At 43.3% G+C, this 72,089-nt stretch overlaps 1 protein-coding gene across 1 annotated transcript; it reads left to right on the forward strand.

The window, feature by feature from the left end:
* Positions 1-6,851: 6,851 nt before the first annotated feature.
* C1H2orf73 (chromosome 1 C2orf73 homolog) lies at positions 6,852-44,193 on the forward strand. Its single transcript, XM_060249153.1, has 5 exons — positions 6,852-7,042; positions 19,699-19,918; positions 20,463-20,616; positions 38,064-38,179; positions 43,439-44,193. The coding sequence occupies exons 1-5, from the start codon at positions 6,921-6,923 to the stop codon at positions 43,853-43,855; spliced, it is 1,029 nt and encodes a 342-aa protein (XP_060105136.1). The 5' UTR covers positions 6,852-6,920; the 3' UTR covers positions 43,856-44,193.
* Positions 44,194-72,089: the final 27,896 nt, after the last annotated feature.

Below are 72,089 nucleotides of genomic sequence, written 5' to 3' on the forward strand. Positions count from 1 at the left end.
TGTAGTGATGGCCACAAGAATAAACAGTTTTAAAAGGGGATTAGAAAGATTAATAGAGGATTGGTCCATCAGTGGCTACTAGCCATTGTGACTGAGGGGAATTTTTACATTCAAAGGAATTAATCCTCTGAATCCCAGAGCCAGGAGGCAACAGCAAAAAAGGCCCCATTGTTGGCTCTCCAGAGGAAATGGCTGGTCACTGAGTGAACCAGGACACTGGACTAGATGGACCACTGATCTGATCCAGCAGGGCTCTTATGTTCTTATATTCACGCTCACTGTGGCTGCAGCCACTATGCATTATCACCACCCTTTCAAACATCACCATATCATTATGTTACTAGGGTCATCTTGTTTAATTGAAATAGCTCGTATCTAGCATAACTGGGAATCTACTGCTAGGACAGACTGACTGGCACCCAACCCTAGAGTAGTTCTTGGACAATTTGGATAATTCAGCTGCTTGCTGGTGCATCAGTCATCTATAAATAAGCTTACTTTAGGCATTGGTCAGTGATTGGTTGAACTGTGTTATGCCCATTTTGCATGCAGTCTTTTCTCTTTTTTAAAAAATGAGCTTCTGGCTTCCCTCAGCTCAGAAGTCTATATTCTCTGCTGCCTGTATGATCCTTGAAACCTTGCCTGACCTTGGAAGCTACAGCCCCAGCCTTGGGCAATATGCCTGCTGTGCATCCTCACCTAATCTCCCTGGTAGATAGCAAGGGTTGGACTTATAATCAGCCCTGGTTTTGCTTGTCCACAGAGAAAAAAAGGGTGATTGGGATTTTGCTGGCAAATTTCCGTCTATTCCAACTGTAGTTGCCCTCCATCTTACCCCAATGTGATTTCACCCCAGGGGTGTTCCTAAGGAAGCGGAGGAGGCCATTGTCATGTCTGGAGGTGTTGTGTTCTTGCTGGTTGGCTGCAGCAGGGAACACAGGTGGTGATGCATCAGATTAATGGCCTGCTGGATCAGATCAGTGGCCTATGTAGTCCAGCATTTCACACAGTGCCCAACCAGTTGCCTTGGAGGACCAACGATAGGCCAGAGAGGCCAAGGCCTTTCACTGATACAGCCTCCAAGCAGTAATACTCAAACTCTCTGTATCCAGTTTCCCTTTAGTTGTCATGGCTAGTACCCATTCATGAATCAAACTGCCTTTTAAAGCCGTCTATGCTCATAACCATCACTATATCCATTGACAGTGAATTCTTCAATGTAATTACCATTGAATTAAGGAACACTTATTTTTTACCATCTTGGATCTATTGCCCATCAACTTCATTGGGTACCCCCTAAGTTCTAGTATTATGGATGTGAGAGGAAAGGTTCACTTTCTCCATTCCATACATATTTTTTATAATCTTCTATCATGTCCCCCTCTATTTTTTTCTCCTTAATAAATAACCCTTTCTTTGTAGGTCAGGTGCTCTAAGCTCCTAATCAAGATTCTCTGGTGTGCAATTTTCAGTATTTGAGGACCTTGGCAGATATGAACATTTTTTATTAATTCAAAAACCTGCATACTTCCCTTCTATAAATTCAAAGCAGCAAGCAACCAATAAAATAAAAACCAAGAAAATAAAGTCAGTTCAGTGGAAATAAAATCCAAACATGCTGCTAGTAAAACGATTAAAACAAACATTAACATTTAGATTCTGCACATATTGACAGCCAAAGGACTTTTTAATTCTTTTCTTCTCCTCTAAAACCTTAATTTTTGGTATCACGCTAACTGCTTTTCAATGTTTTATTCTTCATCTATAAAAGGTCTTGATTTTAAAAGGCATTTTCCCACTGATTAATACTTGCAAGGTTGGCTTGTGGGCGTCTTTTGACTGTGGGACATTTGGGCAATTATGGCAAACGTCTTCTGCAGCAGGAGTCCTTCTCTGGGTAGCAGAGGGATAATAGTGGAGTAGAGCAAGATGGAATGGCAGGACTGGCTGGGTCTATCTACATGAACAGGATGCTAATCACACTATGTACCAGGTAACAGTGAACTCCCAAGCCAAACTATCTTTCATACAAAATACTCAAAAGCTAGTGTCACCAGGGCCCAGAATTTCTGGTGGGGCCCACTGTTGCTCCCACCCATACACTTCCCCTGTCACCTGTCTGTACCTGTGCTTCCAACTGTCCAGAATCAAGAAAGGGCATATGGATGCTGCACAGTGGTAGAACTCCTGGTGGCACTGGCAGCAGCACTCCCAGCTCTAAACACTGGCTGGTACTGACAAGGAAAGGGTGCACAGGTGGTCCAGGCAGCTGAACATGGGCAGCAGCAGGATTTACAAGCAAGGGCAGATGGGGGCATGCAGGTGTGGGAGTGGAAAGGAGGGCATGGGAAGACCCTGATAGCGGGCAGATGAGGGTCACTGGGACTGTCTGCCCAGCCCCCCACACACCTAGAACTGGTCCTGAGAACACTTCTCCAATAGGAGATGCAGGGTTGCCACAGCTTTCTGTCACTCTGAGAATGGAAGGCAAATCTTTCCCCATCATTGCATCTCTCTCTCTGTACTGGGGTGGAAACTTCTTGGCTGAATTTCTGCTGCTCTTCTTCAAAGATACTATCAGAAAACAGATTATTACATGTCTCTTCACAGCTCTGCAGCTAGGTGGGCACGGACATATTATTACAACTTAGAGTACACTGGAGCACAGCTGTGGATGCCTGGCCAGGGGATTCCAGTGCTCCTGGGGAGGGGAAGATATGGCGGTGGGAAGGGACAGAGGAGTGGGGGAAGGGGACTGAGACAAAACAGGGCTCGGCCCCCTTCCAGTCTACTTCCCATCCCGACGGTGACAGGTAATAGAGCCAGGAGGATTTGCCCACGCCCGTCATTGGTGTTATGCAACGCCAGGTCTATAAATAATAAAACCGAGACTCTTAGAGATTTCCTGCTTCGGCAGGACGCAGACCTGGCTTGCGTGACCGAGACCTGGGTGCAAGAGGGGGAGACAGTGGCTCTCTCCCAGATGACCCCCCCCCGGGTTACTCGGTCTTTCATCAATCACGGGTTAGTGGGCGGGGGGGAGGAGTGGCGCTATTCATACGGGAGGATTACTCCTTCCGGGCTCTCCCGGCCCCAACGATCAATGGCATTGAATGTGCCGGCCTGACGTGGGATGTCAGAGAGGGGTTGGTGATCTGGCTGGTGTACCGTCCACCTAACGCACCAGCCAGCGCCTTACCATCCCTGATGGAGGCGGTGTCGGGCTGGGCATTGGAGCACCCGAGGCTTGTGGTCCTGGGTGACTTCAATGTCCATGCCGATGACGCGGCCTCCAGTCAGGCAATGGACCTAGTGTCTTCCATGCCGACCCTGGGACTCTCTCAATTTATTCGACCCGTTCAGCCTGGAGGAAGTCGACAGAATTCTCATCTCTGCACGCCCAACAACTTGCGATTTAGATCCATGCCCCTCCTGGCTAATTAAATCTTGCCTGAGGGAGCTTAGATGTCCTTTACGGGACATCATAAATAGATCCCTCTTGGAGGGGCGTTTCCCAACGCCCTTAAAAGAGGCCTTGGTTTGCCCCCTCTTGAAAAAAAAGTACAGCAGATCCGGCCGAATTGGCAAACTACTGGCCGGTCTCGAATTTACCGTTTTTAGGTAAAATTATAGAGAGGGCAGTGGCGTTGCAGTTACAGGGTTTTCTGGATGACGCTTCCATCCTAGACCCTTGCCAGTCCGGCTTTCGCCCGGGTCATGGGACGGAGACAGTGCTGGTCGCCTTGGTGGATGACCTCCAGCGGCATCTAGATCGAGGCGGTGTGGCGGTGCTGATGTTGTTAGACCTGTCGGCCGCGTTTGACACGGTCGACCATCGGCTACTGACCTGCCGCCTCGCCGATGTTGGGGTTAGGGGGTTGGCCTTACAATGGCTTTCCTCCTTCCTTGAGGATTGGGGACAAAGGGTGGCAATCGGGGGTGAGCTCTCCCAGAGGCGCACACTACATTGTGGGGTGCCTCAGGGAGCAGTTCTCTATATGCGCCCCCTTGCCCAGATTGCCAGGAGGTATGGGCTTGGGTGTCACCAGTATGAAGATGACACCCAGCTTTATCTGCTAATGGATGGCCGACCTGACTGCGCCCCAGAGAACTTGGACCTGGCACTGCAGGCCATGGCAACTTGGTTAAGGCTGAGCGGGCTAAAATTGAATCCAGCGAAGACAGAGGTCCTTTGCCTGGGTTGGGGCGCTCTAGGAGGGGAAATATCTCTCCTGGTCTTTGACGGGGCGCCGCTAAAAGCGGCGCACCAGGTTAGAAGCCTGGGAGTTCTACTGGAGCCTTCATTATCAATGGAGGCCCAGATAGCAGCCGCTGCCAAGTCAGCCTTTTTTCATCTGAGGCAGGCAAGGCAGTTGGCCCCCTTCCTGGAACGTCGGGACCTGGCAACAGTGATCCACGCAACGGTCACCTCGAGACTGGATTACTGTAATGCCCTCTACATGGGGCTGCCTTTGTGCCGAACCCGGAAGCTGCAGCTAGTGCAGAACGCGGCTGCCAGACTGTTGCTGGGGCTCCCAAAGCGGGAGCACATACAGCCGGGGCTGCGTGAACTGCACTGGCTACCAGTTGTATACCGGATTCGCTACAAAGTGCTGGTTATTACCTTTAAAGCCCTATATGGCCGAGGACCTGCCTACCTTAGGGACCGCCTCTCCCCGTACGAACCCCAGAGAGCACTGAGGTCAGCAGGGAAGAACCTGCTGACTATCCCCGGGCCAAAGGAGGTAAGACTCCAGAGTACCCATACTCGGGCTTTCTCAGTTTTGGCCCCACAACTGTGGAATCACCTCCCAGAGGAAATGAGGGCCCTGCGGGACATTGAACAATTGCGTAGGGCCTGCAAAACCACCCTGTTCTAAATGGCCTTCACCAGCTGATACTACTAAATTGCCAAGTAAACTTGCCGATGGAATAGCACTAAACGTATTAATGTTTTTAGAATTTTATGGATTTTAATTAACTGTCTTCAAATGTTATTTATTATATAATGTATGTATCGAGTTTTATGCTGTTAGCCGCCCTGAGCCGCTTGGTCGGGGAGGGCGGGATATAAATAAAATGTGACTGACTGACTGACACAATGGAGTGACCACTGGCCAGAGCTAGTGTGTTGGAGGAAGGAGTCTCTTGTTCATGGGGCTTATTGGGATGACCACAAGAGACTGCCTGTTCATGGGGCATCTCTCCTCAAGACACAGTGCAGTAGCTCAGTTATGATTGTCAAGCCATTCACAGGTACCCGGGAATAGTTTCTCTTAATCTCAGATGGACACACTTCCCAAGAAGCATGGATGGGACTGACCGGGGTTCATTACTCTGAGCAAAACAAGAGACAATGGAGGCAGAAGACACTGAGTGTTTTCTTTTCCAGGGTTAACCATTTAAATAGTGCAGCAGAGAAGGCAGCATGTTGAAGGGAACAAGCAATTCAAAGAAAATCAGCATGGTGCAGTGGTTAACATGTCAGACTAGATTATGGGAGACCCAGGCTCAAATACTCTCTCTACCATAAAAGTTTGCTGGGTAATCACAGAGTTGGAAGGGGTTTCCAGGGTCATTTAGTCCAACCCCCTGTACAATGCAGGAAACTCACAAATACCTCCACCCCACACCCCCAGTGATACCTGCTCCACGTCCAGAAGATCCCCCCCCTCAAAAAAAACCCCTTTGCAGGATCCCTGGCAAAATTGGCCTGAAGAAGAATTGCTGCCTGACCCCACAGTGGTAAACAACATTCCCTGGGTGTGTAAGAAACTGCCACAAGAACTAAGTGTATGGGTATAGTATAGTATGGCAGTGGGTGTAGTATAGCCAGCAGATCTGGAGACTGTCTGGAAGTGTGAAACTCTAGTCCAGCTCCTTTTGTTGGGAGCTAGGTTTATTTTGGGGGCTAAGAGAATTGTGACTGGACCAAGGTCATCCAGCTGGCTTCAAGTGGAGAAATGAGGAACTGAACTCAGTTCTGCAAACTAGTTTGCTTCTCTTAACCACTATACCAAACTGGCTCTCAGTTTGATGGGTGAACTTAGGCTACTTATGTGCTCTCATCTAATCTACTTTACAGAGCTGTTGTGAGGAGAAAATGTTGAAAGCCACTCTAGGTACCCACTGGGGAGAAAAATGGTGTATAAATGAAATAAAATAACCCTCAAGGTAATGGCATCACATCCCTGCTAAATTCCTTCCTCTCTCAAAACTCCATCCTCCCCAGTCCCCCCCCTCCAAAAAAATTCCAAGCTGGAGAGGGCAACCACATTTCTCAGGAGTACTTATCTCTAGTTATTAGGAGCTTCTACTATCAACAAGCTCCATATTAATATGATTGGGGATACTAATTTAATTTAATTTACTTCATTTAATAATCCGCCTTTTTCACTGAGACTCAAGGCAGACGACAAAATGCAGGAAACAGTTCAGAAAGCACAAGAGACATTCAGTAACAATGCGATACTGTTAACTAAAAACTTCTCTACGGAACGTCAAAGAAAACAAGTAAGCTTACGATCTAATTATAAAATTATTACAAGCCGGAGAGAGAGAAAAAGAGAACGCCGAAATTAAAGTCATCATGGTTTGATTCGAGTTAGGTGGCGCTTTAAGCCTTTAAAAACAAACAAGGGGAGAGAGGTATAGAAATTGACAACAGAAAATTCTTGAAATAACACACTTCTATCTATCTGCTATTAACTCATGAACATATTTAGGAACGGACCTTTGAACTTTTCCACGAATCTTGTCTTGCGTCCCTTTACATCTGGTTCATTCATTCCACGCCTCCTTGATTGCAGGCAAGCAGCCGTCTGCCAAAGCGTCGCACAAACCTCAGACTCCGCCCTCCCACGTTCTCGCCCCTCCTCTTTGCCTTGCACGCCACGCCGTCGCCTAGCAACCGTTCTACAATGGAGTGCGGCTCTGTCTGCCTTGTGGCGGCTGAAGGTGCGCACTGCCGCCGTTTTGCTCCCTTGGGCACCGCTACGTACCTGTCTATGGAGCGGCGGCAAAGAATGGCTCCGCGCCAGCTGTAAGTGCTGCTCCGTCCTTTCCGGGGCTGGTCTTACCGAGGCGCCGGTGCAGCACGCCGAGCAGGGAGGGAGGGAGAGAGGGAAGGAGACCCAAGCAGGTGTTTTGCCGCGCAGTCCTTTTGCGAGAACTGGCCTGCGTGGGGACTCTGCGTGAAGAGCATCCTGGGAGAATTTTTTACTAAAGGAAGAAAGAGGGAGTCTGGAAGAGCTGGAAGATAGGCAGAAATCGAACAGATTTATTTTCCCTTTAGGTAGGTGCAAGAGCAGGGAAGACTTCACCTGTTAAATTCCTGCCTCGATGTCAGCTGTTGACCGGATATGCGTGTTGGTCGGATGTCAGATAGACACTGTGCTGTATTTTGTGATTTGCACAAGTGGCTTTGCCCTTGGGTCAGCCTCCACACAGCTGCAGTTAAAAAGGCTACTGACACAGAAAGCACAAATTGAGCCTCACTGAGAGTTCAGGATTTCATCACACTATTCACTATAGTGGTTTCCTAACTTCTGATAGCCAAGGCAAACTTTTCTCCCCCTGAACAAAAACTGAGAACTTTATCATTCCCCTGAATTCCCACCCCCCTTTCATTTGAAATCTTTGGGGGGGTCACCAGATGACAACCATATTGAAGTGGAAGAATGGCCTGCACAACTCACAAGGCTACAAGGCTCACATTTGAGGGTGCTCCTCTATAATGTTAAAAGCGCCTTGCAAACAGAAAACCAGCTTAGCAAACAAAGAGATGGCACCACTCTTCTCGTTGTACTAGTCTCTGTTGACACAGAGTGTTTATTGTGTTTGTTTTAATGTGAAGGAACCTACTGCACTGGAATGTACCACCTGAAGCCTGCAGTGGTGAAATTCATTATCTACCTCCTATTCCCTCATTCTCCAGATCTGTTAAAACTGTAATTCCCAATTTCCTATTATTTAAGTATGTTATAATTATGTATACATTACATACATTTGTATTACAGTTTAATTTGAAAAACTGTTTTAAGAGTCTTTTCACTATTCTTTTATTTTATTGGATTTATATCCCGCCCTCCCCACCAAAGCAGTCTCAGGGCGGCTTACAATTTATGTCATTTATAGTCTGCCTTTCTCACTTGGTCTCAAGAACAATTACACAGAGTGTGTTTAAATAATAAAGCACTCATGTAGAAATGGCATACACAGTTAAAGGAATGCTTTTTAATAGTTTGTTGAATAATATGAGGAGGGCAACCAATACATTGGGAATGCCAGCTTTTTTCATTAGTGGTGGGCTTCTGTGCCTCTGTGTGAACAGAAACAAAGTTAGTGTAACGTACTGAGACAGGAGACGTTGGTAGGGCAACATGCTTTAATGGAGGCACGTTACAAGAGAGCGAACACGCGGGCCGGGCCCCGCTTATATACAATATCCCGGAACAACCTCCCTGGCTGGCCAGCCCAATCCTGGCCAGTTAAACTTCCCGCCACAGCCTGTGATGGGCGGGGTGTTTTGCGCCCTGTGCGGAGTCGCCTGGGGGCAGCCCAGTCGCCTCTGCACATGGCCGCGTTTGCTTGGTCTATCGTCCTTGTGTTATATCGTAATGGCATCCTAGCGATACACTACAGTTAGGCCCAGTTGTATTCATGACTTGGGAAAGAGTTTATTTAAAGCCTCCCTTTCTCATTGAAGCTTAAGGTGTATTATGGAATAAAAGCAGTGTGATTATACAACATAAAATATCCAATGAACAATGCAGTTGGCCTAGGATTACAGAATTAGTAAACAATGAGAACCACAACTACCTCTGCAAGGTACAGTGGGATTACAAAGGTAGAAGGTATTGTAGTAAAAGCAAGGTGCTCTCTTCAATAACCATTGCAGTGGACTAACATCCTGTTCTGTAATGAAGGTATCCTTCTGCACTACAATTCCACTGCAGTTCTATAAAAAAACCCTGCTGGATATTTCTGTGGATTTGATAGAATTGTGGGAACCTTGCTAATCTACTCAGGCTAGCCTTTCTGCATGGTGGGAGACACCACAGAGAATGCACTTGGTTGGGCAGTCACCAATTTTACCAGTTTGCAGAGTAATATCTTGTTATGACTTTGTTTGTTATGAGTTCCTATGACTTAAATCTTTAAAATCTCACACTTCAGCTTTTAGTATCACAGAAAGATCCTGGAATATGAGGATTTTATACTTAGCATAGGGTTGTATTCCCCACAGACAAGTTCTTCCTATCTTTTTTTTTTAAGTTAAATTTTTTTTCTCCATGCAATCTTTCCCTTTTGTTTCTTTGTTTTCAGCCTAAACAATTACTTCCTATTTTCTCTTAGGCTATTTTTGTGTGTTTTTATTTATTTATTTATTTATTTAAGATTTGTATCCCGCCCTTCCCAGAAGTGGCTCAGGGCGGCTTCCAATAGTAGATCCAACAAAATTACAATAGTTAAACATATAAAGGGATCCATATTTAAAACAGATAAAACAGATAAAACAGATAAAACCTTAGTTATTAATACACATTAATAAATATTGCATCTGTATATAAAAGAAATCCAGCAAGTTACATTAAAATTCTCAAGCTAGTTATAGGCTAGCCGGAAGAGGGTCGTCTTACAGGCCCTGCGGAACTGAACAAGGTCCCGCAGGGCCCTCACCTCTTCCGGCAGCTGATTCCACCATGTAGGGGCCATAACAGAGAAAGCCCTTTCTCTGGTGGACTTCAAGCGGGCTTCCTTCGGCCCAGGGATGGTAAGGAGATTTTGTGTTCCCGACCTCAGTACTCTCTGGGGAACGTGCGGGGAAAGACGGTCCTTCAGGTAGACAGGTCCCAAGCCATATAGGGCTTTAAAGGTGATAACCAGCACCTTGTACCGGACTCGGTATATTACTGGAAGCCAGTGCAGGGTCCGAAGACCCGGCTGAATGTGTTCCCGCTTTGGGAGACCTAATAACAGCCGGGCCGCGGCATTCTGCACCAGCTGCAATTTCCGAGTTCGGGACAGGGGCAGCCCCATGTAGAGGGCATTACAGTAGTCTAACCTCGAGGTGACCGTGGCATGGATCACTGTTGCTAGGTCGTCGCGCTCCAGAAAGGGGGCCAACTGCCTTGCCCGCCTAAGATGAAAAAATGCGGACTTGGCAGCGGCTGCTATCTGAGCCTCCATCTTTAGGGAAGGCTCCAACAGCACCCCCAAGCTCCTGACCCTGTCCGCCGCTATCAGCGGCGCACCGTCAAAGGCTGGTAGGGGGATTCCCCCTTCCGGACCACGGCGACCCAAGCAAAGGACCTCTGTCTTCGCAGGATTAAGCTTCAGCCCACTCAGTCAGCTTTGTAGTTTAGCAGAGTCACAGCTCATAACAATGATATTCCTGCCTAGCAACTATGAAATAGCAGTTATAATTTGTTTTTTAAAGGGCTAGTAATTTTGGCTAAAAAGTGCAAAACAGTACTTGTCACTACCATCACCCTACCAGAGAAACAGGAATAGATAACTGACAAGATTCATGAGTACTTTGAGAGCATGTGACATAATTAATCAGACAGGAAGAAAAAGAGATGAAATTTTGAAAGGACAAATAACACTAGGAAGCCTCAATAGTAATTTGACTCACCATACAAGAGAGGCTCATACTGCAACTGTTTTTTTAAATTTTAAATAAATCACCGCACACCAGGTCTGGAAAAGTTTGGGAAAATGGAAAACAATACAGAAAACAATCAAATGCAGCAATTTGGCTAGCTAGGATGCCTTCTGGATTCTGTGCAAAAGTCAAGTGAATTAATCATGGCAACTGCATGCTAAACTAGTGTGAGATCAAACTATATTATGGGCGCATGAGTACATTTTGGTACTGGATGTGGAAAATCCATGTTGTACCCTTCTATACACACAATTCAATACAGTATAGTCATAAATTAAATTTACCACTGGCTGTTGCTTGATGCTCCTCATAAACTGAGTTGTCTAGTGCCTGTAATGAAGAGCATATGTAATTACGAGAATACAATAGGCAGGCACACAGAGGATATTGCTCATTATCTTAGGATGCTAGGGAAAAGCCCCTGGATAAGTTAGACAAAGCCCATTGGACGTGAGCTTCATGCAAACCATATATGTCAAGGTGATAAAGATGTTGAGTTAACCCAGCATGTCAGAGGCTGCTGATAAGTTGAGAAGGATAAGAACAGAAGTGAGACTTGTGCTGGAATGAGATCCTGGCAAGTCATTAATAAGTCTGGAGGAAAGGCTGTGACTGAAGACAGGCGGGCGGAGAGAGATGTGGGATCAGAAACACTAAGCAGGGTAAGGAGGAATGTTGGAGGAGAGATCATCTTGGCTCATGAACTGTAAAAGCAGAGCTGCTTAAACAGCCACTTATCAATAAGGAGACAGAAGTATTTCTGATATCCAATTAGTTGAACGTGCACTGACCTGACATACCAATGTAAAGAGCTTGTCCCATAGTACAGTATGCAGCCTGAACATATACAATTTTCTAGGTCTTCCTGATGACTCTTACCAAATATGGCCCAAGCATGTGGGAGAAAGCATGGGTGTGAATGAGCAGGTAGATTTTATCAGATGCAGGATGGAGCTGTCTGCAAGCTTAGTTCTAGGAGACTGCCTATTTATCCCTTCAGAAATGCATCAGGGGTTTTTTTCTTTCACATCTCATGAATTTTTGCTAAAGAGGTGTGTATGGATATGTTGCACCCGGTTTAGTTGCTGGACTTTTGGCTTTGTTTTTTGTTTTTACAGCGTTTTCTAAATGGCTTTTTAAGATGGTCAATGGAATGCCATTTGTACTTTACATACTATACTACATTTGTACTTTACATACTACATACAATAGATGCAATCAGTGTTTACTGAATTTTGTTACCATGTTCAAGAACAATGATAATTGGAGCAGCATCTTCAGTGGGGAGAGCTCCCATCTTCCCGTATTTGCCAGGAACAGTCACTAATTTGGGGTATTTGTCCCTGCGAAACTACTATCCTTGTTTTTGCTTCCTGTGGCACCTTTAAATTTTATTCTGATTCAAGCTCTGTAGAAATTACTGAGTTGCAGATGGGAGTGGATGTATCTCCTGTTGCTTTTGAAAATGTTTGCGGCAGACCCAGAAAAGAATGTTTCTTCTTCTGTTCAATTTTAAATATGGATAATAAAATCATAAACTGAGACAAGCATAACACCAGTTGTCAAAAGCACTTTAGCAATTGATTGATGCTGGTCTGTAGCATGACTTTTGATTTTGAGCCTTTTTCAGTGGACCTTTTACATTTAAATTATTGTATTTATATCTGATTATTTAGAGGAAGACTTAGAAGAAATACTAATATTGCAATCAGGTAATAACATTTGCATATGCATTTATTTATACGTTTATTTGTGGTGTATACTAGGATGCCAGGTTAACATCATATCACAGGTTGCCCAAGTTTATTTTGAATGTTTCGATAATAGAACAATAAAAGAGTAGCACCTAAAAGACCAACAAAATTTATTCCAACATAAGCTTTCATATAACAGAGCTCACGTCATATGCATACAGCTAACAGACTTGCAGTGACATCTGGTCCTAAATTCCATGTCTTTGCATTTAAACTGATAGCATTTCCATCTTGATTGAGCTTAACTGTTTCTCCACAAAAATACTCAGCAATAGACATTAGTAGACTCACTGTGCCATCCTAAGCAGATACACCCTTCTCATTGAAGTCAGTGAGCTTAGAGGAGTGTAACTCTGTTTATCATTTCACTATCAATGTTTCCACAAGAAACACATATTCATTTTGCATAGTTTCTGGCTATATTTTATCTTCTGCACCTCTCACCAGTCTCCATCCTTTCTGGGGTTTTTTTCCATGGTGTCATACATGGATGTATTTTATCACTTCAATCTGTATGCAGAGAGTATAAGGAAAACTGGATTAAATTTAGATGAAGGTGGGGTGAAAATGGGTATAGGGAATATTTTTAGATATGCAGATGACACCGTATTACTGGCAGAAACTAGTGAAGAAATGACTCCTGATGAAGGTTAAAACAGAAACTGCCAAGGCAAAGCAGAATTATAGTTGAACATGAAGAAGACAAAAATAATGACTACTGGGGAATTAGACAATGAAGAAATTGAAATTGTTTGAGATTTGCTATACCTTGGCTCCATCATCAATCAAGAGGAAGACTGCAACCAAGAAATCAGAAGAAGATTGAGACTGCAAAAGGTTGCTAGAAAAGATCCTTAAATGAGAAGATGTGTTGTTGGCAACCAAGATCAAGTTAATTTATGCCACATGACCCCCCATTGTTATTTGTGGGTCTGAAGAAAGCTGACAGAAGAAAGTATAGATTCTTTTGAAGTGTAATGTTGGAGGAGAGTTTTAAGGATACTATGGACTGCCCAAAAGATCAATAAGTGATTTCTCGATCAGATAAAGCCTGAACACTTCCTAGAAGCTAAAATGACAAAACTGAGGCTATTGTGCTTTAGTCACATGATGGATTGACTCAGTCAAGGAAGCCACAGTCCTCACTTTGCAAGACCTGAGAATGGATGTCAACAACAGGATGTTTGGGAGGACATTAATTCATAGGGTTGCCATAAGTCAGAAGCAAGTTGATGGCACTTAACACACATACACATATTGTTTACATTCTGGTTCTTTGTTGAATTGTAATACAGACTGTGGCAGAACGGGCCTGCTCTGGCCCGCAGGCCCTATTCTGCCCTGCTTTCCCAGGTTTATCTCTACCCCTAGAGAGGCTTTTCTTTCTGCCTGGTAACTCGCCATCACCATCTGACTTTTGTAAGGAATTGCCCACTGGGAGGGTCAGGACTCCCAGCTTCCCTTCCAGTTCTGAGGCCTAGCCTTTGTGTCTCCCGCTATGCAGTGTCTGGTCACCACAGAGACATATTACTGCCTTGTGCATCCCTGGAGGAATAGTCACTTGCCACTGCCTGCTTTCCCCTGGTGCTCTGTTTAAAATAGCGCACCCAAGATGGTAGAGGTCTATGTGGTACAGAGAACCACTCCTAGCATCAAAAGTTATGAAGTATTTATTTAAAAGAAAATGTTTACAAGCATACTTTTAGCACAGCTGCAGACTGTGCAAGGGATTCCCAAAATAAATAGGTAAAAAGCAAATCCTCTGTCCCTCTCTCTATACATGCCCTGTTAGATGTTAAAATATAGGGCAGGCTTCTTTAGTTTAGGTAGTTACAAATCCCTACAATGATTACATTACCTTGAGGTTCCCTCCAGCTCCTTAGGCCAGTGCATTGTCAAACATGGCTGCCTTCCCATGGGAGAGGTCTCTGTGCTCTCAAGGACTCCGTATCCAAAGAAAGAGACCTTTCTCCTGAGTACCGGGAGTTTTTATGACTTCTCTTTTCTCTTCCCACTGACCAGATCAAGCCACATCAGAGAAGCTTTTTATGCGATCCTCCAGAATTTACTTCCTCAAGCCTCTCTAGTATTTAATACTTCCTGTGGAAAAACACCAGTTTGTGTGTGTGTGTGTCTGTGTGTTTTGGATGGGAGGAGACTATCAAAATTTAGGTAGGCCTTGGCCTAATCTCCTCATTCCTTCCTACCCTCCTGTCTTTAACCAGTAATCTGAGGGCAGCTTCCTGGAGAGGACAGGAAATCTATCAAGGTTAGAGGTTATCAGTGTTCTCTCTAACCTGAGTTAGCATGAGCTAATTCACATATTTTTAGCCTCCAGCTCACACATTTTTGTTTTAGCTCAGGAAGGATGGCCCCAGAGTACAATAATTTATGCAGTAACTCACAACTTTAGTACCAGTAGCTCACAAAGTAGAATTTTTGCTCTGCAGCTTAGAGGGAACATTGGATGCGTTCTGTCCCAGAATGCTGCAAGAGAGAGATCCAGTTCCTGGGCTGGAACTGCTGTGTCTGGTCACCCAAATTGTGTTTTTGGGTGGGAAGCTAGTCTATCATTGGTTGGATCTTGCCACAGACAGAGCTCTGCTCTTGGGACAGAGACAGCTGTATTGGGGGATATGTTTGACTAGCTTACCCCAGAGTAACAAAGTAAAGTACCTGCCCAGCATACTACCTAGATAGGGCATGAGTTTAAAGTATGGAAAGAAATGAAGTGTTTTTATTTTAAATAAATCTTTTGATTGTTGAAGGAGTGAAATCCCTCTGTACCACACAGTTCCCCCAACCACTTGGAAATGCTAGGAGTGAGCTAGAGGATCCCTAGGAAGGAGAAAAGTGGTAAAATGGCTAGTTGCCAGTCTCCAGGGAAGCCCCAAAGATCCCTGGGAAGCCCTGAGGGAGGTTCCTAGTGACACCAAAGGAGATTAGGAGGCTGTCCTTCCTAACCAGAGCCCAAGATGGACAGTGGTGGCAGCAGTACCCTGAGGCAAAGGAGTAGAATGTCTCCTTCAGGTCGGAATCCTAAGGGGTAGGCAGAGCCAGGGCCTGCTAGCTGACACAGGCCCAGTCCGCTACACCTCCAAATCTCTGTTCCCTGCTCAAAGGGTGGGGGGAGAAGTGGATTAGCTTGATCCACCCATTATCTCTCCTGCTAGATCCGGGCCTCAGATTTAGCAGGAGCTCACAGGAGCACAGCTCCTGAACCTTTCTGAAAGTTTCCCCTCTTCCTCCCCACCTGTGTTGTCCATTGAATTTTAAGGTGCAGCTGCATAACAATCTCTGGATTAGGAGAGCAGGCAGCCACCAGGGGCTTTGCCACACACCCCGCAGCCCTCATTAACACCTGAAAAAGCCTGAGCCATCCTTTCTCCACTTCTTATGCGATTTTGGGCAGTGGGTGGCTTGTTGGCCTTTTGACATGGGGGGGTGCAGCCCAGGAGAGTCCCAGGCAAGCGACGCCTGCTTGGGCTGGCTGGATCTCTATCCAGCCTAATCAAGCCTCGCTCGTGCAGGGCTCTCCTTTCTTGCGTCAGATTGCTTTTGTCTGGTGGTGGTGGCTTATGCTAATGAGTTGTGCTAATGAGCTCCTCTACCTATTTTTTTTACAAAATGACCCCTGGCTAGATCTATTAGCATTTGTAAGAAGGCAAATCTGGAGAGCAATTGCACTGACTTCCTCCTTCCCAGCCTGTTCTTTGCCCAGAGAAAAAACTGTTAAAATGCAAAGGGAGGTTTTGTTCTTTTCAAACTTCCCAGGAAAAAAAATGCATTTCTTCAACAGACATTCTTTATGTTACTAAAATAGTTTTTCTTAATCTACAAATTTTTTTTCAAAATTTAAAAACATCCTTCATCAATTAATCAACTAATTAAGTTGGTGATTGTCAGACTGGATAAAGGTAAAGGTAGTCTCCTGTGCAAGCACCAGTCGTTTCTGACTCTGAGGTGATGTTGCATCATAACATTTTCATGGCAGACTTTTTTATGAGGTGGTTTGCCATTGCCTTCCCCAGTCATCTACAAGCTGGGTACTCATTTTACTGACCTTGGAAGGATGGAAGGCTGAGTCAACCTGAGCCAGTACCAGAAACCTGCTTCTGCCGGGATCGAACTCAGGTCGTGAGCAAAGAGTTCAGACTGCAGTACTGCAGCTTTACCACTCTGTGCCATGGGGCACCAGTGCATAACAGTTATTCAATAATTATTTAAAATGCAAATGTGTCATCTTGCTCTTCATCAGTGACAGAACCGCCATTCTCTGCATCCATAGTAATGTTATAACATCATAACATTGCTGCCATTTTAAAGGTTCCCTGTTCCTCCTTAGCTGCCAACTAAGAAAATGGCTAGTAATCATTGAGCCGGATACACAAATTTATAACAGTGTTATTAAATAATTATGAATCATGTTAAATGTGCCATCATGTACAGAACCTCCTTAAATGCATATGCAGTAATGTTATGACATCATAACATTAAAAAAGAAAGCAAGCAGAGATCTATAGGGGAAGAGAAGGAGTGGGGAAATGAAGAAACAACACAAGTGCATGGCATCAAAAGCTGCCCGCCAGAAGAAGGAAAGGAAAGGAACTTCATAGACAAATAATTGGACAGAGAAGGCTACATGTAATCTCACTGTGCATCTTGCCCCAACGGTATAATGTTGCTATATTATAATGAAAACAATTGGCATCATAATGCAATCAACATTACACTTTTAAAAATTAGCGGATTGCTCAGGAGACAACCTGATTCCAGGAGGGCGGGGTGAACATGCAACACTGATAACACAAAAGGGCAGCGGGAAACAAAATTTTAAATCAGGAATTCCTCACTGGAAAACTGCAAGTTCAGATCCGAAAGGAAAAAAATTGCAGAAGTGGATTCAGAAAATGTGGGGTAACAGGACACTAAATTTAGATCTATAACTGAGGAGACAAAAAATGTGTGGAAAGTTTTACAAACTTGATTATTTAAGGCAGGGGTGTCAAACATGCGGCCTTGGGGCCGAATCAGGCCCCCGAAAGGCTCCTATCAGGCCCCTGAGCAACTGGCTCTCATCTGCTTCCTTCTTCCTATTTCTTGCTTCCCTCTGCATAGCAGCTTGCTTTGCTCAATCACATAGGAGCTACAGAGCAAAACCTCTATTTTCTCCATTGACTGAGACTCCTCCCTTGGGAAGGAAGGGCAGGAAGGAGAGCTTGCTTTTCCAGGCTCTCTCAATTGCACAGCCCAGCTTCTGAGCCAAGCCACTCTTCCTTCTGTTGGCTGAGACTCCTCCCTCTCCTGGTCCCCTGGGGAAGGAAGAAAAGAGCTAGAGCTTCCTTTGTCCAATTCCTTGGATTCCATGGGAGAAATACATAGAAAGCACCTTTAAGACCATTGGGTGCTAATGTTTTAAGCATGTTTTATTTTAAGGATTTTTTAAAAACTTTAATTGTGTTTGTGTCTTTTATAAAGTTAATCTTAAATAGGTACACACATGGCCCGGCCCGACATAGCCTTGCCCATCAAGGTCTCATTTATGTCAGATCCAGCCCTCATAGCAAATGAATTTGACACCCTGATTTAAGGACACCGATGCTGAGGTTTGCACTTGTGCAGAAATGGTCAGAGTCAGCCCTAGTGGCTTTAGTGGATGACCTGTGTCTAAACGTAGACAAAGACCATGCTTCTTTGTTATTTTTACTTGATTTATCTGCAGCATATGCTACAGTAGATCATGCCATCTTGTTGAGGCATTTGGAGGCAGAAGTAGGTATCAAGGGATGTAATTTGGACTGGTTTAAATTGTTCCTTGTGGATTGGACTCAACAGGTTGCCATTGGAGATCAATTCTCTTCAGTGTGGGAGCTGTCCTTTGGAGTTCCACAGGACACAATCTTATCCCCATGTTAATCAACCGCTATGTAAAACCTTTAGAAGAAATCATTAGTAGCTTTGAAACTGCAACATGCTGATGACACCCAGCTCCAATCTCTCTATTCAGATTCCCTAATGTGCAGTAGAGGTCTTTGACTACTGTGGTTAACTGGCTGAAAGAGAACAAACTGAAACTGAACCCAGACAAGATGGAAGTTATGTTGGTTGATCTTAAATGATATTGTGCTTTCCATTTTTTATGTGGTTCAACTAACTTGGTTAAGAGCCTAGGGTTTATACTAGATCCTCCATTACTGCTGGAGAAGCAAGTTAATGTAGCCACCAAAAATGTTTTTTTCCAGTGAAGTTTAGCCTGGAAGATGATCACATACTTTGACTCAGCCAATCTGGGCACCTGGATCAAGGCCATAGTGACATCAAGACTAGCCTACTGTAATGCACCCTTCTTATGTCTGAATCAGCTCAGGAACTTCAGTTAGTACAGAGTTGAGAGCTAGGTGGAGCATGCATATTACACCCGTTCTGCAGTCAGTCCATTGGCTGCCCATCAGTTACTGAGCTTAATCCAAGGTATTGGCCACCACACACAAAGCCATAGACTCTCAAACCTGCAAGGCCACCTCTTTACCTGTGTCCCACCCTGACAACTTTGCTCATCTGGGCAGAGCCTTCTGCAGATGCCACCCTATAGATTGGCAAGATCAACAGCTGCCAGTATATGTGTCTTCTCTGTAGTGGCCCATACCCTGTGGAATGACATGCTTGAGGAGGTCAGGAAGCCTCCCACTCCTGGCATTTAATAAACCATGAGAATTGTTCAGGAGGTCATAGGAAGGAAAATAAGGCTACATAGTAACATAACGGCCTAGGGAAATGTGCTGGAGTTCAGTGGATAGTACCATGTTCTGCATTGTTCACCTTGTCAGGTTTAATACTTATGCTTTGTTCAGACACAGGCTCTGTTTCAAATTTCTGCAGTTTCTAGTCCTGTTACATTGCTTATTAAATGTATCATCCTACTGATTGTGTTGATTTATTTTGTTCAGCCTGCCTTGAGTCTCAGCGGGAAAGGTGGACTATAAATAATATAAATTAAATTTAGGCTCTGGGCAAAGGTTTCTTCGTGTTTTTGTCTTAACTTCCTCTCTGTGATTACCTTCTATCTGTAGTGCAGTGAAATGATTTGACTGTCTTGTGTTAATTTTGCTGCTGTTTTATTTAATTTCTACTACTGCTGTTTGTTTTTTTGTTTGTTCACCAGTTGTTAGTTGTTTCAAACAAAATATTTGGAAAAAACAGCATTGACTTTTTTTTTTAAAAAAAGTAAGGGGTCCAAGGAAATTAATGATCCATGTGGCCACTTGTGTTTTCCAGTGTAGACACCTTCAGAATATTTAACCTTGAGCTCCCAGAAAGGAATAACATCTTAGAGAAGTTTCAAGGGGAGTACACTCCAAGGAAACAGGATCAACACCCTCCACTTGAGTGGCGCAATACCCCTCAACCACATCATATTAAGTTCATCAAGACCAATGCCAGGTTTTTAAATAAACCAATCTGTTATGTGGACACAGAAGACACAAAAGACAAAGAGGTGAGGGTTGTTTATACGTATCAAAGCTGAGAAGAGGTTAAATAATTGAGCCAACAGGGGCATTTTTTTGAGCAAAAACACACAGGAATGCAGTTCCAACTGGCTTGGCACCAGAGGGTGTGGCCTAATATGCAAATAAGTTCCTGCTGGGCTTCTTTAAAAAGTACTGATCGAAACAATGGTAATGTCAGGGGGTGTGACCTAATATGCAAATTAGTTCCTGCTGGGATTTTTCTACAAAAAAACCCTGGAGCCAACACAATTTGCATGTACCATTAGAGATCTTTGTTGGAACAGCAGAGAATGGCTGGAGTTGTTGCCCTATGCTTGTGAATATGATTATAAGCACATGGTCCTTGGTTCAGCCTCTGGCATCTCTAGCTAAAAGGATCTCAGGTAGCAGAATTGGGGAAAGAGCATTATTTGCCCAACTAGATGAACCGAGCTAGATATATCAATGACCTAACTTGTACAAGGCAGCTACATAAGGGTATCTCTGTTGATTTGGTGTTGACCATTACAATTCTTTCCTTTGTCTGTAAAGGACCACTGGTGGCCACGTAGTGAACCTTTAGTGCATCGTCCTAAACCATCTTATGACAAGCAAAGCACTCAAAGAAATGATTTCCAGAAGCCAAGCTGTGAATGGTCTTGGCCTATTAAGTACAGCAGTGTGCAGTTACCTTCACATGGAATAGGTAAGGCTAAATTCTCCCCAATCCAACAAAAATGAGACAGTAGCAAATGAAGACTTGAGATTTTGCTGCTCCACAATTTCATTAACATTACATAGTTGAAACTGAAAATAGCCAACAAACTTAGCTGCTACTTAATTGGGTTGCTTCCTAGTGCAGCATGATATGCAAAGGCAAAACACTGCAATCTAACCTCAACTGCTCATTGTTCAAATGTTTTGTGTTCTCTGCCTTGTAGTTCTAAGTTGCTGCAGCCCTATACAGAACCACTTTAGCTGAGTTGAGCATATGTGTGTTTTGAAGGGCCTCCTTTACTTCAGATGCAGTGGTTGTGGAAAGTGCCATCAGTGGCAACCCTGTAGAATTTTCAAGAGATGTTCAGAGGTGGTTTGCTATTGCCTACTTCCTTGGCGGTCTCCAATCCAGGTACTAACCAGGGCTGACTCTGCTTAGCTTCTGAGATTTGATAAGACTGGGCCATCCAGGTCAGGGCACATTATTGCTGATACAAAAATTAATATAGTAGTGGGAGTAATATTACTGAAATGGGTGGTGTTTCTCTGAATCTGTAGGTCTCAGCACACATGAGATTTCCTATAACACATGTACGCCCTACCAGTGTAAAACTGAAGGGCCTAAATGACCCCAGAGTGTATGTTGTACCATTGTGTCATAAGTATGCAGAGGCCATTCTAGGATGGCAACCTTCATTGCTCCCCTTTTGTAAGGCAAACATACATCACTTTCCATCCCTTCCACTTTGGGTTGCCACTTGCTTGGTGTTGGAGGGGGCCTCTCAGCAATACCCCCTGTCCTGTACCCTCACTCAGTGGAGCAGCAAGGGAGAAACTGTGTTGACTGATACCAGGATGTCACTTCCTGTTTCAGGGCCAGAAGTGATATCAAGATGCTCTAGGAACTTACAATGCCACTTCCTGTTCAGCTGGCAACCCTGTACTCCACACCAGCATGTTCAGGGTTTAAATGTTCATGTAGGTCCATAGATCCAAGTCAACGGGTCATGATACAATAAGCACCTTATCTTAGTGTACTTGGAGCCTGTCTATATTTTTACGGTAATATCACCAGAAACTATTATATGTTACCAGCAAACCATACTAAATTTCCAAAGTAGCCAGATTGCAGTGCCTGCTCAAAAGCTGAGGGAGAAGTTTGCTGAGGTTAATTAAAAGCATTGTGGAGATGTAATGGAATATGTTATTTATTTTCTATAGTTCTGTCCCCACTCATCAGTGTTAAAGGAAAGTACATTGATTGCAGTTTTCTGAACTCTACAAATGCTGCCCAGAGTGCTCTTTAACCATGGTTCATCATGTATTTTTTTATTATTTTTTAGTTTAAAACAATTTTATTAATTTGCAATATATTGTTGTAGTAATCTTTAAGAAAAATTAAAACTAATACAAAATAAAAACAATACATCGTTTTTTCCCCCTTCTTCTCACCTCCCCTTTTCTTGACTCCCACAGGTGTTTACTTAAAATTAAAAGAAAACAAGGTAACTTAGCAAATCAAGAATCTCCATTTAAAACCTTATAACAATACGGAAGAAATTAAAAACAAAAAATAAGAAAAGTTAACTCTATAAGTTCATCTTCATTTTTCAGAAGAAAAATTTCAACTTTTATCAAAAATCACTAAATGTCCCCTTACTTTCCATTGTTTTTCAACATAATTTTGAAATTTCTCCCATTCCTTCCTAAACTTCTTCAAATCATAGTCTTTTAAGATTCTTGTAAGTTTGTCCATTTCACTCCATGACATAACTTTTAAAATCCAATCCCATTTTTCTGGTATTTTATCTTGCTTCCATAACTGCGCATACAATGTCCTTGCAGCTGAAAGCAGATACCACACCATTGTTCTATCTTGTTTCGGAAAACTTTCCATTTGTAATCCCAACAAAAAAGAGTCTGGAGACCTCTTGATGTCATAATCTAAAATTTTTGACATTTCTTTTTGAATCATTTGCCAAAATTGTTTTGCTTTTTCATGAGTCCACCATATATGATAGAAAGATCCTTCATGCTTTTTACATTTTCAACATCTTTCTGGCACCTGATTATTCATTTTTGCCAGTTTCTTAGGTGTCATGTACCATCTATACAGCATTTTAAAAGTTTTCTTTAATATTATAATGCTGATATCTTCATAGAGTTCTTCCATAAATACTCCCAAGATTACATTTGTATTTCTTTGTTGAAATTGATTGCCCATTTTATCATTTGAGATTTAACTACTTCATCTTCTGTAGACCACTTCAATAGTAATTTATAAATTCTTGAAATCAAATTTGCATTATTGCCCAACAGCATTTTTTCCAATTCTGTTTGCTCCTGTCTTACACCTTCATTTTTAATGTCCTGCTCCACCAAGCTCTTAATTTGTTGTAATTGAAACCAATTATATTTATATTGTAATTCTTCAGCTGATTTTAGTTCCACCTTTCCTTCATGTATTTTTAATATTTGGTGATACGTTAACCACATCCCTTCACTTGTTTCTGAGGATAATTTTATTACTTCAGTTGGCACAATCCATAGCGGCTTTCTCTCATCACCATATTTTTTATATTTTGACCAAGTACTTAGCAAATTTCTTCTTATATAATGGTGTGAGAAAAAAAACCATCCATCTTATTTTTCCCATACAACATATAAGCATGCAAACCAAAAATATTTCCATGGCCTTCTAAAACCAACAGTTTCTTATTTAATAATGTCATCCATTCTTTAATCCATACCAAACACACTGAATCATGATACAATTTTAGATCCGGTAACTGAAAACCTCACCTTTCCTTTGCATCGGTTAAAATTTTCATTTTGATCCTTGGTTTTCTTCCAGCCCATACGAATTCTGAAACTTTTCTTTGCCATTTGGTAAATTGCTTATTGTCCTTCACAATTGGAATTGTTTGAAATAGAAATATAATTCTTGGTAGAACATTCATTTTAATTGCAGCAATTCTGCCCAGCATAGACAAGTTCAATTTGTTCCATTTTATCAAATCTTCATCAAATTTCCGCCAAAGCTTTTCATAATTATTTTTATACAAATCTATATTTTTCATGGTAACTTCCACACCTAAATAGTTTACTTTTGAAGTGACCTCACACTGTGTTACACTTTGCAGTTCCTCCTGTTGACTCTTTGTCATATTTTTGCACAAAATTTTTGATTTTTTTAAATTTATATAAAAGCCTGCCAGTTCTCCATACTCCTGTATTTTACGAAGCAGCAATGGTGTTACCAATAAGGGATTTTCATTGATAAACATTACATCATCAGCAAATGCTCTGTATTTATAAGAAAAACCTTTCAATTTCAACCCCTCTATCTCTTTGTCATCTTGTATTTGCCTAAGCAAAATCTCTAATGTCATTATAAATATCAATGGAGATAGAGGGCAACCTTGCCTTGTTTCTTTACCAACAATCATTTTCTCTGTCAAATCTGCATTTATACAGTCTTGCTTGTTGTTCAGTGTATATTGCCTTAACCATTCTTATAAAATCTTCTCCTAATCCTAATTTGTCCATCACTGCAAACATAAAATCCCAATTCAGATTGTCAAAGGCCTTCTCTGCACCTGCAAAAAATAGTGCCACTTCTTTTTCAGGATGCTTCTCATAATATTCAACAATATCTATAACAGTTCTGATATTATCTCTAATTTGTCTCATGCGAAGAAATCCTGCTTGTTCTTCTTTGCTAAAATTATTCAAATGCTGTTCAAGTTGTTCTGCTAGTATCCTAGCATATATTTTGTAGTCATTGTTAAGTAATGAAATTGGTCTATAATTTTTTACATTTGTTGTATCTCTATCTTCTTTTGGTATCAACGAAATGGTAGCTTCCTTCCGTGTATTTGGTATTATCCCATCAATCCTTATAATATTCATCAACTTCTGAAGTTTTGGTATTAATGTCTCTGAGAGGACTTCATAAAATTTTGCTGTAAAACCATCTGGACCCGGTGCCTTTCCCATTTTCATTGAATTTATAGCTGCTTCAATTTCAGTTTTTTCAATTGGTTCATGTAATACCTTTTCCATATTTTCTGTTAAGGAATTTAGTTGAATTTTCTGTAAATATGCATCTATTTTTCTTTTCTCCACCTTTTGAGCTTGAAATAATTTAGCATATTTATAAAATTCCCTTTTAATTCCTGCTTGGTCAACAATTTCTTTACCTCCCGATAGAATTTTGTTCACAAATTTATTTTTCCTTTTTTTTTCATTTGCCAAGCCAGGTATTTTCCAGGTTTATTTGCTCCTTCAAAAGATTTGTGTTGGAGTCTCTTAAGGTTCCATTCTACCTCTTTATTTAACAGATGTATCAATTGGCTCTGCAATATTGTAATTTCCCTTATTATTTTCTTTTCCCCTGGTCTTTTTTAAAGTTCCTTTTCTTTTTTCCCAATCTCTTTTTGAATGTCCAACATTTGTTTCTTTTTGGCCCTTTTATTTTTATTATTCATTGTAATTAAAATGCCTCTCATTACTGCTTTGTATGCTTCCCACACAGTTTGAAATTGAATGTCCTCCTTTTCATTTATTTGGAAGAAGGCTTTAGTTTCTTTTTCTAGAGACACCACTGTCTTGGTTTTCTGTAGCAAATCTTCATTTATTCTCCATCTCCTAATCTTTTTCGCACACTTTGCTGACCACATCAATGGATTGTGATCACTCTCAACTTTAAGAAGAATCTCTGTTTTTTTCGTCATAAGTCCAAGACCTTTTGTCATCCATAACATATCAATTCTTGAGAAAGAGTTATGCCTAGCTGAAAAAAAGGTGTAATCATGCACCTTAGGATTAAATTTCCTTTATATGTCTTCCAAACTTTCTTGTTTTACTAAATCAAAAAATGACTTTGGTAACTTCCTCTCCTTATTTTTTTCCCCCTGATCTGTCCAGATCATTAAAGATTGTTCCATTAAAATCTCCCATTACCATTATTTGTTCATAAGTCACTTGGTCTAATTGTTGCACAATATCTTTAAAGAAGGAGTCTTTCACCCCATTTGGGGCATACAATCCCAACAACAATGTCTTTTTATCATTCATTGTCACTTGCACAGCTAAATATCTCCCTTCATTGTCCTTAAAAATCAATTTTGGATCCAGTTCCTGTTTAACATAAAAAATCACTCCCCTTTTTTCTCCTTAGCCAAGGAAAAAAATTTCTTACCCGATAGTTTATTCCATAAAAATTTATAATCCAATTGTTTAATATGTACTTCTTGTAAGCAAATGATATTACATTTTTGTTTCTTGATCCAATGAAATGTAGCCTTTCTTTTTTGCAGTGAATTTAGTCCATTTACGTTCCAAGATATTAATTTGTAATCCATAACAATTCTTTTATTCTGTATCCCCAAATCCCTCATTTTCTTCAAAAAATCTCCTCATTTCCTGCACATTTGTAATTGTAATCCTCTTTCCTCCATATTCAAAACTTAGACCTTCAGGCAGTATCCATCTGTATTGCACTTCATTCTCCCACAGCTTGTCAGTTAATTTTTTGTACAATCTTCTGTCATTTATAACCTTTCTTGGCAGCTCTTTCATGATTCTTACTCTGCTTCCATCAATTTCCAATGTTTTTTCAAATTGTTTTCTTAAGATCTTTCCCACCATGTCTCTTGAAATAAATTTTACTACCACATCTCTTGGTAGTTTGTTTTTCTTGGCAAACAATGAATTGACCCTGTATATGTAATCATAAAGATAACTAGATTCATCAGGTTCTATTTCCAAAAACTCAGCAATAGTGCTTATTATATATGTCTTTAAGTCATCTTCTTCATTCTCAGGTACTCCTCTTAGACGTATCTGGTTTTCCATTAACTTACAGTCTTGCAGAACTACTTTCTCCTGCAATTTATTAATCATGGAATCTTGATCCTTCATCTTGTTCTCAACAACATGTACTTTATTTAGTGTTGCTTGTGAGTCCTTCCTGAGATCTTCAATTTCTTTTTAAATTTCTGACTTCACCATTTCTGCACTTGTTTCAATATCTTTTTTTAATTGCTTCTTATTGTCCATTATTAGATCTTTCATTACTTTGACCAGTCTTGCCTCCATAGCATCCAATTGTTCTTGTATTTTAGGCATTATACTTTCCTCAAGTGAACCAGTCCTTGCGCGTGTCTGTTTTGGAGCCGGCATGTGATCAGACATTTCTGTTTCTCCACTACCAAAATAGGCTCTTAAGTTGATCTCACCAAAATCAAATTAAAGCAAAGGATCTTATAGATTAGGAGATGCCCTTTCGAATAAGCCCAAAATCGCCGTTCTCAGGACTTCCTAACTCAAGATATAATTTTTTAAAGTTTTAAAAATGCACAAAATGGCATCCGCAATTTTTCAGACCCTTTTGGAAGTTTTTTTCCTTTTTCACCAAAAAGCCACCAAAATCAGTTCTAATATTACAATCCAATACGCTTCACTTTGTAATCTTGATATCTGCCGGCTCTACTAATTTTCAAAGTTTTATTCTCTTTTCTTGAATATTTAAATTTTTTGACCTTCCTTTAATGGCCGCCGCAATTTCTGTATGGTTTTCAAATCCTAGTGTAAAGTACGTAAAAGAGAAAGCAAAATTATGAAGGAGTTGGAGTATATTCTGTAATATAAAACTCCAAGCAATTGGTGGCAGTTAAATTCAAGGGGGGAGGTTATAGAGATGTGTAGAGCATTGTGTGGAGGAAGCTGATAGAACTTTTCCTCCCTCTCCTATAATAATTCAGCTAAGTGTGCCCAAATTTAGTAGGTTCAGAAGAGATGAAGGTACTTCACAAAACACATATCTTTCACACAGAGATTACTGCCACTAGATGTTGTAAATGATTACCAGGGCAGGTAGCTTTAAAAGAAAGGTAGACAAATTTGTGGAGGACGGATCAATGGCTGTAAAACATGGTGCCTAAATAGAACTTCCATGTTCAGAAGTAGTATAACTCTGAATTCCTGTTGCGGAGGAACAGCAACAAGAAAAGCTTTGCCTTGGTGACCCTGCTTCTGGACCTGCTGGGGAATTTGGTTGTCTGTTGTGTGAAACAGGATGCTGGACTAAATGGATCACTGGTCTGATCCAATGTGCTTCTTACATTCTTATTTTGTTTTTAATGATGGCTTGCCAGCTGCTTCTTTATATCTTACTACAAGGGCACAAAAGCAACATCCCTCCCTCAGCATTTGTTATTGAAAGGCAGCCCCTGACCAAGGAAATTCCATTTAGCTATCATGACTAAGAGCTGTTGATAGACTTATCCTCCATTAATTTGTTCAATCCTTATTTAAAAGCCTCCTAAAGCCCCTTCTGCTTTGTCTCACAAACAGCTCCACAGCTCTGCCTCTGGTTCACTTCTCCATAATAATAATTCAGCACCAATAAATATTCAGCTTGTTTATGGATGATGGATGGATGGATGGGCTATAGCAAGCACACGCCCAGGACATGACATTCCCCACCTTACCCTTGGGTTTATAAGGAGAGAAGAATAGCTTCCATATGTCCATGTGTTTATTGACTGCCAAGGCAGAGTCGACTGTCTGTCTGGATTTGAGTTGAAGCTCCTAGAAATAATATAAATATAAATAAAATAAATAAATAAATAAAATAAATAGAAATGGGAGGACATTCTGCCATAGAGATATAGAACTTAGTGACTGGGTTTTTTAAAAAAAAAAGCTATACACAATTAGAAATCCGGTAACAAGCAAAGTGGGTCTGTCTTACGCAGGACTTTGGACATATTATGTGTTGTTTCAGTTTTCAATGTATTTGTCAGCATTTTGCTGCTCATTAAAAACAATGACCACTTGACAGCTAGTCTTTTTGTGGGCATTAGTTTAGATTCATAGGAGCTGAAAAGGACATCCTGGGTCACTAACAGTAATGCGGGGCTTTGTGCTTGGATTCGCTGGTCTGACTCTTAAGCCACTCCCGACAGTTGTTTACCTAGCCTGCTTTGACCTACTGAGCCACAAAAGAAACTGTGTCTGTAGGCCAGTTATGGTAGATGTTGCGTTTTCAGGCCTTTGCCCAGACCTTTTGTGTCGGTGGTGATGGGGGGAGAAGGTCTGTGGGTATGAGCAGGGTGTGTGTGTAGGACAGGGACTGGATTTCAGGTCAGTGTAGGTTGGCAGAAATTTAAATACAAATAATCTAAATGTGTTATGAAATTGTGTTATTTGTCTAGAAAAGTATTATGTTCAAACAACACTGCTGTTATTGTTTTATTGCTGTTTAGTAGATATATTCCTCCCTTGCTGTTTAAAAACCTCCCAAGTGGTTAGTGATAAAACAGTTCTGTTTAATTACATAAAATATCTATGTACTCATTGGCAGAACAGTGGGGGGCAAGAGCAAATTTACTTCTTAGGATTCAACTATGCATGAATCTCCCAGCATGTTTAGATTTAATGCTCAGGTGTGCAGGAGTCCAGTTATGACGGGTGACAACATAAAGGGGGCGGGAGTTGAAGTTTGCCCCCTGACATGGGAATGGCTTGGCATGCAGAAGGGTCCCAGGTTTAGTCCAGGCATCTTCAGTTTGAAGGATGAAGTAGGACATTATATGAAAGACCTCTGGTCGAAACCCTGGAGAGCCGCTGCCAGTCTGAGTAGACAATACTGACTTTGATGGACTGTTAGCCTGATTCAGTATAAGGCAGTTTCATATGCCCTCTCAGCAGTCACAGGAAGTCACAGCTTGCTCTGTTTTGGAAGCAGACATCTGTCTCAGTACCTTTGTTTCCCCAAATGGGGCAAACTCCTTTGGGGGTGTTTTCAGATCAGTAAATAAGTATGGGAGGAGCTTAAATCTCCTTCTCGCATCTATCAGAATTGGGTCTCCACAGCCTCATAATTGTGGTTTTAAAAAGAGAAAAAAACACTGGGCATGGCTGAGACTTCAATACAGTAAGCTGGGCATAGGAGCTGGGACACAACTGCTGGCAAGGTGAGTGTTAATTTTGCCTTTCCTTAAACTACTCGGGAACATTAACTGAGGTTGCTGTGTGAGAAAATTGTGTGAATGCTTGGTGCCTCCTGGCAAAGGGTTTCTGCTTGATTCTGTGTGGTTTTTGTCTGGTTTGTTGCTGAGAAGCCTAAAGAAGCCAAGGTGGCTCCATAAATAACTTTCCAAATAGCTGAGAAACAAAAATAACTAATTAGGAAATGGAAGGAGGGTCTTATAACCAAGGATGAATATAAACAAATAACCAATGCTTGTAGAGAAAGAGTTAGGGGAGCTAAAGCTCAGTATTTATTTATTTTTAAAATTCTATTCCGTCCTCTCTGCAAGCGGACTCAGAGCGGCTAACAACATGCATATTTACAAGTTAAAACTAATAAAACATAGTTACAATTTAAAACCATTTAGTGGTGCTGTACCACTGCAATATAAGTGAGTTCTTCTTTTCTGATGGTGATCACATAGTAACTCTATAATGATGTGGGGTGGCAATTATCTCCCAGCTAGATATCAAAGGGCTGTTGGAACAATTCAGTCTTAGAGACCCTGTGGAAAGTAGAAAGATCCCACAGGGCTCTTATGGCCTCCGGGAGAGCATTCCACAGTTCTAATGCTGCCACCAAGAAGGCCTTAGCCTGTGTCAAATGCAACCTAGCCTCCTTTGCTCCAGGGATGATCAGTAGATTTTTTGTCCCTGAATGCAGTGCTCTCTGGGGAACATGTGGAGAAAGGCGATCCCGCAGATAGACAGGCCCTGACCATAGTATGAGCTTAGGCTGAGTATGTATGAGCTTAGGTTAGTGAGAGAGGCTAGCGAGAGATGCTTATGTTCAAAGTAAGAAAAAGAGCAAGAACATGGTGGGGCCATTGTAGGAACAGGAAAGTTATGTTGTAGCAGGTGATGAAGAAAAGGCAGAACTGCTCAATTCCTACTTTTCTCTCAATCTCTTGTGAGCGAAATGGTGCTCAAAATAGCAAAAAAAAAAAATGATGAGGAAAGGGAGTTGCAGCCTAGGATCAGCATAGGAGTACATAAACACCTAGTTTCTTTAAATGAAACTAAGTCCTCGGGGCCAGATGAACTGCATCCAAGGGTACTAAAAAAACTTGTGGGTTTAATTTCTGAGTGCCTGTCCATTATTTCTGGGAATTCTTGGGGAGCAAGTGAGGTGCCAGAAGACTAGAGGTGGGCAAATGTTGTCCCCATATTCAAAAGGGGGGAAAAGGAGGATATGGATAACTACAGACCCATCAGCTTGGCATCTATATCTGGAAAAGTTTTAGAACAAATCATCTATCAGTCAGTCCTGGAACAATTAGAAAAGATGGCTGTGATGGGTTTCTCAAGAACAAGTAGTGTCAGACTAACCTTATCTCTTTTTTTGAGAAAGTGACTGCCTTGCTGGATCAGGGGAGTGCTGTAGACATTGTTTATCTTTATTTCAGTAAGGCTTTTGATAAAGCTCCACATACTATCCTTGTTGACAAGTTGGCAAAATGTGGTTTGGATCCTGTTACTGTTAGGTCTGATCTGTAACTGGTTGACAGATCGCACCCAGAAAGTGCTTGTGAATGGCTCCTCATCCTCTTGGAGAGGAGCGACTAGTGGAGTGCCTCAAGGATCTGTCTTGGGACTTGTTTTGTTCAACATCTTTATGAATCATTTGGATGAAGGAATAGAGGGAATGCTTAATACATTTGTAGATGGTACTAAATTGGGGGTGGTGGTTTCGTAAATATAGTTAGTAGAAGACAGAGACAGGATACAGGATGATCTTGACAGGCTGGAAAACTGGGCTGAAACCAATAAAATGAATTTTAACAGGGATAAATGTAAAGTTCTGCATTTAGGGTGGAAAAAAACAGTGCATCATTATAGGATGGGGAAGACTTGTTTTGGCAGCATTGTGCAAGGGGTTAGATTAGATGACCCTGGCGATCTCTTCCAACTCCATGATTCTGAATAGTATACAAAAGGGATGAGGATGAGATCTTCACTACTTGGTAACTACTAGACAATTTCAGGCAAGTTACCACATGCCTACTGTTTGCTAGGTTGCTTGCAAAGGATGTTGGACTATCTGGATCTTGGTAGAATCCAGCTGGGTACTTCCTTGTGTTTTTAGGCAAAAGAACATGCTCACTTAACAGAGATTAGTTATGCTTTAATAGTTAAGTCTTCTTGCTCTTATGTTTGCTAGTATCTCTGACTTGGATCCAGTGATGCATGGACCAAAAAGGAAATGTACTTAGTGCTGTTCTGCTTCCACAAGCAATAGTACAGGGGTTGCATAAACACACAGCATTTCAATCTAACTTTTAATGTGTGGAATGTACAATAGGTGTTGAATATTTTTTTTAAAAAACGTAATTTGCTTTTGAAGTTGTATCAAAAGCGACACCGTGCATTATGTATTATGCATGCAGAAAAGATAGTAGAGTTACAGTTGCTTGCACTCAGTGCATGGAGATAGTGAGGCACAATTTTAATATTTCTGCTTGCATAGACTTTTGTTCATGCGGAAATCTTTCCTAGGCTCCAGCCTCCTGTGGTCCATTGACTGTTATGATTTCATAAAAATTGGTGTGATTATTCAGGATCTCATACCAGTTAAGATCCTGAGGGCCATACTTGATGTAAGGGGGTGAAGGGTCACATGCCTTCACCATTCAGGTATGAAATTGGGGGGCAGTTGAATCTGATTTTTGTATGACAGGAAGTCTTTGGGTGACTAGGGTTGCCAGGTAGCTAGAGTTACCTGGAGACTTTGGGTGTGGAGCCAGGAGAGGGTGGGATTTGGGAAGAGGAGGGGCATCAGTGGAGTATGATGTCATAAAGTCCACCCTTCAAAGCAGCCATTTTCTGCAGGGGAGGTGATCTCTGCCACCTGGAGATCAGTTGTAAAAGTGGGAGATCTCCAGGTCCCACCAGGAGGCTGGCAACCCTAGGAGTGACAGTTTCCCCTGACTTTCTGTGCTATGTTGATCTGAGTATGGGTGGGGCTTTAATATATTTGTCTGTGTGACGTGCCATGGGACAAGAGCAGTATAGAAAATGCTCAAATAAATGTGCTCCTTTGACTTGCCTCATTTATGGTATCAGAGCTGGAACGAAAGGGTATCCAATAACAGAATGCAATGGGTTGGGGAGAGATACAAGACACACATCAGATTCTCTGCATCTAATTTGGCCTTAAACTTGCATGCTTCTTAGTAAATTTAAAACACTTCGGTGGATCTTGAGGATTCAAGCTGGAGGGAAAAAGAATACCTTGCAAGTTGGTCCAGCCCTTGTTTAAGTTGTCGCATGTTCTCTTATCCTTTTTATCTATACTTCTATAAGGGCATATTTACTTGGAAGTAAGTTCTATTGAACGCTGATCTGGCTGGCCCAGGCTAGCTGGATCTTTTCAGATCTCAGACGCTGAGCATGGTTGGCCCTGGCTTGTACTCGGGGAGATTACCAAGAAAATCCAGGGTCACTACACAGAGGAAGGCAATGGCAAGTGACCTCTGGCTAAATGACCCCTGGGGTCTCTGGCAGCCCTGTGTTTCTGTTGATCCTCTGAAACCATCTAGTATTACAGGTATTTGATAAATACTGAATACTTTTTAATATTTGTGCCCAATCATTTCAGAAAGGTTGTTTAAATGCAAACAATTGCAAACAGTGCCTCATGGATGCGGTCTTTAGGTATGGAAGAGGCATATATTATTATTAATTGCATTTGATTAATCGCCCTATTCTGGCTAGTGCCAGGCTCAGGGCAACGTACAATAATAAAAACACACATATGTAAAATCAATTACATTAAAATTTAAGACCCTGATGGCATCTTTAAAGTGCTCTTAGTTATTACATCACATCAGGGGTGGGAGGATCCCCCAAAAAGGGGGTAGAGAGAAGAAGGTGCCAGCACAGCAACCGTTGCTGTCCTTATACAAAGGTTTGGCAAAACAACTCTGCCTTACAAGCCCTGCAAAATTGTAGTAGATTCCGCAGGGCCCTGATGTCTTCTGGCTGAGTGTTCTACCAAGTTGGGGCCAGGACTGAGAAAGCTCTGGCCCTTGTTGAGGACAGCCAGACCTTTTTTGGGCCAGGGATCACCAGCAGATTTTGACTACTAGAGCGCAGTGCCCTTCCAGGGACATAGTGGAGGAGGCGGTCCCGTAGATACATCAGTCCCACACCGCTCAAGGCCTTAAAGGTCATAACCAAAACCTTGAATCTAACCCGGTACTCAACCGGCAACCAGTGTAGTTGGCACAGCACAGGTAGAATATGTGCTGTCCATGGTGTTCTTGTCAGGACTCACGCTGCCGTATTCTGAACCTGTTGGAACTTCCGGATCAGACTCAAGGGTAGGCCAGCATAGAGCGAGTTACAGTAGTCTAGTCTGGAGGTGACTGTTGCATGGATTACTGTGGCTAGGTCTGAGTGAGATAGGAGGGGAGCTAGATGGGTCTCCATTGAAAGCGAGGTATCCAGTGTCACTCTTAAGCTCTTGACGGTAGGTGCTGATGTTAGTAGCGCCCCATCAAGAGTCGGCAGTCTACACTCCAGCTCCAACCCTGCTCCCCCCAACCACAGAACCTCCATCTTTTATGGGTTCAGCTTCAACCTGCTTTTCCTTAGCCAGCCCACCACGGTCTCCAAACCCTCAGCCAGAGTTGGTGGGACTGTAGCTGACCGGTTGTCCAACAGCAAATATAGCTGGGTGTCATCTGTGTATTGATGACATCCCAGCCCAAAGCTCTGTACCAGCTGGGCAAGGGGGCACATATAGACATTGAATAACATTGGGGAGAGGAGTGCCCCTTGTGGAACCGCACACAAATGGGAATATCTAGTGGACACATCCTCACCTTGCACCACCATCTGTCCCTGACTGTGCAGAAAGGAGGAAAGCCATTGCAAGGCCACCCCGCGTATTCCCACTTCAGCGAGGCAGTGAGTCAACAATGCATAATCAACTGTGTCGAACACTGATGTAAGGTCTAACAATAATAACAGTGCCGACCCACCTCGATCCAGCTGCTTATGGAGGTCATTCATTAGAGCGACCAGGGCAGTTTCAGTCCCATGGCCAGGGCGGAAACCAGACTGGAATGGGTCTAGTGCCGATGTGTCCTCCAGAAAGCCCTGAAGCTGCTCGGCCACCGCTCCTTCAATTACCGCTCTCTCAATATGGGAAGAAGGGTTGTAGCTCGGTGATAGAAAATAGGGATGTGCACCACAGAAATGTATTTTTTTCATTCTGGATTTCATGAAGGGCATTATTATCAGTATTCTGGATTACTCAGATCTCCAATACCAGTTCAATATTCAGATTTTCCCATCTCCGGATCCCAAAATTATTTTGGTCTATTATTCTCTAGGGGGAATCTTTCCTGGGGCTAGAAAGACAGTCTTTTGAGGAAATAACACCAATACTGCAGCAGAACTGGTGATCCTGTCCACTAACCAACCCCCAAGAGTCAAGTGAATTTGACCACAGGGTCCCATCGTATGGGTTCCTGAACAAGGCTCCCCCAGTCATCCTCCATTGATTTCTATGGATAAAAAATTCCATGCTTTCACCAGGGCAGAGAATAGGCAAAAACACACAAGAGCATACAACCTCTAACCAAAAGCCTCCCAATGGAAGCAGAACCAACAATTCCAACATAGTACAGGAAAAGGGATAGAAGCAAAGATTTCGAGAAAAATCAGATATTGTACCATGTATTAGGTTTGCTTTCAGCTATGGATGATCATTTAGGTGGCTGAACCAAAAGCTTCATGGATATGTGTTGAGGAAGGATTTGGGGAAAAAAGCATGTGGATAAGTGGTCCCCAAGGATGCTATGGCACACACCAACACCTTTCCTGGTGCCCACCAAATGTTTTTAGGAAGTGAATAGAACCAGGTGTAGCTTTTGTCTAGCAACACTTATGACTGGCCATTGGAGATTTGATTGGCTATGCAGATTTTTTAAAAAAACATTGCTTTGGCAGTAGCTGCCACCTCAGCATAAGGATTTTCAGTGGGTGACTAAAGGTAAGCTACAGCAACCATTTTGTGCCTGGCTACATTTCCTGTGGCAGCCATTTTGTGGCTGCATCCACCTCCCCATGTCAGAATTATAGTGATGCCTGTGGATTCAGAAAGGTATGTAGATGATCTGGAAGGGAGTGTAAAACTTAAGGGGGGGGGAACATGTAGAAATGGGCAAAGCTTATTTAATTGAGTAGGAGACTTACTAAGAGTTCAGCAAAATCCACATGATTTTCAGACTGCAAGCAGGGAACCAGTTTTGCATGCTTCCCAAAATGAATTGCTCCATTGTTGAAAACTTATCAGAGAAAGGTTGAAGATACAGCCATTCAAAGGACTTTCCTTATCATTTAGTTCCTGTTGTTCAAGTCTGTTGTATTCTAATGCAGCTGGATAAAAGGCACTGAATAGCTAGAACAGTTTATTTTATTTTAATGGCTGACTGGGTACAAGTAAGGCCAGCTTTCAAATCTAACACAATTCTTCAGGCATGAGTTCCTTGAAGCAAAAGTAAATATGATTTTTAACATTTCTAGAAAATAGAATGGCAAGAATAGCAAAATGAGACAGTAAAACAGATGTATACAATAACAAATACATAAACTCTGCCTGTGAATTATTGGGGGGAAACCTGGGGGGGGGGGGAGGGAATTGATTTGCAGTAAGGAAAGCAAGGGGTGTTTGGGGGGAATAGAGGGTGGAGAGAAAACATACATGAGCCTGATCCCAAAGAGAAAAGACAGGCAAGAGTCCAGGTGAAAGACTGGTGATGAAAAGCAGATCTCGGGATGACATTCAAAGGAGGGGAAAGATCAGTGATTTCAGCCAAAGAGTTGGGGTCCATAAAGACAAACAATGCTAAGGCTGAGGGAGCAGGCTTGAGTCCAGACACCAGCTACAAAGGTAGGAGGGTCTGGAGGGTGATATATGTTTTTTACATCTTTACTTTTATCATGGGATGGGAGTGGACAGGGTAGAAACTTTAAATCTTACTAGAGTGTTTGAAAATAAGGGGAGCTTGGATGATGAGATTAGTGGTTGAGTTACAAAAAGAAACTGGGATGTCATTGAGATTTACTCAGGCTGAAAATGGCTGAGGCAGGACTGTAGAAGTTCTGTGTAGGAGCTTGGGGAGTGGAGGGACTTCCACAGATTCAGGGGCATCAGTTATTGCCCAACAAGCCTGAGGCAATTATTCACAGCCAAGGTTCATGGGAGATCTACTATGCACTCCATAGATCAGCCACACAGAATAAATGTCAGATGTTTGAGAGCTGAAGGACATTAACATCAGAAGGGAAGGGAGGGGAGGAAGGAAGGAAGGAAAATAGATGGGCAAGGGAGGAGAGATAAGGGTGGAAAGAAAGCAACTTTATCTTTAAATGCATTCTCCAAGCCACCGGTTGGCTTGGCTTAAAGAGAAAAATGCCTTTTCCAAGCCAGCTGATGGATGGTGGGGGCTTCACAAGCCACACAAATGTGTGAAAGAGCCACCTGTGGCTCCCAAGCTGCAGTTTGGCCACACCTGACATAGGTGGTCTACTCTCTATTTTTATAGTGTCCAGGGGAATTCCTGCCATATCCATCCCCTTCTCTAATTTAATATTCTAGACTGCCAGAGGACCAGGGGGGGGGGGGGGAAGAGACATTCCTGTGTGTTTAGGTCTTCTAGGTTTCAAGGTGATGAGAAACAAGATGGTGAGAATGGTCCTGAAAAAGCAGGCCCTTAGCCCTGACCTGGATAGCCCAGGTAAGCCCAGTCTCATCAGATCTCGGAAGCTAAACAGGGTCGACTCTGGCAAGTACTTGGATGGGAAGACACTTTGGAATACCAGAAGTCAGGAGGGCTGGGGCAGGCTTTATTCAGCCACCTCTATGAATATCCTCCAGGTCCCCAGTGGACATCAGTCACTAGAGGTTGCCATGACTTCCAGGTGTGCACACATGTGCATGCGTGTGCATGCACACACACACTTGAAAAAACCAGGAAAAGGGGGAAAAAGTAGGCCCTTAGGAAAGCTGTGCTTCAGCATTGGTCCTATATCTAAACCCAAGTATCCATGTTGATGCCTTTGAGCTAACAAATCAGTCAGCTAGTATTTGTTTAGCATCCTTTCATTATTTGTCTGTTGTTACTTGTTACAATATTATCACAATCAGAAACCTTTGAGGTAGGGGAAACTGAGTGGGAGTAGTTAGTTCATGGTTGTGCTGTACATTTATGACACAGTGAGAATTTGAATCTGGGATTTTAGCATGAAGCTTCAACACCTAGCCTGCTCTGCCACATTTCTGGCTTTGTGGGGTTCCACCTGCAAATCTGTCTCAAGGGATATGGTATGGTGTAAACAGATCCGATATCTAGTTTTGAGTCTGAATTTGACCATTTTCTATTCCAGTTCCACTTGCATCTCCTCAAACACCAAACAGACTTCCAAGGATTTTCCAAGAGGAGATCTCTTTCAAACATCACTATAATGCCAGAGTAACTCCCTGTATCCCCTACCAAGGGAAGGTAAGGCAATGTGTATCCCGTGCTATTAACATTCAGCAGGAAACCAGAATGATGTGTTTACCCAAAGGTTTCCAGAACATTGTTCTAGCACTAGGGAACAAGATTAAGCATGCTAGAATGGCCAGTGCTAGGTATGAGCAAATGGCATTTTTGCTGTCCTGTTGGCTCTTCTGTTGGGATGGAAAATATCTTGGCAAGTTACTACTCCTTGCCTTAACAAAAACTCCAAGGACAAAGTAGCAGACGTAGAACTGCTACCACTGTAGTTTCAGTGCCCAAAGGGCCATACACACTGATGTTGCTATGTGAGACATCCTTCTACCACTGAACTCTGCCACTTTCTCTCAACCTGGCCTACTTCACAGGCTTGTTTTGAGGAGAAAATCAAGAAAGGGGTAGGGAGTAAACCATGATCTTCTTTGAGAAGGAGCTAGATAAAACACAATAGATAAAAACTGCTTTGTGAGCAAGGCTATCAGTGTAATGCAAGCCTTGCTAGCTAAATCTGGTCCCCAAAGCAATTCTTAAGCCCACCTAGGGCTAAAGCAACTTTTGTCCTCAACAAAAATAAGGAGTCATATTGCTTTTCTATGTCAATTCTTCTGTCACATGTGAGATGCTGAGTCAGGTGACCCCTGAACCCACTTGCATCACATGTCTCAAGTAATGAAGACCCACTGGAGAGGAGGGACGGTGGCTCAGTGGTAGAACATCTGCTTGGTAAGCAGAAGGTCCCAAGTTCAATCCCTGGCATCTCCAACGAAAAAGGGTCCAGGCAAGTAGGTGTGAAAAGCCTCAACTGGAGACCCTGGAGAGCTGCTGCCATTCTGAGTAGACAATACTGACTTTGATGGACCGAGGGTCTGATTCAGTAAAAAGCAGCTTCATATGTTCGTATGTTCAAAAAGGACATTGCATTCTTAAAGTTAACATTTTCTGTGAGCTAAGCTACAGAAACATTACCTCCCTCTATCCAGCTTGAAAGGTAATAAGTTAATGGTGCCTTCAGTCAATATCTCTAGTTCACAACTGGGGCTTTGGCTCATTGGTGAAGCATCTGTTTTCATTGCATAAGACCCCTGGTTCACTCCCTGATTTCTTCAGTTACAAAAGAATCCGGCAGTAGGTGATGTGATCTACTTATGATCTGCTGAAAGTCAGAGCTGTTAATAGTAACTTTGATAGACTAATGATCTGACTTAGTTCAAGGCAGCTTTCTGTGTTCTGTGACTTAACCAGCCCTCCCAAGTATTAATTTTTTAAAAAATAAATAAAATATTATTAATTTTAAATTTAACATCTGCATACAATTAAACAAAGAACTATAAACAATATAAAGGTGATACATCAATATACACAACAATTACAGTGAGCAAGTCATACAGCCATCTGCTATAGTGTGTCTGTGACATGGCTCAACACAATATGAACAACAAAGATAGTAGAGAGTGAGACAAGTTGTTGTCAGAAACTTCATTATGTATTTTTCGTGACAATTGTAGGTTGAGCTGCCACTATTAGAACAGAGATTAATTTCAGTTTGGGTTTGTTTACATTTAAGTCCATCCAAAAGTTCAAAAGTAGCAAGGCATGCAGAAAATCTCATAGTCAGTGATCGTTTTTATCTGTGTTACTATCTTTTTCCAACATTGGTTTATCTCATCACACCCAACTAACAGCAGGTAGTTTGCCACAATCTTTCCAGCACCATGGTGAATAGAGTGATCAGTTCTGTGTAGTTGTAAAGGCATAAAATACCAATAAGAAAGTAACTTAAGGAACTGAACCACAGTAATTTTTTTTTACTTGTTCTTAGGTGAGTTTTTGAATCTATTGTGTTCAAAATCTATCAAATTCTCAACAGTTCTCTCTGCCTGGGGATACTTATTTCCACAAACTCTCTCCCAACAGGTTTTTTTTTACAGATTCAGGGAACTCCGTGGGTTTGCAGAAAAATCCAAAAAGTTTTTTAGAAACTTGGGAAAGGTTGTACTGGATTGAGTGGGTCTCATTGCAAGGAGTATACATTTAGTAACTACAAATCCTATCCTGCAGTTTTAAAAAATATGCAATTACAACTTAAAACAAACTACAACACATTACACAACGTTTTGTTGCGAGTCCCCACTTGTTTTATATATTTTTGATAATGCACCTTTATTCTGATCGTCATTACTCTTAACAAGTGTTTCAAATTTAATTAGTTGTTTTAGAGATACTTTAGATCAGGGGTGTGAATTCATTTGTTATGAGGGCTGGATCTGACATAAATGAGACCATATTGGGCCAGGCCATGTGCATACCTATTTAAGAATAAGTAGCAGAGATATAAACTTTATAAAAGACATAGACAAACAAAATTAATTGGTCTTAAAGCTGCTTTCTTGGTATTTCTCCCATGGGATCCAGGGAGCTGGGCAAAGGAAGTTCTGGCTCTTTCCTTCCTTCCCCAGGGGACTGGGGGGGAGCCCCAGCCAAAAAAAGGAAGAGAGGCTTGGGTCAGTAGTTCTGTGTGATTGAGAGAGCCTGGCAAAACAAGCTGTGCCTTCCCCCCTTCCTCCCCAAGAGAGGAGCCTCAGCCAATGGAGAAAATAGAGGTTTTGCTCAGTAGCTCCTGTGCAATTGAGCAAGCCATGCAAAGCAAGCTGTTATGCAGAAGGAAGCAAGAGAGAGGGAGAAGGAAGCAGATGTCAGCCAGTTGCTCGGGGTGCTCAGCAGATGTCAACCAGTTGCTGATAGGAGCCCTCCAGGGGCCTGATTCAGCCCCTGGGCCACATGTTTGACACCCCTGCTTTAGATATTTTTAGTTGTTCAAGCAAGTGTCTTAATTGAAAATTAAGAATCCAGGGGATTGGTTCATTCAATTGAGATTCTAAAAAGGATTTATTACATGTGCCATCTTTTTGTATTAAATAGATTAAATGTGCCGCAGGGCTCAGTACTGGGTCCCATGCTCTTTAACTTGTTCATTAATGATTTGGAGTTGGGAGTAAGCAGTGAAGTGGCCAAGTTTGCAGATTACACTAAATTATTCAGGGTGGTGAGAACCAGAAAGGATTGTGAGGCACTCCAAAGAGATCTATTGAGGCTGGGTGAGTCAACGTGGCAGATGAGGTTCAGTGTGGCCAAGTGCAAAGTAATGCACATTGGGGCCAAGAATCCCAGCTACAAATACAAGTTGATGGGGTGTGAACTGGCAGAGACTGACCAAGAGAGAGATCTTGGGGTCGTGGTAGATAACTCACTGAAAATGTCAAGATAATGTGTGATTGCAATAAAAAAGGCCAACGCCATGCTGGGAATTATTAGGAAGGGAATTGAAAACAAATCAGCCAGTATCATAATGCCCCTGTATAAATCGATGGTGCAGTCTCATTTGAAATACTGTGTGCAATTCTGGTCACTGCACCTCAAAAAGGATATTATAGCATTGGAAAAAGTGCAGAAAAGGGCAACTAGAATGAGGGAAAGGTTTGGAACACTTTCCCTATGAAGAAAGGTTGAAATGCTTAGGGCTCTTTAGCTTGGAGAAACGTCGACTGCGAAGTGACATGATGGAGGTTTACAAGATTATGCATGGTATGGAGAAAGTAGAGAAAGAAGTACTTTTCTCCCTTTCTCACAATACAAGAACTCGTGGGCATTCGATTAAATTGCTGAGCAGTCAGGTTTAAAACGAATAAAAGGAAGTACTTCTTCACCCAAAGGGTGATTAATATGTGGAATTCACTGCCACAGGAGGGTGGTGGTGGCTACAAGATTAACCAGCTTTAAGAGGGGATTGGATAAAAATATGGAGCAGAGGTCCATCAGTGGCTATTAGCCACAGTGTGTGTGTGTGTGTATATATATATGTGTGTGTGTGTGTATATATGTACACACACACATATATTGGCCACTGTGCGACACAGAGTATTGGACTGGATGGAGCATTGGCCTGATTCAACATGGCTTCTCTCATGTTCTTATGTTAGACCTGCTTTCTGCTATTTTTTAATATAATATTTTTGTCTTTTTAGAACCAATCTTGATTTTAAAAGGACAACATAACTGAAATATGTGGTATTAGTTTTAAAAGAATTATGGAGATTTTTTTTTTCAAACCTACCAGGTTCTAGTTTGTGATTTGGTCCAGATTGTATCCTGGAATGAGCAGGATAAGGTTAAAGTTTGCTGTATCTGAGTCCTATCTGCCATGGGGCCAGGTTGTAATATTTTCACCATATTACCAAATTTGCTTTAAAATAATATATTTTTAAGAAAGGTAGGTCTATTTTAAGAAATATATTATTTTAAAGCAAATATAAAAAAATATAGATTTAGCAATTGCATTATGCGATTGCTAAATCTAGGTTTTTTTTATATTACTTTATTAAGTCATAAAACATTGTTTGCCAAATTTTGAAATTATCATCAGAAAGTACAGTGGGTTTTGTTCTGAAAAGAAATCTCAGGAAACAAAGGGGTTTTTTTTAAATCAAATGTAATGACATATTCGCTGGTTCTCTTGAGTGGGACTCTGAACTACAGTAGATGGACAAGATACAGATGTGGGAGAGATCAAAGTGACAAGAGTAGGAAGGGGAGATCCATGAAAAGGGAAGAATCAATAAAGGACAGGAAAAGTGGGATTATAGCCACTTAAGTTAGCTCAGTTTTCCATAAAACTCCAATAAAGTTTGAACTGGATGTCTAAATAATGGATCTTGTTATCACACACATTCTGCTCATTTCTAGTTCTGTTTTTTTGTCTCTTCCCTCATCTTTTAAAAAAAATTGTTACCATGTTATTTTCATGTGACCCTTAATGACCAAAATTATTTGGAAAGCGGTCATAAAACTTTTTGGCTTGCAAAAGGCAAAGGTTTAGAATTGTATCCATAGCAACCCATGTTGGAAGAAGTGAAACTGAATGGGAATAGACTTTGTCTGGCAGAAATATATGCAAGTCACATACTGCAAGTAACAGAACATTTGTGAAGCTGAATATGGCGTGGGGTGGGGGACCAGGGAGGGCAATATGTAAGTTATGCTTTCTTTGTGAATCTTGCCCCTCCCTTACTTCACAAATCAGAGCAACGGGTGGCTCAGCCATTCTTCTGTTCCTGCTCGCTATCATAATGTTTCTCCATTGGCCAGAGGAGAGTGAGAATGATGCTGTGCCAGCACTTGAGCTAACAAATGAACTCCGCTCACAGCTGCATCTCCTCACCGTTTACATCCCCCTGGTTAATATCAACCTTTCCCCCTCTTTTCCAGAGACAGGGTGCTTTTGTGTGGCGAGAGATAAAGCCAGCAAGGGGGGTGCTAGTTCCTGAGGGAGCCACAGCACTGACAAGTACGCAAGGGTCAGAACCCTTGGAACAGCCACAAGCAGAGAAAGGAAACTGTATGACCTCACCCTGCCTGTGCTTGCCGGATTCCCAGGAGACACTAGTTTCTGACACTGGCTTATCAAAAACAGACATCAATGTGGAAACCAAGGCAGACCTCAGCGCCTCTGAGAAGAGAAAGAAGAGTGGAGGGATTTCTCAGAAAGACAAAGTGGATCTTGGCTGTCCAGCCAGAGAGGCACCTTCCTGTCCAGTGAGAGAGGCTTCCCTCCATAAAAAGCAAGACTGCTTACCTCCTCTGCCTAAAGCAGAACAATGTCCAGTAGAAATTCAGATGGCCTAGAAGGGCTGTCCAAGTGAGGGGGAGTTGGCCTGGTGCAATGTCAGTAATGCCAAACACTAACTGACACCAGCAAATTGTCCAAGGCAAGACACTCATTCTGCCTTTACATAACAACAGCTGCAGCGTACTTTGATGCCTCCAGAAAATGAGAGGCTCATAAAAACTATGAATCTTTTATTTTCTTTTTTGTCCAGTGCTGCAATTGAATTTTTCACTCATGTGCCTATTTAAAATTATCCGGGTTGCTTGTTTGCAAGGAAGACGAGTGTTCTGTTCAGCATAGACTGATTGTTAAACATTCATCTCAAGAATTAAAGTAAACATTTTATTTTCCTGTTTCCAGTTTTTCTTGTTATTTTTTTAAGTGTGCTTTTGGGTTCCTGTCTGATATCTTTAGAAGTAATGCATTCTGAGGTCATAGCAAGAACTGCAAATGGTTGCATGGAGGTACAACAAATATGATTTTTTGACTGATGTGGTGTCATCCTGTGATAAATAGAGGCTACTGTTGTTTCAGTAGGAAATGAGGACAGTTAAAAGGGACAATTTGCTCCAGTCCATAAGAATGTGAGTTATGTTCCATTGCTCAGCACAGTCAGGAAGGACACCTTTATAGTAACCTTCACTTTTGCTATAACATTTTCCTGGAAACATTGAATGGATTTCATCTCGGGTCAGAAATGTGGCTTAGTTGTCAAGTGCTTATATAGATTTCTAATGTCATGACTTTTACTTGAAACCTGGCATCTTCCATATGTTTCCCCCCCATTAGATAAGCCCTTAATGTCAGAAAGAGCCTTGCTGGATCAGTCTATCCAGCCCAGCATTCTGTTTCTGATGGTGGCTAGCCAATGAGAAACTTACAAGAAAGCTGGAAAGGCACAACTCTCTCCTGTAGTCTCTGCACTGTATGTCCAGAGGTATACTGAACGTGGATGTTCTGTTTAGCTGTCATGAGTAAAAGCCATTGACAGACTTTCCTCCATGAATTTGCCACTTAAATTAGTGGCTATACGTCTTAAAAAAGGGAGTTCTTATCAGCTGGCAGTTCACCAAATAAATTTGTTCATTGAGGCAGGCCTAGGGTTGGATCTTGCAATAACGAATGTTAGGAGTTGAGGGAGCCTAATGAACAAAGCATGTGGAAGGAGGAACTGCAATAAGGTGGAGAAGTTGGGGAAAATAACCCCTCCGCCATCTTGCCTGAATGGAAGATTTGCACCATCAGCGGGAGTAAGAGGTGGGGTGTGAGTTCACTGGATTCCCCTTCTGTAGTGTATAACTCCTTAATGGATTGTGGGATTGTCTGGCCCCCTGCACATGATATGCTGCTGTGTAGCTCATTATCCTTCTGTCTTCACTATGCAGCAGAAGCCACACTAGTCGTGCAGGATCCATCATGCTTCGGGATTATAGGTGTTTCCACAATCAGATTTGCTGGACTTGGCCAGAAACCCCAGTTCATATTCAGTGCTATGCCTAAATTTTAATTATTTTACAATTTATATAGTGACATTTGTAATGCAAATACATGTGTTCATAATATACAAATACACAGCCAACTAGTCATTTATACATGTTGAGGAGGCTCCCAATCCTATACATACCATCCACGTAACAAATTCTGGCCAACCATCTGACCTTAGAAGATTATCTAATAAGCTGTATAAGAAGTTGCCTTGTACTCAGTCAGACCCTTGGTTCTTCATGCTGATTGAGTACCAGTGTGGCAACGATATAATAGACTTCAGCCACTCTCCAAGGTCTTGCAACTGGAAATGCCAGAGATTGAATCTGGGATTTTCTGCATGCAATTAATATAATGCTTACTGAAGAAGGGCTCTTTCAAGGGGAAAAGTGAAAAAAATATCAAGGGTTAATCCTCAGAGTCTGAGAACCTTTGAGTGATAGGCTGTTCAAACAGAATTCTGTGGAGAGCATCAGTTAAGAAATAACATTTGGGAACTATCAGTTGAAGGAGAGACAGTTTAGCACTGAGTGAGGACTGAGAAGGAGGCAAGAGGAGTGAGAGGATTGCAGAAGATCCCAATTCAAGCTGAAAGGGACAGAACTTCTAGTTAAGAGAAGCAATCCCTGCTCAGTGAAAAGGGAGATAGGAGTGATTCCTGGTCTGTGAAGAAATAAGGTTTGTTGTACATTCATGCCTTTTAAAGTGAAGTGTCAGTGCAACTTAGAAACCTATGCTTGCAAGTTAAAGCAGAAACCAAAAACAAAGCCTCTCTCCTCAAAGTTTCAAAGACCTTATTGAAAAGGGGGGGGGGGGAGCCCTTACTTGTTGGCAACATATTAGCTGGATTTAGTGTCATAACAAAGTTACCTCAATTTTTATTAATGATTCACTTTATACATCCTACCCTTGGTTCCACCTGTCTTTTCTTTCTCCAAGTTAAATAACATATTTTGTTTATTTTTGAACTTTCAAAAGCTTTCACATGCCTTTACGTTTGTAGAATATTAGCAGGTGATTTTGTCTCTTCCCTCAAATCCATAAGCTGGCCAGCATCAAAATCCCTTCTATAATAAAAGCCCTGTGGTGAGGCCAAATCCAGGTCTCCCATTGGTTTAGGAATGCACTCCATAAAGCACTAGCCCATCATGCATCACTCACCACCTCTGGGCTCCCATTGACTGACTTCCTTGTCCCCTGTCCACAGTGAGCCTGCTGTGGATTCATAGTCATACCTTTTTAGACAGATGTACAAATTTCAAAATCAAACTCAGGAGCAGCTGTTCTTAGAGGTCCAAATGGTTGGCTGCTATGACCCCAATTCACTTGCTGAGAACACTTTCCTGTTCCTTTCTGGGCTGCATGAACACATCCCATAGGAAATGGCCAGGGTGCCATTCACCCAAAGGCCCACACTAAGCCTCATAGCAGTGTCTGGTTTTTCATCTACTATTCTGATGTTTCTAATTAATATAAGAAAATTCTTTAACATTAATCATGCTTCTGTGCAAGCCCAATCCTTTCCATAACCCAGTTCTGTTGTAGATCCCCACCCAAAAGTGCTGGGCTGCATCCATGCAGGGGCATTTTGCAGGGACATCTACCTAAATTGGCTGTTGTATAACAGTTGTTATGCTCTGATGTACTTGTGTCTCTTCCACTGTGTTTCTGGCACATTGTAATTTGGAAGACAAAAATCTATAGTCCATCACAGTATCTCAGCCACCCCACCTCTCCAGAATGTGGTGTTGAAGATAAGAGTTGGTGAATGGAGAACCAAGCCACCTTAGGTCCTGATTAGGGAGCAAAATGAGATATCAATTAAAAATAAGTATTAAGATTTCAAGCATTTCTAGCTAAATGATCCAAAGTGTAAAAAACAGAAAAGGTCTCTACCAGACACCTTAAAAAGTCACTAATTGTCAAGGTGGATACTACTGGGCCAGAAAAGCTAATGGTCCAACTTGGTATAAGACAGCTTCATTCAGAGAGAGAGTTCACAGATGCTGGGAGCAAGACACACACACAAACTTTCTGCAAGTTTGCTTGCTCACTTGCTCACACCGCATTGCTATTATTCAGCAATGCTTGAAACATTGTAACAAGCAATGCTTGAAACATTGTAACAGATGGCCAAGAAATTCATCATTTTTTGACAGGTGCACCTATAGTGGGACCATTCCTCTCTTCTGTGTTGCTCTGGACAAATTTTGCTCCTTCTAATCTGTCTTCTGTATATGCCTGAGCCTTGTCTGACAGGCTTGTCTGCACAGTCAGAAATTGTATGCCCAGAGCACATTTCATTCTGCAGGATAGTCATGCTAGCCCACAGTTCAATGTCACCATTGCAAAATATCACAGTCTCTTGTAGTGAACATAATAATTCCTTCTATTTCTAAACTGTGGCTGAGAATATGAGTTTGCCAGGAGGGAAGTCCTAGTAAGCAGTCAGAAATAAATCAGTGAAATTCTTAAATGCTTTGGTGAGTTCAAAGGATTCTGTCCACTAAGGAGGCTACCCACTCTGTCTCTGTGTGATTCACTCCTCCTCAGTCTTCACTGGTAGTGGATAATCCTGACAAATCTCCACTCTGGATATGGTTGGAACATTCAGTTACTCCCACAGCAAAGACACAACAGAACTGTACACAGAATGTTCTAACCTTGCCTCCTCCTAGTCAAGAGACACATAGATAGAAAATTCATAGTAGTTATATACTATTTATGTATTTAAATATTTGTTTCCCACTTTTCTCCCAAAAGGGACCTAAAGCAGTTCAAAACAGCAAAAAAATAAAAATAAAAATGAATTCACTGGCATTGTATGCATATGAAGGCACTATCTGGCACAAGAAGAAACCAATGGTCTTTATTTCCTTTTCCAGGCCGAGCAAGAGATTATCCAATTTGATATTTCATTGCAAAATATGATTGTAGATACATGCAACACTCCCCCCTCCCCCACCAACTGTGAGAACTCTTTCACTACAAGGGGCCTTGTTCTTGATCCAATATAAGAGATCTCCATGTAGGGGAAAATTCCATAAGCATGTAATACTGAGATTCTGCCAGAATTTGGTGGTATAACCAAATGAAACAGATATACTTCTGTTTCCTCATCTCTCATAGTGCTCTTGTCCATCAAAAGGCTGGTAACTGCATGCTCAAATTTCCAGCAGCTGCATCTCTCTCTCTCTCTCTGTTTGTGTGTGTGTGTGTGTGTGCAAGGTGTTGTCAAGTCATAGCTGACATGGTGACCCTGTAGGGTTTTTAGTGCGAGAGACATTCAGGGGTTGTTTGGCATTGCCTTCCTCTGCATGGGGACTCTGGAATTCCTTGGTGGTCTCCCATCCAGGGCTGAACATCCTTTGCTTCTGAGACCTGACAAGATTGGGCCAGCCTGGACCATCCAGGTCAAGCACCTGCATATGCTCAAAGGCCTCTCCACACAAGACCAATGTTTATGGTGACCCCGTAGGATTTCAAGACAAGAAACATTCAGAGGTGGTTTGCCATTGCCTTCCTCTGCGTCATGCCCCTGGTATTTCTTGGAGATCTCCCATCCAAATACTAGTTAGGGCCAACCCTTATTAACTTTCAAAAGCTGATGAGATTGGGTTAGCCTAGGCTATCCAAGTCAGGGCTCATCATGAGAAAGAGGGGGGAGGAAATCCCCAAATATTGATCAGAGAGAGGAGAGGAAACATATTATGTCAACCAGATTCAGAAGCTCAAAGAGAACTAGTATTTGGGAGACAGACAATGCCACTTGTGAAAAGCATCCCAAGGCTAAAATGCAAGTGGGGTATTGGTCCTCAGGTATTGTAGAATCCACCGCTTTCATCCTGCCGCAATGTCTAATTGCCTTAAACTTGTTCTTAGTTTCTCATTTCAGTACATCCATCTTTAGCTCCTGACTCTAGTCTTGCATTGTGCTTCCCTCTGATAGATTAAAGAGTGTTTGCTTTTGAGGGCTCTCTCTTCAAGAGGTCCTTAAACATTGGATAACAAAGCCTTTTGGCAAAGAACCCCCTGTAGCGTTAGATGCTGACTCAGCTCTGGAGGAGCCTGTGATTAACTGGAAAAATTAATTACATAAACCAGCATGCTGAAATAAAATGATTTAAAAGACACCACGTGACAGGATAACTCAGCTTATGCAGCTGCAGCTGTTTGTCAATGCGAAAGAAGACAGGCATAAACCATGGCAGGGACAGCTGCAAATATTTGTGGGCCCTCCAGCACAGGGTCCCTGGGGTCCTATCACAGCCCCTTTCCTCTGTGATATTTCTGAATCCTCAGATACTGACAAAATGACTCAAGTCAAATATGAAGAGTGGGTTATATTGTCAGTACTGCAGTCTCGCAGCCCTGTTCTAGAACAAAGGATATGTGATCTCTGGACAAGTCCAGAACTTAACAGGAAAATTTAAGGGACTGGCTTTAAATGGTAAGTGGTAAGCTAAATGGCAAATTCTAGCTATCGCAACATTCTCTCCATTTTTCAGTTCCCTTTCTCTCATTCCCCTCCAATACACATTTTGTGGCTCCACCAGAGAGAGACTTTCCCACCTCCTACACTGAAATGGCATTTACACACACACCCGCCACTGTTGCCAAGTTCACTTGCCACTGAGTAATGGGTTACATGTCTACTAAGCAGCTGTCCAATCCCACCTTGTCATCAGCCTGAACAAAGGCTAATAAAAGCCATGATATAATTCTACTGGGGTTAAAGGCTGGCCTCCATGTTAGAGTAGAATCTCTTTCATGGTGTGGCTCCTTTGAATTCCTTGGTCTTGTCATGTCACGTCAGAAGCCAACAGCTATGTGAGCAGAATCAATGCCACAGATCTCATCCATTCCAGTGTAGGCTCTTCCCCTGGATGCAGGGGTGTTTAATGTTTCTGAGCAGTACAGAAACAAGTCATGCTACAGAAGTTCCCACACCACTGAGGTCACATGGAAAAGGCCCTTACATCTATTAGTAAATGCTGGAATCAGCCTCCACCTGATGGCACTTTGTGTCACTGCTGAATGCCACCAATCACAAGTTTTTCTGCTTTCATCCTATGTATGGAAGCTGTTCACTTAGCTATGTTGAGAAGCACTAAATACACAGAGAGAGGTTTTCATTACTGGATCAAACCAAAGGCCTAAGTCCAGCATTTTGTTTCCAACAATAGCCAGTTAGATACCTTTGGAAATCCAAAAGAAGGCATCAAAATGATGGCCATTCCCTATTGTTTGTTGTCAGCATCTGGTTAATTAACCAGTCTTCCATTTTACAAGCTATCTAAGCCTACTGGCCATCACCACATCTTGAGATAAAATGAAATTTGAACTGGTGACCTCCACAACTATTTGCTTAGCCACCATGCAACACTACCTTCCTTGGCCAAGTGTCTACAGCATAGTATTTGTCTAGTGGGCCATTGCTTATGTTTCTGCCTTAGAGGTGTGGGTAGGTAAGTAGGGGAAGAGATGGAGAGGGAATTGTCCATCTCGGTCATATCAAAAGCATCATACGAAATTCAAATGTATCTTATAGAATAGTGTCACCACTTATTTCAATGGCAATTTGAAATTATATGTATGTAACATGTGGGATACCAGGTTTCTAACCAATTTGCATAGCTGCAAAATAGATGAGAGCCTGGTTTGCACACTTTCACAGCAGTATCATAGCTTCTTGCAACAATGTGTGAATGCTGGAACTGCATACTATGCAAACATCCTCTTCTGCGAATACAGTAGCATCTCATCACTCCCTCAAGTTGTTGGCAGGACTGGATGCATAACTTGAGTTTGGGGCCACTTATAGGTTGAGAGGGACAGTCAGAAAGTTCTTGGTTCCCCCTGACCTGCCTGCCCCCTGACCTATGTGCCCTTCTCTCACCACCCATCCGTACATCCTTCTCCATCAACTTGTTATTGAACCCTCCTGCTGCCCATGCCCCTAGCTACATGTACATCATTTGCCCAACAAGCCTGGGCAATGCATGCAGCTGGGAGATGGGGCGGCAGGAGACCTGTAAGTGGGGACATGCACACCAGCAGGGAAGCAGAAATAATGGGTTCCCGTCAAAAACCCTGGTCCTGGCAACTGTCCCTCTTGGGATATGCTGATGCCGGCTTTGCTTGGCTGTCAGTTAGTCTACTATACCTATGTACAGAACATGAGGAAGCATCCCTTATTTCAAAATACCTCCTTAATGCAGACACCCAAGTGACAGCGTCTCTAACTGTGGGACATTTGATCAAATGACTAAAGAGAAGATCATTGACCCTGAACAAATTGGTATCCTCAAAGGGAAATCTACAATTAATCATTGTTCCACCCTTACCTTCTTGGCAAATAAATATCTGAAGCCTAAAAGAGGGAAATTGTATACAGCCTTTATCGATCTAAAGGGCGCTTTCGATCAGTCACCAGAGATCTGCTATGGGAAAAACTTAAAACTCTGGGGATGGAACTGACAGAGTAGTAGTGGAAGCGTCCCTCAGGGCCACTCTGGTCAGACCAGTCTCAGTTGTTGCTCTAATGAAGACACTCACAAAGACAGCCGGTTCAACAAAGTTGTATTAGGGTCAGGCAGATATCACAGTCAAGAATCAGTCCAATAATCATACACTTACAATCAGTCCAGCCAGGCAAAGGTACAGATACTCAGTCCAACAGAATAGTCACAGTCCACAATAATCAATTCCTTTATCAGTCCATCAGTATGCCACGCTCTATCTGTCTTTTCCTACTCCACACTGAACAGACATTAGGCTACTGTATTTGTATTCCCCTTAACCAATCCCATTTCTCGTTGGTTAATGACATTCACATGCTATCACATGCTAACACTTAAACACCTGTATGCAAGGGTTACACAATCCTTTGGCAGTTCCAATATGCCTTAAAGATATAGGATACTGACAGGAACCACGCCTACTTTTCTTAATCAAGAAACTACATGATGCTACCTCAGGTGTTAATAAAGTATCCCCTGATGGTCAACTCTCTTCCAGTTTCCCAATTACTAAAGGAGTAAAACAGGGCTGTGTTCTTGCCCCTTATCTCTTTAATCTGTTTCTGAATGATTTGAACCAACATATGTCCATTGTGAATGGCCACCCTCGCTTCTTAGAACAATTAGCAGTGCCCTAACTGCTATACGCTGATGATACTGTTATTCTTTCACGTACCAGAATTGGCCTCCAAAAATACTTGAAAGCCTTTCATCAATACTGTAGATTGAATCAACTGGTAATTAATTATGAAAAATCAAAAATCTGTTTTTTTCAAAGAGCTGGCACCTATGTAAATGGTGCATTGGTACAGAAGAAATTGAACAAGTGAAGACTTACAAGTATTTGGGAATCACCTTTAATTATAACCTTAGATGGCCAATGCATTGTAATAGAGCTGTAAGTCTAATAAAATGTTCTCTGGTGCAAATTAAAAAGTTCTATTTCTTTGGAGGTAACCAGTTCATTCCAGCAACTCTGAAAATTTACAATGCTAAAATCCTCCCTCAGTTGCTGTATGGAATACCATTGTGGATTGAAGCCTTTAGTCCCTGTGTGGAGAATGTGCAATCATCATTCTGCCGTAAGATTTCAGGTGCTCCCAAATGTGTCCCCTACTCATCCATTTGTGCAAAGCTAGGTTTACACCTTCTAGAAACCAGAGCCTGGATTATGGCTTTTAAGTTCTGGTTAAAAATTTATTTCAGAACGGATTCAGGAAGTTTATTATACTACCTGATGAAAGACAGGCACAGCATTACTTGGTTTCTACATTTACCCACAAACTACAAAAACTTGGTATTGAGGTGGACACTTTTCTTATGTGACGAATTATATGTCTTAAGAACAATCCAACTAAGGTTTATGGATCACGAATACCAAAAAGTATTCCCCTCACATTCCCCTGTTTGCTCTGCAGCCAATTTAGGTATACTCCAAAGACATGGGAAGATACCCCGTTATTTTTTTTACTTTAGACTCTCCATTCCATCATCGTACTTTTACTTTGGCGCATTTAAATGCTTTCCCATCAACAGTTCTCTATGGTAGGTTTAGACAGATACCTCTCCAAAACAGATTATGTCCGTGTGAATTAGGAGTCCTTGATTCTATATCCCATATTATTTAAGAATGTCCTCTCCTGGCCTCACAATGTAGACAATTTTTAGCTGAATATCTCCAACACAATGTATTTACTAAAAGGAAAATTCTATCCTACCTTTTAGAAGATGTTAAACCCCACATTACTCCATGTGTTGCGAACTTTTTAGTAGAAGTCTATAAAATTAAATCTAGGCATACTACTGTATTTTAATTGCTGGGTGTCTACTCTTGATTAGTATTATTGGCTGCTATTTTAATTTATTGTTTATATATTGTTCTTATTATATTTCAGGCCTTTGTACCTACTTTTGATTGTGAATCATTATTGCTCTTATGTCAATAAAGGTCTGAACTGAACTGAAATAACCTTAGATCTAGGCAACCATTGGTGTTTTTCACCAGAATCATTCTAAACCATGGTGAAATCCTTTGAAACTCCTGGCATTTGTAAGGATTATTCCTATTGAATAATAAACCCCATGACTGTCCCCAGCACTAGCTGCCAGAATTCGACACATTTCTCTCCAATATGTGCAGTGACTTTTTGTAACATTTTGAAAGCATTGTTCAGGAGCCTAGACAAGAGGCATTACTTCAGAGAGCAGCTGTGCAAACTCTCTGGCTGGGTCATTGATCTGTGAACTAAAAATTCTTCAAAGCACCTATGAGGAGATAAAAGGGGGTTTTATGCCCTCACAGGTCAATGGGAGAGGCTTAAGTGGCCTCTGTCCCACCTTCTTACTTAGTCATACAGCAATAGATGCTATTATGCAATGTGGGACAGTGGTCCTTAAGAGCATGAGCACTCAAAAGCAAAAATGGTGTTTACATCTAACATTTTAGCCTGAGTCAGGCACGTTTAGGGCCTGATGCTTACATCATCCGTTGCCTTGGGCAATCTCTCCCCATGAATTCTCTTCATCCTCTAATTTATTTATATACTCAATGGGAAAATCAGAAGTTGAAGTAAATAGCAGAAAGTGAATAGTTCCTGGGCAAGGACAGGGAGTTTCATCCAGAACTAACAGCAGGAATCACTCATTGGTGGAGTTCACAGTTCCATCAGAAATCTGTGAAGAAACACATGTAGCTGCCTTATACTGAATCAGAACATTGGTTTATCAAAGTCAGTATTGTCTACTCTACACAGACTGGCAGCAGCTCTCCAGGATCTCAGGCAGAGGCCTTTCACACCACCTGCTGCCTGATACTCTTAACTGGAGATGCCAAGGACTGAACCTGGGACCTTCTCCATGCCAAGAAGATGCTCTACCACAGAGCCACTGCCCCATACCATCTTAGAAAATGAAGGCTGATGCTAATGTTATACGGTCTCCATGCAAAGTGATAAAAATAACTTCCAAGAAGCTTCAATATGACTGATTACTGCAGGATACAATACAACTACATGAAGCCTCTCCAGATCAGTAGCTCTCAGTCATAGACTGTGTACAAACTTGATCTGCAGGTTGTTTTGTAGAAAAATAGGTGGTGGAGCTCATCCAGGGATTGTTATGCAGCTTCACCTACTATTCAACGGGCAAGGTGGAAAGGAGGAGGGAACCCTCAAAAATGTTTAGGAGCTGCACTTCTGTGAGCTGTGAGCTGAATTCAAGGTCTGTCTTACTCTCTCCAAAAACTCTGGCTTCATCCATGGATTTATTCTAACCTTCCCATGCTGGACCAAACACTGGTCAAGAAGAAACCCTAGTTTGTACTTACATAACGAAGTCCAAGAAAGATGAGGAGAGGAGTAATTATACAATCCCAAAAGCCCACTACCAGTCTTTTAACCATTAGATTTTTTTGTGTCAGTCCTGGGGTTCTGTAAGGCAATCAACATCTTTCAAATGTTACCACTGCTTCATGGAACACCTTGGCACCAGAACAATCTCTATGTGACTATTACAATTCCACACTGTTCTTTGAGCTTTAAAAGCTTGTTGTTTCATTATTTATTTGTTTCTTAAAATTTCCAGAGGCTGAGATAAATGTGGGGATATACATATAGCACTTACATTATTTAATTCAGTTTTTTAAAAAGCCAGTGCACTTTTTCTTTTTTGTCCTGGATAGCACATTTGTGCCTTTTTCCCCAAAAGGGCAAACGTGAGTATGTCTGTGTGTGCTTCCACATAGGGACAATGCCAACAATGGCAACAGAATCTCTGGCCAAGGATCTTTTCCACTCATCTTTTCCCTTCCCCCCATTAAAAAAAAAACTAGCCAAAACTTCACCATTAGTGGTGGGGTTGGCAGAAAGGACGAGAAATAAGGATGAAATGGTATCTGATGTGAGTGGGGATGTGTGGAAATCCACACCTTTCTGTCAACATGGAGCCTGAACCGGCTTTGAATATGATCATCTCAGAAAGACTATATCGAAGAAGAGAAGAGATTAGATTTATACACCACCCTTCACTTGGAGTCTCAGAGTGGCTTACAATCCCCTTCCCCTCCCTACAACAGACACCCTGTGAAGTATGTGGAGCCGAGAGAGCTCTGAGGAACAGCTCTGCTGAGTACTTATGGCTGACTTAAGGCCACTCAGCAGGTGCATGGGAGGAGTGAGGAAACAAACCAGGTCCTCCCAGATTAGAGTCCATGCTCTTAACCACTACACCGAACTAGCTCTCATGCACACCAAGGTTTCCCAAAGCAGGCTTGGGAAACCCTGCAGCAGACCTGGGAGGCAAATCTGGAAGGTGGAGGACTGCAAGACAATCTATGGCTTTTGGGGTGGGGAGACAGTGCAAGAATTGTGTGTGAAGATAACCTCTCTCCCTGCCTCTATCTGTTAATATGGCTAACGTGGGCATAGAGCTTTTTAAAAGCCGTAAACATGATGAATACCTCAACCAATTGCGTCATTTTGAAAGGGCATGCAACAGCAGGGCTATTAAGCCCACCTTGTCCTCTTCTTCATTCTGTAAAGTCTTCCTGGCTGAAATAAACATAACCACAGACAAATTGATCCAAATTAGCATTTCTACATCTTCCAAAATGTACCAGCTACCCAGCGCTGTACTTTCAGTAAGATACAATACCAAAAAGCCTTCTTGGTGTAGAAGAAAAACAGGACTATTTTTGCAACTTTCAGATCTCCTAGGTTACCAAGCAGCTACACTGGAACTAATTGTGGAAGGTGAGGATCATGAAGGGGTCTGGAGCAGAGACAATTAAGGATGATGTGATTTGCCACAAGTGCCACACAAAGAACTGATTTCATTTGACTCTTTATGGCATATGAATGGTCCTTGTATTTAATAAAAGTGGATGAGTCTCCTGGCTTACTTCCTCTTCAACAGACCCAGTGAACTGGGCAAAATGCATAATCTACACATCAGCATGCAGAGGATATTTTTGCCCATTGAAATTTCATTGGGACAACAAAGCAGAGAGGCTTTAGGCAGGTTCACATCTTGCTCATTAGAAGAATTTAACAGGAGCCCTGCTAGATCATATCACTGGTTCATCTGGTCAGCATTCTGTTTCCCCTAGGGCCAACCAGGTGTCCCTTGGAAAGCCCACGAGCAGCGGTACAAAGATTAGCACCCTCCCCTGTGGTTGCTTCCCAGTATTCAGTAGTATACTGTACCTGAACACGGAATCTCCATTTAGTTATCATGACCAACATGACCAGTGTGTATGCACGGGAGAAGGTATCTGAAAAAAATGTTGGGCAAAAGCTATGGCATGTTATGAAACCTAGGAAATAGCCTGGTAAGAGTTCTTCCCTGTGACCTCCAAATCCTCAGGGCTTTTGCAGTTAGGAAACATGGTTTAGGGAAATGGCTACAATTGAGATTTCACATTGAAATAGACATCTTTGGTTCCTCATATTGTGGTGTCATCTTAGATTATGATGTCTGATATATATCACTAAATGAGTTGTGACTCAACAAACTGGATGTGGCTTACCAGGGGTTTAAGAGCATGGACTCTAATCTTGGAGAACCAGGTTTCATTCCCCACTCTTCTACATGCAGTTGCTGGTGTGATCTTGGTTCAATCATGAGTCCTCTCAGAACCGTTCTCTCAAGAGCAACTCTTTCAGACCTTTCTCAGCCTCACCTACATCACAGAGTGTCTGTTGTGGGAAAGGGAAAGAGATTGTAAGGCACTCTGAGACTCCAAGTAGAGGGCAGGGTATAAATCCCATCTCCTCCTCCTCTTCCTCCAGCCATTATTTTATTTATTTCATTTATATCCCGCCCTCCCCCACCACGGCAGGCTCAGGGCGGCTAACAACATTCTACAATCATCAATCAATCAATGGGTGGGAATGGAGGAAGGCCCATGTATGGAGGCCCCTGTAGGCCTTTGTTAATGCTCCAACATTGGCCACCCACTTGAGACAGCCCTCCCCAAAGAGGCATATCTAGTCCTTATTGGGCCACCACAAATGCATTTGCCTTCATCTGGAGCATATTGCAGGAGCTTGCCAATCTATTCTTTGGAACACTTATTCTCATCTCTTTTTTCCCTTTCATTCTTTGGTTCTAAGTGCACTTCTGACACTGCCCTTTTTATCTCCATCCAACTATTCAACACTTGACAACACTGACCTTTTAAAAACTCAGCTTACTTGTTGATTACTCAATACCAGCACTTCAAGTGTTTCAGCTGAACCTTGAGAACACCTACTGAAAAATAAGGCAATTTTGCCAAGAGTTTCATACAGGACTTTGGAATTCAGGACTGGTGCCAGGGGACAAGGTCATAGCATAGGTTAAATAAGCACATCTGCTTGATCAGGTTCACAGTGTCTTCCCTTCCACACTGAGAAACAACATATTGGACTCCCCCTCAAAAAAAAAAAAAGCCATCACAAGGTCTGCTAGTAGTCAATGGGTGGGAATGGAGGAAGTCAAAGAAAATGGCAGCAGATTTTTTTGGGGGGGGCAGTGCAACAATCCACGCCTTCCCATTCATTCTTTCCAAAAATCTTTTGGTATGATCTTTCAGGAAAGATCATACCAGAGCAAGTTGAGCGAAGGAGCATCAGATCTGGAAAAACCAGGGCTTTTTTTTTTTTTGCAGGAATGCACAGGAACACAATTCTGGCTGGCTTCGTGTCAGGGTGTGTGGCTTAAGATGCAAATGAGTTCCTGTTGGCCTTTTTCTACCAAAAAAGCCCTGAGTGAAACAATGGTGACATCTGGGGGTGTGAGCTCATATGCAAATAAGTTCTTGCTGAGCCTTTTCTACAAAAAAAGCCCTGGGGAAAACCAAGAATTTGGCCAACTATGCAACAATGCCCCAAACAGAACTGCTCAGTTGGGGGGGAGGACATATGGAAACAACCTATATCTTAATTCTGCAGTGGATCCAGAATCTGAGATGCAGGGAGGGGGGAATTCAGCCTCCATTACCCCACTCAAACCAAAGTTTAAAAACTCTTGGAGCCCAGCCAATCTTGTAAGGAAGACTTTTAAATACATTAGACCTGATTGGCCCAGTGATACTGATCTGATAAGTCAGTGGATGCTGCTTGTGCTGCTGGCTACAGACTGCCTTTGCCTTACCCATAAATAGACATGATCTGGGTCTGATACACCTGCTTTTCACCTTGGGCAGAGGAAACAATAAAGCCAATGTTGGCAGAAACTGGGGGGAGGGGGGGAGAGATTAATCTGAGTGTAAGCCCTTTCGCCCCCTTAGAAGACGAACTAAAGAGGAAGTTTGAGAAATCCAGTTCAAAATGCAGCCTCCTCCTTCAAATTCTTCATGGCGGCGGGGGGGGGGGGAGCACTTCAAGGAATAAAAAGAAACTTCCTTCCCTGCTCAGGGCAGCAGCTGCTCCCTGAATGACAAGGACTGGCTGTTCTGTGTACCAGTGGCCAGAGACAGTGCACAAATACACAGAAACACAGAGGCTGCCTGGCGCCAGCAGGCTTGCAGCTCCCTCCCCATCTTTGCCCTCTTCATTTTCAACTGCAGCTTGGCAACAAATGTGGAGAAAAGAGAGCAAATGAAGTAAGGTGTGGCTTCCTCCAATACTTTCCCCTTGTGGGGGCTTTGGTTCATCAAAACAGGGGATTGTGTTGTTATGGAAATAAGCTGGTCTGTCTGCAGGCAGGGTTCCATCCTGGGTGGAGACCTGGAACCCAAGAGAAACCAAAGGGAGCGTGCCAGAAGCGGAGGTGGATTTGGTGTCCTGTGGCTGGAATCCAACTTTCTGCGTCACAAAGTCATGCTCATGCTGTCAACTTCCTCACAATGCTCCACTGAGATCTTGCCTGTCCCTTATTTGGGATACAATGTTGGTTACATCTATATATCTACCTCACACAAGAAATCTAAAAAAAGAAGTTGATCTAACTCATGTCTTGTACCCTTGCCAACATTAACTGCAATGTTTTTCTGGTTCCCCAAAGCTTGAAAATTCAACAGAATTCTTCTAATTAAACACACTCACTGACTATAACTGCTGTTCTCTTATAAATCTAATAAGTTCTCAAGAGTTGCTTGATGCCAAGTCAGCCACTGGTCTATCATAATGCAATGTATCAATGCACCTCAAACGAAAGTTACCAGAGTACTGGTACCTGACAGTCCATGAAGATAGTACCTGCCAAATCATTAATCAATAGCATCTAACTGTTGTATAAGGATGAAGATTAATTACCTAACAGTGAAATCTTCTCTTATGAATTTTGATAGCCACCTATATGGACATATGGACAAATAACCTCTTTATTATGTTTTCATTTCTTGACTTAATTATATCTTTTAATATTTTAGTATTATTACTATACACTTTACTATAGAGAGCCTGCAAGGTCCTAAATGGTCTGGGACCAATGTACCTGTGGGACCACCTCTGGTATGTCCCACGAAGAGCTTTGTGCTTAGAAGAATCTACTGGTGATCCCTAGCCCAAAAGATGTCCTGCTGTCCTCAACCAGAACCAGGGCCTTTTTTGCCCTGGCTTCTTCCTGGTGGAATTCTCTACCCGGTGGCTGGTGGGGGAAATTAAAATTGCAGTCAGTATAACAGCATTACATCACTTTCAGGGAAAACATGGAAGTGATGTCACTCTGCTCTAGGCATCACTGAAAACTCCATGGTAAAAGTGAGTGAAATCACTTAACTTTTCACTGGAAGTGACATAACACAATTTGCTGATGACACTAGGGTTGCAAGCAATGTTCCCTCTAAGTTGCAGAGTCTTGTGAGCAAAAATTCTACTTTGTGAGCTACTGGCATTAAAGTTGTGAGCTACTGCATAAATTAGTGTGCTCTGGGGTCATCCTTCCTGAGCTAAGCCAAAAATGTGTGAGCTGGAGGCTATAAATCTGTGAGCTAGCTCACGCTAACTCAGCTTAGAGGGAACACTGGTTGCAAGCTCTGGTTGGGAAATCTGTGAGCTAGCTCACGCTAACTCAGCGTAGAGGGAACACTGGTTGCAAGCTCTGGTTGGGAAACACCTGGAAGTTTTGGGTGTGGAGCCTAAAGAGGGTGGGGTTCTGGAGGGGACTTCAATGGGGTCCAATCTCATACATTCTACTTCCTAAAGTGGCCATTTTTTCCAGGTGAACTGATCTCTGTCACTTGGAGTTCAGTTGTAATCCCAGGAGATTTCCATCCATCCCCTGGAGCTTGGGAACCTTAGAGGGTATTCTCCCCCCGCCCCCCCTAGTTCTGTTGATGGCCAGGCCTGGGAAGACTGTAGTTTGGGGAGGAAAAGCAGCTCAGCAGGGATGTGATGCCATAGAGTCTAACCTTCAACACTGCCTTTTTCCCCATAGGAAATTATCTCTGCAATCTGAAGGTCAGTTGTAATTCTGGGAAAATTCCAGATTCTATCTGGAGGTTGGCAACCCTAGGTGAGACTTTAGTTATTTCTCTTCCAATATTTGGTAGCAGCCAAAGGACCAGTTGCCTCTCATCTCGGTTGATGATTCCCCAGTAGGCAGTTTCCCCCTTTTAAAAACAGTAGTTTTGAATTATATGCAAACATGGCTCTGCATATTCACAGCCTTGACCCAAAGCTTATTAACATTCAGAAAAATAATGCCACTTCACTACCCTACTGAAGGAATTAGGACCTAGAGACATATATCATCTCCAATATACATAGGAATTACTGCTTTGATCAAGCTGGCAAAATTACTGAGTTCCAAAAGGTGGAAACCAAAGCTTTCAAAAATCCAAACTGTAGATAATAAGCATATTCTTAACAGGGATAGTCATTAATAGTAGAAATAATTCATGAGTGGAGATGGCAGTTTATCTACCATGTGCATGCTGTATGTACCTATGTACATACAAGTGAAGTCAAGTCACAACTGACTTATGGTAACCCCAAGCAAGGGGCTTCCAAGGCAAGTGAAGAAGAAGATATTGAAAGATATTGGATTTATATCCCACCCTCCACTCCGAAGAGTCTCAGAGCGGCTCACAATCTCCTTTACCTTCCTCCCCCACAACAGACACCCTGTGAGGTGGGTGGGGCTGGAGAGGGCTCTCACAGCAGCTGCCCTTTCAAGGACAACCTCTGACAGAGCTATGGCTGACCCAAGGCTATGCTAGCAGGTGCAAGTGGAGGTGTGGGGAATCAAACCCGGTTCTCCCAGATAAGAGTCCGCACACTTAACCACTACACCAAACTGGCTCTCCAGGAAGTAGAGGTGGTTTGCCATTGTCTTCTTCTGCAGAGCCATCCCTGGTGGTCTGCCTTCCAAGTATTGACCCTGCTTAGCTTCTGAGATCTGACAAGATTGGACCATACCATGCCCCCTCCCTCCTGTGAATCCTATAAGACAAGATTAATTCTATTCCTTATACTGTCTTGTCACCAGATAAGAAGGGTAGCCTCTTTGTTGCCAAGCTCTTGGTGTTCCTTTTCCATTGGAAGCACCATACTCTTTTGCTACTCCTTGCAGATAAATCAATCTGTACAATATCTTGTACAGTATATAGTCTGGACACTATACCTTCCTTGTCTTTGGCTACCTGGGAACAGAGCCATTTTCACCTTGTTTGCACAGAATCTGTATTTTTGCCTGCCCTGGCCTGGCACAAGCTGAATGTAAATTCTGTCTCCTTAAGAACAGATTTCTCTCTATATCACTCAGTATTTCATACCACTTAATTAAAAGAGCCAAATGGTTAAATGCCTCAGTGGAAAAGTTTGTGTTGTGTTTGAAGTGATGTCAAACAGTAAGAAAGCTCTGCTTGTCACATTTGATCTGAAATGGCTGAGTCAGACATGATCACATAGATGACCACACATGTAAAAAAAATATCTTTGGAACCAGCATGGTGCCAAATACATGATAATATCTGAAATGCATTAACAACTGATTATTTGTCACCACATCAAATAGCCACATGTGAAGCCACTCTGTGGCTGACAACAGTTCTCAGGACTCAACTAGATATGTATCATTAGATCCACAATTGAAAGCCCTTTTTAAAAATCCTGATTTGTAGCTCCACAAGGCTGCTTTGAGTATCAAGGAAATAGCACTGGAGAAAGGGGTTAACCCTTTCCTCCTATTCCAGGGTTACTCTCCCCCCAAAACCTAAATTAGCTCCACAAGAGAGAAAGGGGTGTGTGATTCAAGTGGGAGTTACAGCATTACAGAAAAAAAGTTAAAAACTACCACCACCATGATGCCACTTCCCTGATCCTCAAAACAGTCACATGAAACTAGGGTGGCCAGACCGTCCCGGTCTCCCGGGACATTCCCGGTTCTGGCCACCCAATCCCGGCTCCCGGGCTGCCTATACCGGAACCATTAAAGGTCCCGGTTTAGGCAGCCCCGGAGCCGGTGGGCCGCGGGCGCCGGCGGGGAAGGTGGCGAGTGAGGGAGGGAGCGTCCCTGCGCAGGCGCAGGGACGCTCCCTCCCTCACTCCCCGCCTTCCCCGCCCGCGCGCGGGGCCCGGCGGCAGTGGTGGAGGCCTCTCCGTGGCCTCCGCTGGTCGCTGGAAGCCCTCCAGAGACTCTGGAGGGCCTCCAGGGACCAGCGGAGGCCGCGGGGAGGCCGCGGGGCACCCGGCGCTGGTCCCGGAAGGCCTTCCAGAGCCTCTGGAAGGCCTTCCGGGACCAGCGCCGGCCAGCGAAGGCTTCCCCGCGGCCTCCGCTGGTCCCTGGAGGCCCTCCAGAGTCTCTGGAGGGCCTCCAGGGACCAGCGGAGGCCGCGGGGAGGCCGCGGGGCACCCGGCGCTGGTCCCGGAAGGCCTTCCAGAGCCTCTGGAAGGCCTTCCGGGACCAGCGCCGGCCAGCGAAGGCTTCCCCGCGGCCTCTGCTGGTCCCTGGAGGCCCTCCAGAGTCTCTGGAGGGCCTCCAGGGACCAGCGGAGGCCGCGGGGAGGCCGCGGGGCACCCGGCGCAGGTCCCGGAAGGCCTTCCAGAGCCTCTGGAAGGCCTTCCGGGACCAGCGCCGGCCAGCGAAGGCTTCCCCGCGGCCTCCGCTGGTCCCTGGAGGCCCTCCAGAGTCTCTGGGGGCCTCCAGGGACCAGCGGAGGCCGCGGGGAGGCCGCGGGGCACCCGGCGCTGGTCCCGGAAGGCCTTCCAGAGCCTCTGGAAGGCCTTCCGGGACCAGCGCCGGCCAGCGAAGGCTTCCCCGCGGCCTCCGCTGGTCCCTGGAGGCCCTCCAGAGTCTCTGGAGGGCCTCCAGGGACCAGCGGAGGCCGCGGGGAGGCCGCGGGGCACCCGGCGCTGGTCCCGGAAGGCCTTCCAGAGCCTCTGGAAGGCCTTCGGGGACCAGCGCCGGCCAGCAAAGGCTTCCCCGCGGCCTCCGCTGGTCCCTGGAGGCCCTCCAGAGACTCTGGAGGGCCTCCAGGGACCAGCGGAGGCCGCGGGGAAGCCGCGGAGCACCCGGCGCTGGTCCCGGAAGGCCTTCCAGAGCCTCTGGAAGGCCTTCCGGGACCAGCGCCGGCCAGCGAAGGCTTCCCCGCGGCCTCCGCTGGTCCCTGGAGGCCCTCCAGAGACTCTGGAGGGCCTCCAGGGACCAGCGGAGGCCGCGGGGAAGCCGCGGAGCAGCTGGCGCTGGTCCCTGGAGGCCTCCAGAGGCCAGCGCCGGTAGCGGAGAGGCCCGGCGCTGGTCCCTGGAGGCCTCCAGAGGCCAGCGCCGGCAGCTCCCTCCCTCCCTCGCCGCGAGGCCGCCGCCAGAGGACTCCCCGCCGCCGCTGGACGCCGCCGCCCTGGAATCAGGTAAGGGGGCCGAAAGCGGGGGGGGCGGCCTTCCTTTCTTCCCTCCCTCCCTTCCTCCCTTCCTTCCTTCCTTCCTTCCTTCCTTCCTTCCTTCCTTCCTTCCTTCCCTCACTCCCTTCCCTTCCTTCCTTCCCTCCCTCCTCCCTTCCTTCCTTCCTTCCCTTCCTTCCCTCACTCCCTTCCCTTCCTTCCTTCCCTCCCTCCTCCCTTCCTTCCTTTCTTCCTTCCCTCCCCCCTTCCTTCCCTCCCTCCCTCCCTCCCCCTTCCTTCCTTCCTTCCTTCCTTCCTTCCTTCCTTCCTTCCCTCCCTCCCCCTTCCTTCCTTCCTTCCTTCCTTCCTTCCTTCCTTCCTTCCTTCCTTCCTTCCTTCTTTCCTCCCTTCCTCCCTTCTCTTCCCTTCCCTTCCCTTCCTTCCCTCCTTATGTTCTTATGTGACACAGAGTGTTGGACTGGAGGGGCCACTGGCCTGATGCAACAGGGCTTCTCTTATATTTTTATGTGACACAGAGTGTTGGACTGGAGGGGCCACTGGCCTGATCCAACAGGGCTTCTCTTATGTTCTTATGTGACACAGAGTGTTGGACTGGAGGGGCCGCTGGCCGGATCTAACAGGGCTTCTCTTATGTTCTTATGTGACCAGAGTGGTGGAGTGGATGAGCCATTGGTCTGATGCAACAGGGCTTCTCTTATATTTTTATGTGGCACAGAGTGTTGGACTGGAGGGGCCACTGGCCTGATCCAACAGGGCTTCTCTTATGTTCTTATGTGACACAGAGTGTTGGACTGGAGGGGCCACTGGCCTGATGCAACAGGGCTTCTCTTATATTCTTATGTTACACAGAGTGTTGGACTGGAGGGGCCACTGGCCTGATGCAACAGGGGTTCTCTTATGTTCTTATGTGACGCAGAGTGTTGGACTGGATGGGCCACTGGCCTGATCCAACAGGGCTTCTCTTATGTTCTTATGTGACAATACTGACTTTGGTGGACCCAAGCACTAATTCAGTGTAAGGGAGCTTTGTGTTTGTGACTGGAGTAGATAATACTGACTTTGGTGGACCCAAGCACTGATTCAGTGTAAGGGAGCTTTGTGTTTGTGTCTTCTGGTGCAATTTTGTTCTCAGATCCTGTATATACTTCATCAGTATATGGGATAAGGCACTTTCTCAACTGTGCTGCATAATGCAGCCTATTTATTTTGTCCTGTTGGCTCTGTTGGCTCTGTCTGCGCCACCTTCATCACTTTCGGGGTGTGGATCCCCCAGTGGGGTGGTCTCGTGACTCCCTCCGCCGGCTGTTTCTGATAGCCCTGCGCCCCCTCTTTCATTTGATATGTGTCCCGTGCGGGTGCCACCCTCCCGCCGGGAGATGCCGCAAAATGAGCCCCCTTGAGGCTTATGGCGGCAGGGCTCGGGGGAAGCGAGCTAGACTGCTGTTCTTTTGAGGGGTTATAGAGTGTTTCGAGCCCGTCCCTGTGGCATCGGTCCCATCGTTGTGGGGCCCAGGGGACCGATGCCACAGGGACGGGCTCGAAACACTCTATAACCCCTCAAAAGAACAGCAGTCTAGCTCGCTTCCCCCGAGCCCTGCCGCCATAAGCCTCAAGGGGGCTCATTTTACGGCATCTCCCGGCGAGAGGGTGGCACCCGCACGGGACACATATCAAATGAAAGAGGGGGCGCAGGGCTATCAGAAACTGCCGGCGGAGGGAGTCGGGAGAGCACCCCACTGGGGGATCCACACCCCGAAAGTGATGAAGGTGGCGCAGATAGAGCCAACAGAGCCAACAGGACAAAATAAATAGGCTGCATTATGCAGCACAGTTGAGAAAGTGCCTTATCCCATATACTGATGAAGTATATACAGGATTTCAGAACAAAATTGTTTCCGGCGGTGATATTTGGGGGATTTTTGGGGATGTCACAGGAAGTGCTGTGAAGTCACTTCCTGTTTCCGGCCGTGGCATTTGGGGGAAATGATGTCACAGGAAGTGATGTCACTTCCCATTTCTGGCAGGTGACGCGGGGAAATGATGTCACAGGAAGTGATGTCACTTCCTGTTTCCTGTGGTGGCATGCCGTCACCGGAAGTGACGTCACCGGAAGTGACGTCACTTCCTGTTTCCGGCGGCGCGCGCACCCCTACCTCCCCCCCCCCCCCACGTGTCCCTGGCTGGCCTTCAGACATTATGGTCACCCTACATGAAACTGTGAATTATAATTTTATTTTTAATAGAAAAACAGGAGCTGTTAATCAAGGATCTTCTATGGAACATCTCATGTGGCCACAAAGTGTCCCTGCAAACACAAAGGGAAGCAGAAGCTGATTACTGCCTTTTTTACCTCTATTTTTACTTTAGCAGCTAATTGTCCATGCCCCTTTAATTCCTATGGATAATTAGAGGCCAAACATGAGAGAAAGTTAACTAAATCAATGAGGAGAACCAATCAGCAGCTCTCGCTTCCATGTGTTTGCCTATGATTTCCTCAAGCTATCTCTCCTTGTCGCCTGGGAGTTCCAAAATTCTGACCCCTTCACGCCCTGGTCAATTTTTCATGTGATGAAAGTGCCACCAAGCTCTTATACTTCTAGCTATCATCGTTGTGTGTTTTATATACCATCAAGTCACTTCCAATTTACAGCTGGATTTGCGTCCAGTAGCACTTTAGAGACCAACAAGAGGGGGTGGGGTGTATTTAGCTTTTGGGAGTCAATGGTCCCTTCATCAGAGCTTTGACTCTCAAAAGTTTATGTCCCCCAAAATCTTGGTCTCCAGGATGCTACTGGACGTGACCCTATTCTTCTACTGCAGCCCAGCACAGCTACCCTCTGAAACCTATGACTTACAGTGATCCTCTGAATGAATGACTTCCAAAACATCCTATCACTAACAGCCTTGCTCTGGTCTTGCACACTGAAGGCCATGGCTTAATGTATTGAATCAATACATCTCATTTCATAGCTTGGTCACATCACAAGAAAATCAGATTCACTGGAAATTATAATAACACTAGGAAAAGTTGGAAGGCAGCATTATTTTCCTTACATGCTAGTGTTAATTCTTTATGGCAGAGGACTCAAATGCATTGTGTTTCACTTGCATATTAAAATAGTTTAGCAAAACCAATACCTATGTGATTATGCTGTGTGTTAAAACTAAAAGTAATTTTCAACATTAAGGACATTTCCAGATAGAGGAATGTGTGAGTGTCACATATACCAAATTAGTATGCTTGAAAGCGACAAGCCCTGTGTGGTCTATGCCAGTTCTCAGAATGTTTGTTGCTCATTTAGACAGGCTCACGGTGACAGAAAATAGATGTAACACATCGCTGTCACTTTTCTATTGCTTTCTGAACGGTGTATTTAGGTGGAGGACCAAAACACAGACAGCAGAGTCACTATACTCCGTTACATTGGCAGACCAATGTCCTATTTACCAGCATTCATTGACCAACAAATAGCTACATTGAACTGAAAGCAAGACGTGCTTCGGACTGCCCTGAGTCTGTGACCTTGAGCAGGACCAGTGTGGGTGGAACATTCCTAAACAGTGACTCTTGTGCCAGTCCCCCTTCCCCCACAGCTCTGTGGTACCTCTTCACCTGAACATTTCCTCTGTGGTAGCCTAAATGAAGTGACTTCACGCAGGTTTTTGCACATTGTTTTTCTGTGATACAATCAAGCTTTTTAATTACCTAGGTACTATATAGAAAACTGGAATCTTCACTGTCCCTCCAATTCAAATGAGAAACATAAGTGAGTTTTCAGCTTTTAAAAGCATATCTTATGACGAACCCCAGTTACAGTCTTCGCTGTGGCATTGATGGTCACTGAAATGTATGGGAGAGAAAACCAGCATATATTTCTGATTTTATGCTGTTAAAGGGAAAATAGTGATTTTTTTTTTAGTGGAACTAAAGGGGTTGACATGCAAGACATGATTCTTTTGTCTGGTCTGGACTGGATTCTGTATCCAAGTGGAATTTTAAAATGCTGGAGACACACCTATCTCTTTCGCTCAGGGGCGGGGGGGAAGTATTGACATATAACCCTGTTCTTTCCAAAAGGAAAGTTTTTATTTTGAGCTGGCCAGGGACCTCACCCTCTTATGTATCTATGTTGATTTGTTAAATTATTTCCACTTTCCCGTTTATCAACTGCTTTCACTTGCAAATTAAAAATAACATTAACTGTAGCTGCTGGAAGAGATGAAGGGCAATCAGATTAAAAACAGAGTTAAGATGTCAACATTCCAAGCTATTGGGGTAATTTAATCAGTGGTATAATTCTGCTACAGGCAAGGGACAATTCTGTAGAATCATTAGTTTAGTTCACAAAGATTCTAGACAGTGATTCCCAAAATATATGCTGGGGGCACATCAACATCTGAAACATGCTTTCAAAACTTACACTGCCATTCTGGATGTCAGATTCACCATTGTGTGTCAGTGAGGAAAATATTTGGACAGTGTCATCATCCTGAGACAGGGAGAGATATTTTAGGATCCCCAGACGCAGCTTGTGCTAGGTCAGACAAATGAGGATTCTGCTGCTGTGGAAGCCCAAATTTTGCCCTAAATTCCATTTTGGATAAAATTCAGAGTCTACTGTAGTATCTCATAAAATAGCCACTAAGGACCAAATTGCACATTACTTGAGAATTCAGAAAATGTAGTATTTTAAGAGGTGAGAGCAAGCTGAAAAGTGAAGCCTTGCTGTGGAATGAGAGAGTTGACTTTTCCTTGCCATGTCATTGCCATGATTAAAACTACTAGCCAAACTATTATTATCCCCATGTTAACCATGTTAATGCCATCATGTAATGGTTCCCAAGAGTGCCAAAGAACAACAAGGGAGTAGGATTCTATGACAATCATCTTTAAAAGTCCCGCCTCTCCTCCAGGGCTCTGAATCAATTTGTGTTAATTAGGATTTATGCAAATCCAAGGGATTGTCAGCTAATCAGCGCCCATAGAATTCTACTGAATGGGAGCGGGTGAGCCAGGCTCAGCTTAAGAAGGATGAAGATGGATAGTATGGTTGGATAGCTGCTAAAGCCCCATCTTGGGAGAAGGCTCTCCACTGATGAGATGCTGGGTTGATCTACCATTTCCCAATGGGACACACACCAGGTTCCTAAAGAGCAGAACAGAATAACAGTCTGCTGCCTTCTCCAAGCCATGATGGCCAAGAAGCTTCTGCAACTTCGTAGGTACCTTGGGGGGATCTCCTACTTCCTGAAAGAAGAGTGCAAGGACTGGAGCAACAACTCATTCATGCACTATTTGACCTGCTGGCACTGATGGGTGTAAGAAGAATGCAAGGAATTCTAAGCTGCAATAGGGAGAGAGAAGGAAAATGTGACTAAGGGGACTGGAAGCATCTTGTGCCCAAGGATGCTTAGTATGCAGAATCTGCCCTATAACTGCATACATTCAGACCGATTTCCCACTAAACTTACACTGCTCTCACTCTCCTCTTCTCCGCAGGGCTGCTACTGGATTTTGCACAAACTGCCCCGGACCAGCAAGCTGCTCCACCTCTCTTCAAGTTCCCTCCATGGCAGGCAGGATCCTCTGAAAACTGGTTTATTTATTTATTTATTTATTTATTTCGATTTATATCCCGCCCTACCCCACCGAAGCGGGCTCAGGGCGGCTCACAGCACAAAATTCTAACAATAAATCAAAAATTAAAATACATTAATAATTTACACAATAAAATAAAACACAATTGTCAGCGTGCTATGCTACAGTCTTCTTAAAATTCAGTTATTCAGGTATTCAGATATTCCGATATTCAGATATTCTGATGTTCAGATGTCGGTCAGTTGTATGCCAACCGGAAGAGGACTGTCTTACAGGCACTGTGGAACTGCCCAAGGTCCTGCAGGGCCCTCACCTCCTCCGGCAATTGGTTCCACCAGCAAGGGGCTGTGATCGAAAAAGCCCTGTCCCTAGTTGACTTCAGACGGGCCTCCTTTGGCCAGGGGATTGTAAGGAGATTCTGAGAACCCGATCTCAGCACTCTCTGTCTGCCATAGGGTTGCCAAGTCCAATTCATGAAATATCTGGGGACTTTGGGGGTGGAGCCAGGAGATTTTGGGGGTGGATCCAGGAGACATTGGGGGCGGAGCCAGGAGCAAGGGTGTGACAAGCATAATTGAACTCCAAAGGGAGTTCTGGCCATCATGTTTCAAGGGACCACACACCTTTTTAAATGCCTTCCTTACATAGGAACTAATGATGGATAGGGGCACCTTCTTTGGGGGCTCATAGAATTGGACCCCCTGGTCCAATCTTTTTGAAACTTAGGGAGTATATTGGGGAGAGCCACTGGATGCTATACTAAAAATCAGGTGCCTCTACCTCAAAAAACAGGGCCCCGAAGCCCCAGATACCTGCAGATCAATTCTCCATTATTTTCTATGGGAATAAGCCTCCATAGGGAATCATGAGTTCTCAGCAGACATTTCCCCCCCCCCCCCGCTTTCTGATTACCCTGAAGCGGGGGAAGGGCCTCCAAAGCGGGGGATCCCCTGCCCCCACCTGGGGATTGGCAACCCTAGTCTGCCAGGGAGGGAACTTGAAAAGGGGCGGGGCAACTTGCCAGGTTGGGGCAGCTTGTGCAAAATCCAGCAGCAGCCCCGCAGGGAAAAGGAGCAATGAGACCAAAACAGAGTGGGAAATCTGTCTCAGATTAAAATGTCCAAAGAACCATTCAATGTAATAAACAATCTTCTATAATGAATCAGTGAAAACAAATGGGGTTTTATGTCTGCAATGGAAATATCTCTGAAAGCAATCTCTTTCCATGGAAAATGTCATAGTTTTAATGGACATGTGTTTTCCACTAGAAATTTTTCAAACACCACCAGTGTCACCTGCAGGTGCACTTTTCAAGTTATCTAGCATACATCCACAATATAGACTTCAGTCACAAATTGACCAGCAGAATATATTTATTTGCCAGGTTTAAATTGTCTGATTTCTACAACACTTTGATTATTTGATTCATGTATGACAAAAACTTCAAGCTTGGAAATGTGATGGGTTTCCAGAGAAATTCAAGTTGGCTTACATGGTGAATCAATAAATATCAGACTATCAAGCAGGAAATGAATACCACTTATCTTAAGGCACATATGCAAAAATTTTGTGCTGCCAAAGGAACCAATATTAAGCTTGATCACCAGTGAAATTATTATGTTGTTGGCAACATCTCCTAGAAAATGATGTCATGTCCATCTGAGCCAGAATATTCAGGGCCTGTATACATGGCCTTTTGTTTTATGTTCAGACATAACACAGGGCAAGATTTGGTCACAAATCTTCCCCACTTTTCCCTCCCCCTCAGCAGATACTTCCTATGCTGGGAATATTGAGGAAGGAAGAAGAGGGGCAATACTGTTTTGCATTTTTCAACAGTGGGTTGTGGATGGTTATATCTGTAACCCTAAACCATTATTAAGGA

The sequence above is a fragment of the Heteronotia binoei genome, chromosome 1 (assembly GCF_032191835.1).
Source record: "Heteronotia binoei isolate CCM8104 ecotype False Entrance Well chromosome 1, APGP_CSIRO_Hbin_v1, whole genome shotgun sequence".
NCBI lineage: Eukaryota > Metazoa > Chordata > Lepidosauria > Squamata > Gekkonidae > Heteronotia > Heteronotia binoei.

Coding starts and splice junctions, on each gene's coding strand:
- C1H2orf73 (XM_060249153.1), top strand. CDS start 6,921: ATGGAGTGCGGCTCTGTCTGCCTTGTGGCGGCTGAAGGTGCGCACTGC. Junction 19,919..20,462: donor AAGACACAAAAGACAAAGAG/GTGAGGGTTGTT, acceptor TTGTCTGTAAAG/GACCACTGGTGGCCACGTAG. Junction 38,180..43,438: donor GTATCCCCTACCAAGGGAAG/GTAAGGCAATGT, acceptor CCTCTTTTCCAG/AGACAGGGTGCTTTTGTGTG.